The sequence below is a fragment of the Melospiza georgiana genome, chromosome 4, assembly GCF_028018845.1.
Source record: "Melospiza georgiana isolate bMelGeo1 chromosome 4, bMelGeo1.pri, whole genome shotgun sequence".
NCBI lineage: Eukaryota > Metazoa > Chordata > Aves > Passeriformes > Passerellidae > Melospiza > Melospiza georgiana.
Window position 1 is genome coordinate 23,333,361 of NC_080433.1, and position 71,359 is coordinate 23,404,719.

Consider the following 71,359-nt stretch of genomic DNA (forward strand, 5'->3'; position numbering starts at 1 on the left):
TTGATCCTGCTTTTGAAGGAGGTATTAAATTTGGCTCTCTCATGGATTGTTTATTTCTCTTTTGATAACATAAGTTCAAAAGCTAGGGCAAACTGGAAGTGAAGTGCATATTAGTAATTTGAGCATAAACTTATTATTTTTGACTGCCAGCTTTTCTCTATCAGACCCTAACTCTGTAGTCTTATTAGCACTCATTTGCTAAGTGTGGCCCCGATCTTGATTTATTGCACGTTGCTCACATCCTGCTGTGAAAGCACTCATGTTCCTGAGCTGCTTCAGAAGAGTATAGAGAGATGCAATTATCACATAGCCCTGCACAGCTAACAAGCAGTTTCCATTTTCAGATAGCAAAGTGCTGCAGGAAAAGCTGGCAAAGGCAGTGTTGGAATGTGAGGTGCCAGTTCTGGAAATGTTTACTGTGGTGCAGTGATTTATTTTTCCTGCTCCCCTCATTCAAAGCACAGCTTTTCCAGTTGCACCACTGAGCTCTCCTACAGGGTCTTAATTCAGGCAGCCATTAGAGAGTGGGAAAGGGGTGAATATCCATGAGAAATTTACTTGAAGCAGCTGTTCCACATCGAGATTATGGGTAAAGTGGAGCATCACACCACAATACTTTGCCTTACACAGCACTTCCCCTTCCCACCTTGCAGAAACTACACTGTGATTTCTCCTAAGTTAGCTTTCTGTAGCAATTCCTTTATTTTGTAATACAGCCCTGAGTACAAAATTACTGTAATCCCTAGAATTGCTAAGGTTGGAAAAGACCTCCAAAATTGTTGAGTCCAATCTTGGATTACCACCTTGACAATTAGACCAGAGCACTGAGTGCCACACCCTGTGGTTTCTTGAACACTTTCAGGGATGGGGATTCCACAGTGTACCTGGGCAGCCCCTTCCAATGCCTGAGCAGCTTTTCCATGAAGAAATTCCTGCTGATGTCCAACCTGAACCTCCTTTGGCACAGCTTGAGGCTGTTTCCTATTATTCTGTCTCTTCCTATTGGGAGCAGAGCCTGACCCTCACCTGGCTGCACCCTCCTGCCAGGGAGTTGTCGAGAGCCAGAGGGTCCTCTGAGCCTTTTCTTCTCCAGGCTGAGAAATGCTTAAGGGTTTCTCCAGTTGCTTAGAGGGCAGATTTTAATGACTGGCAGTAATTATTCTGTAGTTACCTCTCCCTCCATGCTGTTACTTTCTTTTCCCTCTGCCCTAGGAAATGCGCATGGATACAATTCTATGAGATGAGATCAGACGACTGATATATTTAAAGCAATCCAAATTTTGAATAATTAATGAGAATATTATTGCAGCTTCTTTGAGGTAGGGAAGCAGAAGATGAAAGACACTGACAAAAAAGCAAAGGGAAGCCAGTGGCAGAACTGAGAACAGCGTATGCTGCTATAAGGCTTCTTTCTGGGAACTTACTCCCTAAACACCATTCCTTCTTGGAAAAGCTTAACATCAATTGGGCACGTTGCAAACTACAGAATGGAAATTGCCTTTCTCATCGTCACTAGGGAATGTTAGGGATTTTGTTATCAAGATTCTCGTTTGAAGCAGCACATGGAATCCACAGCTGGAAAAACATCTCTAGCAACGCAGACCTTGCCTGCACTGAATCGCCAGTAGTCGGAGCTGCTGCTTAGCAAATCCTGATCCCGGTTTTGCATTCACCTCTTATGGAACCTCTTTTCCCAACATTCATCCTCTGGGCTGATACAACTGATTAAAAAGCTATTAAGTACTTCCCTCCAAAGTTTACATATCCAAAGGGGAGTGGTCAACAGCTCACTGTCCTGATGGACATCGGGGACAAGTGGTGTCCCTCAGGAGTTCATGCTGAGACCTGTGTTATTTATTACCTTTTTTATGATGTAGCCAAAGGGATCAAGTGCACCCTCAGGAAGTTTACAGATGACACTAAAGCAGAGTTGTCACACCTGAAAGACAGGACGCCCTCCAGAGGGACCTGGCACAGGTTGTCCAGAGAAGCTGTGGCTGCCCCATCCCTGGAAGTGTTCCAGACCAGGCTGGATAGGGCTCTGAGCAAGCTGGGTTAGTGGGATGTGGCCCTGCCCATGGCAGGGGGTTGGAACAAGATGATCTTTACCCTTCCAACCCCAACCATTTAGTGATTCTGTGATTTTGGCACCTGAAGTGCGTGTTCCTTGCTCTAAAACCATTGACATTATCCCTGAACCTTACTATTGCAAACCTTCTCTTCATGGAAGAGATGCCTCTCAGCTTCTGATCCCTGGGCAAAGCAGTCTGCACCAAGAAACAGAATCTCGGTTCTGCTGGAGGAGCACCTCAGGTGCTGTAAGGGATTTGTCCAAATGCCTGCACCAGAGGAGCCATTCGAGTGTGCTCAGGTGTGGCTGGAGGAAAGAATGGGGGCAAAGGTGACAACAAACTGCTTAAAGCAGCCTTAGGTGGGGGTGAGAGAGGTAGGTGCATGGTAAGGAGTCATTTTGGCTCTTTCAGTGGTGGTTATGGGAGCTCTGGTGAGCTGCTGCTTCCCTTCAGGCAGCAGTTCCTGTGGTAAGTCACTCTTTTGCCTTTTTGTTATCTGAAATATTTGTTGAGGTCTTTACAGATTCAAGAATGGATAGTTTTGCAAGCTGTAGATTCAGTGAGCAGCTGAAGAATTCTCTCCTGGAGACATCTTGTTTCTCCTGGGTTTGTGTCTTGTGCTTGGCCTCTCAGGGCTGTAATGGTATCAGCGCCTCATTTTGTCCCTGTTAAGGTGTTTGTGTTGTCTCTCTGCCATGGAATTAACTGTGTGTAAGGCCTAAATTTATGTTTTAGTATTTCTATGTGTGGGTAAAGTGGAGGTTTTGTTCTCTTGTTTGTGAATTTGTCTCGTCTTTGGCCAACAGGACTTTCTGAGGTAAGGGTAAAGAATAGGAGCACATATGCATTCTGTAGGTACAATTTCTTTAGGAAGTTCACCTCTAGCTAACGCTGCTGTTAATTAAAATAAAGTTGATGCTGCCACTGCATTTTTTGAGCCTCTGAAGTCTGAGGGCAGCCTGGGCAAAGCAGAGGTTGTATCCCAAGCATGTGTCAGAGCAGTAATTTAGTAAGACAATTGAGTGAAAATGAAAACAAAAGCTGTTCGCCTGTTTCTAGTTTTGCCAGCATTTTTCTTACCTTTTCCTCCCACATACACCGCATGCTTTATACCCTTAATTTGGGCTTGGGTTGGGAAGAAAGAGCCACTCATTTTTCCATGCTTGTTGTTCCCAGACCACCTTATTCCTTTCTTCTGCTACATTTAGAGTATTCCCAGCCTGAACTTCAGTGCAGTTATGAATCTATAACAAAAGAAGAATAAACTTTCACATCTTTGTGTCTTCTTGAAACAAGAAAAATCTAGTTATACAGCTGTCATGGGTTGACACTGGCGCAATGCCAGTGCCCCCATGAAAATATATTCTCCCTGGTGTCTGCTATGAGATGTGATCAAAAATAGAGCAAAGCAGGCTCCAGCTTAGGAATAAAGAAGAAAAACTTTATTAACCTACAACTATGTATAAAAAGAAACACACAGAACTCAGAATGAAAACCTTCCAAAAACATTCCTCCTCCCTCCACCAAATTTCCAAAATATCCACCCCTCAGATCATCAACTCTCAGTCCATCACCACCCCTTAGATAATCAATTCTCAGTTCATCAAGGAGAGAGGAGTCCCTCTTGTGCCATAGGCTTCCCCTGGAAACACAGTTGAGACCTCTTGTGTTTCCATGTCACACGTGGCACCGCCCAGAGATCATTTGCCATCGTGACATCTTCCTTCCATGCCCAGTGCTCTCACCACTGTGCATGGACCAGAGCTGCTTCTAGGGTTCCCCTTTTAAGGATGCTTTGCCCAGTTCCACTTTCCACAGTCTCTCACTTTTGGGACACCAGTCTCCCCCAAATTCACCCCCTGGGGCCGAGGGGTCTTGAGAACAGAGATCTTCTCCTCCTTCCCTAAAGACGGAGGGCACCAACCACCCTCGTCACCCATCACCTCTGTTCACGCACTCCTTCACATCACATCACTGCACTCTCTTGGCTCCAAGCCATTGCCTCCCCCTAAATGCAGTCTCTGTGTCACAGGAAAAATGGTTCTGTCCATGGCTATGCAAGAAAAGTCCAGCCAAAGGCCACTCCATCATCCCTCCCACCTAAGATTCTTCTCAACTTCTCTCGTGGCCCATTTCCTCTTATCTCATCTTTATCTCTCTTCTCATTCAACTCCAGGAGGATCCTCATTTGTAAGGTTTCCATCATCTAAGAAAAGGGTTAAAAATCTCAGGCTCTGCCTGTCCAGAACTCCCATGCTGCCCTCCTGGGCACCTTCTCATTGCAATCCCCCTTATCCTCCTTGGCCGGCCGTGCTATCGAATTTCAAGGTGGCACAGGCTGGCGCTCTTCCCTCCCTCCCTCTCTCTCCCTCCCTCCCTCCCTCCCTCTCCCTCCCTCCCTCCCTCCCTCTCCCTCTCTCTCTCTCCCTCTCTCTCTCTCTCCTCTCTCTGTCTCTGTCTGTCTCTTTCTCTCTCTCGGGAGAGTGGCTGCCCGATGCCTCTGGGTGCTCCTCCACCCTTCCATCGTGCCGGGGCCTTCACCTCCCCTCTCTGCCCCAGGCCCGGCCTACCTCACCCGGCCCATGGCTTCCCCTCCCTGCCCAGGCCGCAGCCGCCAGGGCAGCTCTGACTTCTTGCACCAAGGGAACCCAAGAGAGCTTCCCCTGGGAGTGCTCTGCTTTTAACCCCCTGTGTTCTCAGAGGCGTATCCATGTCCTCAGTGGCCACACCAGGTGCCAATATTCAAATCTGAGAAATCTGAGAACCTATTGGTTTGACCACAGCATCCCAAAAAACTCACTTCCTTTTCAAACCAGGACAACAGCATAAATTAAAGAACAATCCCCTTCCCTATTAATTAACTTTAAATATTTGAAATTTTTCATGCTAGTCTTCAAAAACTGGCTTCAGTCTATTTGAAATTCCTAATCTGATTTGCTCAGGCCACTGACTTCATTTTAGAACCACAGACTCATCATCCCTGGGCAGCCTATCCCACTGCTTGATAACCTTTTCTGTGAATAAATTCTTGCTGAAAAGGAGAACATTCAGAAATGCAGAGGAAATGCTTCCCTCCTTGGCTGTGTGCTCAAGCTTGCTTGGCTTTACTGTGTGTGCAGCAGGAACCCACCTTGGGAGGAAGAATTTAAAAAGGAAGAAAAGGTTCTATTCAGTAGTGTCCAGTGGAATGGAAAGAAGAACTGGTCTGGAGACAGGAGCTATTTAAGGGCCTATTAACTGCCAGTTTCTTTAAGGGGAAACTAAATCAGAGAACAGACAGAATCATTTAATCTGTTGCTGAGGGATTTGATTAGTTCTGATCAAATTTTGTGTGGTGAAAATGTGATAATCAATAATAAGATTTAAAAAAAAAACCACTCTGCTTTCATTCACATCTTTTTTGCTTGACTTCTCTAAAGTCAAGAGATAAATTTAGATTTACCTTTTCATTTTCCTCCCTCTTTGTGAAACTGCAGCCCTGTTGAAACATCAAGTGTGCTTGTTATGAATGGGATATAGAGCCCTGTTTGCATAAAAGTGTCCTCCAGTCAGGACCAGTGGGCAATGTTGAACCAAATTGTTATTTGAATTCAGTCTGTATTTTGTTAAAAGCAAGAGAAGAAAAATGGTAGTTTTCAGAAAGTTAGACGATTTACTATTGTTTTCACCTGTTTGTCTCTGTTCCTGTCCATATCACAGCACAAGTTTTCCATTCCTATACAAAGTAGAGGTGGGTCTCTTCATTCTCTGGTTCATTTTTTTTTTAATTTGGTTGATGTTCCTGCACTTTGCTGATGCTATTTAACCTGCTGTTTATCTCTCTTCCTGTACCCATTTTCCAGTGCAGTGCATTTTGCATTAATTTTCTGGTACAAAACCTGAGGGATTTTTTAAATATTCAGCAGACTGGGAGCCTTTTTCCCTTGTGCTGAGATGCAGGTGAGGTGAGGACAGGACATCCACCAGCTTGGCAATTAATTACCAGCACTGAGAGGGCTAAAGGGCAGAGCTGCTCACGGTCAGCCACCAAAAAGCCCTCAGAAAACTGTGGAAGACCAAAGACTACCAGTGACAGGGAGGGTCCATCAATCCCACAGAGCAGATCAGGGTCATCTCCCATCCTCTGTGCCTGGAATCTGGGGCTTTGCATGGAGCTCCCTGCTTGAAGCCAAGCACTGACAGTACCTGGGTGTTAAGCTCAACTTTCTGTAGCAAATGTGATTTTAGCAATTGTTTTATACTTCAGTTACCAGTCATGGCTGTAATCTCAGATTAGATTTCAAACCACATTTTTCCTGATTTTCGGGAGACTCGGCATTACTTCAGAGCACTTCTTCCATCTGTTCACTGTGAATCTACATGGAGTCCCTAGTTCTCTCAGACAAGGCAAAATGGTACCTGGCAGTGTGTGTTTGCCTGCAGAATTCCCAGAAATGTGCCATCTGTTTCCAATTGCCTAAAGGATCAGCAGTAATGGCAGCAGCTTTGAGAATGAAACCACACCTTACTTGAGCCCTGCTGTGGTGGGCACACAGAGCTCTGAAGTCAGTGCTGGCTTCTCATTCTATTTGTATTCCTCTTGCAGTGGTTCAAAAGAGATTTGCAAATGTAGGTCAGTTCTGTGTGGATTATTTAACAGGAATTCTGGCTGGAAGTGTTATTTAAGCAAGTGTCAGAACCCAAACCTGGGAGCTCCATGGTGCAATGGCACAGATCTTCCAGCTATTGCTTCTGTGGGGAGTTTGATAAAGGGGAATTCTTGTCGTACACAGGCAGTTTGCAATTTACTATAATTCAAGGAGTAGTGCTACTAGTATAATTACTAGTGTAATGCAAGATGCTGTGCTTGAGCTCTACACTGACAGCCATGTCCAAAAAAGACTGAGACAAATATTTGCAAACCTTTATGAGCAACTCCATAGCATTGCCCGTTTGTTTTTGCATCTCCTTTAGACTTGGAATTTGTGTGTCTGCTGTTTTGTTTTGTTGGGGTTTTTTTTGTTGAAGGGGTGCAGGTGCCATTAGTGTGGATGAACTGAGGCTGGCTCCTTCTTTACCCCACCCTAGAAATGCTCCCTAATGTGTTCAGCTCAGTCTGCATCGAGTTCCATGTCTCTGGGACTGGCATGCAAGTCAGTTGGTTTAAGTAATAGCACACTGTGCTGCAATCTGCTGCATAATTATACACTTAATTAGATTCACAGTTTGCTACCTATGTCACACTGTGACAGGGCTTGCTGCTCTTTAGGGAGGGCAAAAAAAACTCATCTGCTTATAGCTCAGAAAACCATCATAACAGTTAATTTTCTCCCTGAAGGTTTGAGTTCTTCTTAGAAGAACCTGCAGAACAGATTAAAGCTCAAGTAATTACTGTTTATTAAATGTCAGTGGTGAACACCCCACAATTAAAATAGGCCTTTGGGCTTGCAGGGGAAAAGCCCTGAGAACAAGATGATGATGACAAACACACTCAGAGCTATGGGATAAGCAGAGAGGAAATTTCAGTGTGTGAGTTCTGAGGGACCTGTGATTGTGAGGTCTTACATGACCATCACAGATGGCCTGGGTTGGGAGGAACCTTACAGATCATCCAGTTCCAACCCCCCCTACCACAGGCAGGGACACCTTCCACTATCCCAGGTTGCTCAGAGCCCCATCCAACCTGGCCTTGGACACTGCCAGGGATGGGGCAGCCACAGCTTCTCTGGGCACCCTGTGCCAGGGCCTCACTACGCTCACAGGGAGGAATTTCTTCCCAATATCCCATCTAAACCTGCTCTGTGTCAGTGTGAAGCCATTTCCCCTTGTCCTCTCACTCCAGGCCCTTGTCAAGAGTCTCTCTGCATCTTTCTGTAGGCTCCTTGGAAGGAGCTTCAGGCCCTAGAAGGCCACAATGAGGTTGATATCTCATGAGGTGAATCACCTTCATACAGGGTAAAGGTATGTTCTTGTTATTCTACAAAATATCTCTCTTCCAAGTATCTTCCTTTTACGTGTTTAATCTGCCTGAAAACTCTGTGATGGGCACTGCTTGTGTGTGTCAGCAAATATGAAAGAGCCTTAGTTTACCCTTATTCACTTTAAACAATAGAATGTTTTGGAATGGAGGTATACATTGGGCTCTGAGCAATGTGGTCCAGTGGATGGTGTCCCTGCAATGGCAGAGGAGTTGGAACTGGATGATCATTCAATCCTTCCAGCCCAAGCAATTCTATGATTCTATAAGTATGACATTTGATCCTTCACAGAGCAATCGAAGGATCCTTGTCTGTGAAATGAGACGAAAAAATGGGCATAAAAATTTTATTTCTCATCCTGCTCATCCTCTTCCTTTCAAGATAGAAACTTTAGAAGTGTCTGACTGCTCAAAGCCTCCACAGATGGGCTGTTTCCCTAAGCATGATGCTGCAACAGTGCAGCATTTCAGGGACTGTGTCAAGCTGTCCACACTTTTAAGTGTTCAGAAACATAAGCCAACATCTCCCTCTGTAAGGGAGGAGTCCTTCACAACATCTTGCTGCTGCAATTATGGCAGATTGCATTTGCACAGACCCTCCTAAGATACTGTGAAATTGGTTATTGTGCATTTCACTGAGCAATGCCAGGATTTAGGAGCCTATGCTGTTAATTAGAAAAGTGGTTGTCCCTCGGCACTGGTGAGGCCACACCTTGAGTGCTGTGCCCAGTTTTGGACCTCTCACTTTAAGTAAGGTCCCTTCTGTTCACATCATCCCAGCCTCATTGCTTGATAACCCCATCTACCATTTCTTCACCAAACAGTTGGTCACTCCCTCCCTCCTCCATCATTCTTAGTTTAAAACTCCCCTCAGCAGGTTGGACAGTGCTCTGTCTTGGCTTTTTTAACTCTGGTGTTTTCATCACCTCAAAAAGATTACTAGGAGCAGGAAAGATCCAGTGAACTTTGACCAAAAAATACAAATAATAATAGTAATGCCTGTGCAAGTGTTTCATACCTCTGATCTGTAGCAGTTTCCCATAATGCTGTTTAGGGTAATTTCTCATGCAAGCATAGTGCACACAGCCCATAAATCTTACAGCGGAAGAACCATTCAAGCTCTGTGTCAGAAAAGGGCTCTTTTGCCCCCTGCTTGTGGAGGGCTGTTCCAGAACTTCATCGTTTTGATCCTTAAAAACTTCTCCCCAGTTTTCAACGCACATCTTTCCTCAGAGAGTGGAGATAAACAAGTCCATATGTCCTTCTTAAGCCAGGATTGTCTTTTATCTTAGAAATTTCTCTCCTTTGTATTTTTCCCTCCTGGGAAACCAAAGAGGCCGTCAACTTCAACTTCTTAGGCAATTTCATTTTCAACTTCATTTCCTTAGGCAAGACAAAGTAAGCATTTTTCTTTTCATTCAAAGGATTTTCTTAACTGCCTTCATAGTTTTGTCCTATTGATCTCTCGTAGTCATCCTGTAATCAAGCAGCAAATGGAGTCTTCATTCCTTTTCAGTCTGAACACATAAGAGAGAAGAGATTCTGTTCGATCTCTGAAAAGACACTGTTTACTTGGTTTATTTCATGTGATTTCTATAATTATAGTCCTTAAGGTCACACAATTTTTTTGACTGATTTCCCAGCCTTTCTGGAAAAGCCTGATTTAACAAACTAGTGATATGGCTCTTCATTGTCATGGCTATATAAGCAGCATTTTAGAACTGATATCTGGAGTAGAGATTATCAACTATTTCTGGCAATGAGAATGAAAAACCAAGCAAACCACAAAGCAGCCAAATCTCCTTGTCTTTTCCACTTAAATAATAGATGTTTTATGCAAGACACTGCTGGGAGGAAAAACAACAAAAAAAAACCCTGACAATATTTAACTGCTTAAAGAATAAAAAGGGCAGGAAAAGGTTTGTCTCCATTTGAGGCAGGAATATAGAGTGGTCCTCAGCTTTGGAAATAAGGTTAAGGAAATGTACAAATTGGCACCTACCTGAACCAATTTTGGAGTTAAAGGAGAATGTGTTTCAAGGTTGAATGAAGTGCCTCTGGAGTCCACAGGCAAGGACATTTCATTTTATTGTCAATAGGACTGAGAATTTTTAGAAGGATATATGATTTTTGCAAAATTTACTTCCACCCAGTCCTAAGGCTTGAAGTCCTCTGGCTCCTGCAGAGCATGGCTCTAGAGCAAACTTTGTGGCTTATGTCCATCAGAAAGGCAGGAGGTTTCCTAATTCCTTTCTTCACAGCAGGAGCCCTGGGAGGTTTGGGATGAAGAAAACCTGTGCTGTTCTTGAAGATGAGGCACTTCAGAGCTGGGTAAGGCTCAGGACAGTGTGAGAAGCTGCTGCTCTCAGTTGGATGCTGCACAGCTCAATGAGCAGCCTCAAGCCAGTTCTCAGGGGTGAAACATGGGAAAAGAAGGTAAATGCATTCATTCCTTAGTGTGTGGAGCTACCAGAATGGGAACTCTTACCAGCCAAGTGGGTGAGTCCCCCAGTTGCCAAAAGGGACACAAATTTGGAGGTCACTGTGAGTTTAGATGAATGTGAGGCAGTGGTTCAGCCAGGTTAGTCCAGTGCAAGTGTTATAAACACAAAGCCAAGCACTGAAATATTTGCAAGACATTAGGAAATATTCAGAAAACAGGCTGCAATGCTTTGTGTCTCTAGTAGTTTTGCATTACCTAAATTCCTTCCTAACCTGGGGATTTGTCACCAGGTAGGTTTGAAATTAGAGAAGATATTACTAATTTTCGATTTCTGTCCAGGCTTGCAGTTGTGCACAGCTCTAGTCTAGTTATAGTTCTGTGAGAAGTGAAAGGTTCTGAGCCTGCAACTTCAGGTCACTGTTGAGGACTCCAGTATCTTCTCTGATGTGATGCAACCAAAAAGGTTTTCATCGTGAGAGTTGTTCACTGTTGGTAAAGCTCCAAGAGACAGTGAAATCCTCATCCTTGGAGAGTCTCAAAACTAGGTAATTTTTCATGGAATCATATCAAGAATGTCTTGGCTTGGAAGGGAACTTTGAAGATTATCTAGTCCAAGCTGTGGTTACTATGCTGGATCACTGGGAACCAAGCAGTGGCCTCTCCATCTCTGTGTGTGGATGGTGTGCACCCAAAGCTGTTACCAGTCTAAATAGAGCCTGAAGATATCTCTAGATCCCAATTTAGACAGCTTTGGGACCTGCCTTTGGGATACAGGGACCTGAATTTTACCCAGGAGCTGGAGTTCCTGTGCCTGCTGGCTTCATCCCGAAACCAGGACCAGCACTGCACTTTGAAAGGGCTCTCCAGCACCCTCCAAGGAAAACCAGATTTGATGGAGAGGAGGAGCTGATCAGCCATCCTCCTCAATTTAAAAGGTTTTCTTTTCTCTGTGGCCATTTGTGTTTCTTTTTAATCACTTGAAACCACCCTGGGACTGCTCTGCCTTGGCTGCTGCTTGTCTTGAGATTTGTGAGGATTGAGCCACAGTCCTGGACTGGTCAGAGTTGAAATGCTTGTTCATCCAGGAGGTTTAAGGCACCTGGCTGAACTTCCAGACAAATCTCCTTAGCTCCAGCATGGACCCTGAGGAGAGATGTTCATTCACAAAATTCCACATGAGTTTAAGAATTCATTGATGGAAGGGCTGATTTCTTTGTTTTCTTTTTCCATGCAAAATGTCCTTTCCCTCCAGATTTTCCATGAAGTTTTGTGGGGTTTTTTTTCCTTGTTAAACTTTTCCACATCTCATTTTAACCCTTTGAAAATAAAATGGGATTTCCCCTTTCTTCCCGCCTATACCCTGTAGATGAGAAACTAAGAATATTACTACAGAAAAATTTCATTTCCAAGTGATATCCTGTGTTTCAGGAGTCATTCCCACAGCCTTGAAATCAATATCTGCCTGTCTAGGGGGGATTTCACCTCTTCTTTCCCATGTGCTACAACATCTTCCAAATCCTTAGGTCTTTGCAGTTGAAAAAATGCAACTCCACTTGTTCCTTGTAAATACTTTTTGAAAATGATGGAGAAAAATTGCATAATTCAGCAGAGAAGAGTTCTGATTTCTAAATAGTTGAGCTGCATCTCTTCCCACTTCCTACTTCTGTCTATATTCACCCCCTGATTAAAGCCAGGAACACGCAGTGATAGGCAGTCAGGGATTTAGCCCCAAATGTGTCTCAGTCGCTTTCCAAAATGTTAACAGAGCACTCACACAAGTTCACAGCAGGCTGAACACGTGGCCGCCCTGTAGGAAAAGAGCCTTTACTGAATTTCTCAGACAAAGCTCAAGATGCAGGCTCTGTGCTGCTGCCCCTGCTCAGCAGCCCTTGTGTAACCACTGCAAACCTGACATTTTCCTGAGGAATATGTGTGCAAACACCCAGGGCGCTCATCAGGAGACACCTGAGCATCACTGGAGCTGATCACATCTTATTTCCTGCACAGGCATGAATTGTGAAAGGATTCTTCTCTGTTAACAAATGTTGAGGGTTTTTTTTTTTTTCCCTTTGGAATTTCTAGGCTTTCTCTCCTCTGTGGAAACTTGCTATACCAGAGATTTATGGCTTTCTGGTGCTTTTATTTGAAATCAGGCAGTGGTGGCACTGCTAGAGAGACAAGGGCAGCTGCTTGGGCAGAGAGAAATCAGGTGGCACTTGAGTAAAGAGTAGTTCTTGGACACTTTTAGCAGAGATGCTGCTCTGAGGCTGTGTTTTATGGCCTCTTTCTAGATGTGCTGGCATGTGAGCTGACAGGGAATGAGCTAGGGAGGGTTTCTAAGGCTGATTTGATTCAAGTGCTGCTTATAGTGGCTTAAAGGAACCTTTGTGTCCTCTGGGGGAGCATCAGTGCTCCTGGGGAGTCATTTTCATCTCACCGGTAGGAAAAGTTTTGGGAGCTCAGCTGTCAGTGGTTGGTGCCTCAAGATTCTTTGACAAGGGGTAATTTCACACACACTCCCACTCAGTTTGGGAAATTGGTCTAAAAATGTTACTATGAACAGGCTCACTTATTGTAAAATACAGTTTATACTGACACAAACCAAACCTGCCATGGGCAGAGACACCTTCCACTATCCCAGGTTGCTCAGAGCCCCATCCAACCTGGCCTTGGACGCTGCCAGGGATGGGGCAGCCACAGCTGCTCTGGGCACCCTGTGCCAGGGCCTCAGCACCCTCACTGGGAAAAATTTCTTCCTGATATCTAATCCAAATTTCCTGTCAGTGTGAAGCCACTCTCCTGTCACTACATGCTCATATAAATAGTCTCTCTCTTCTTAGCAGATTATTATTAAAATAGTAAAAAGTTGAGGAATAGATACTTGGCTAACAGATAATATGTCTGAAATTGGTTATTTCCTCCCCACCCCCAATAATAAGTCCAGCTCCCTGGATTTATGTCTTCATGATGGTGTGAGAGTGGAAATATTCACTTGTATAGAACATCCAGGTGAGAAAAGCTGCAGGTCTTGGTGGAGTAAAATTTCATAATGAAGTTCTTATTATAGAGTTTTGGTCTTAAAGTTCATTTAAGGTTGGCCACTGGTACAAAAATGTTGGCCTGGCCTCAGGATCAAACTTATTTTTAATGTAACTGATAGGAGCAAAACTGGTTGTGCACCTCTCATCAACAGACAAGTTTCAAAATAAGTGTGTGACCGAGCTCAGCTGCGTGGGATTTGAATGTGAATGACTGGCTGGGGCAGGAAAAATATCTGGCAGTGTTTGTGCAGCATAATATAGCTTGGATGTTGCCTTTGGGAAATGTTTTAACAGGGACTTGAGGTATCCACTCACTTTATTTTGCATAGAATAGTCTATCTAACATGCCTAATGATGATGGGTGAGAGACTTTATCTATTTTTTCCTGTATTGAACCCAAGAACTACTTCATATGCCCTCTCTAGTTAGGTATAATCACCACATTAAAAAAAAAAATTTGAGAAAGAACAAAGTCATCCATGTGAAAGTCAGAGTATAAATGCAGATTTTTCTTTTGCAGTAAAACTACTAAATTATGTCTTCTCAGCCTGAAAACTCAGTGTTTGCATATGAAATTGCAGAGAAGAGGATATTTACTTTACCTGATCCCTTTGCTTCCCTACTTAAAGAGTGAAGAGCTTTGATCTGAAGTTAATAAAAAAGAAGCATAATCTGTATAAAGCAGATGTACCCAGGAGGCTTTTCAAATAGCTTTTCCAAAAATTTTGGGGTTTTAATTGACAGCTAGGAAGTTGGGCCAAAAAAGAGACCTTTTTTCAAGCTGAGATGCACAGCCATTTTTCTATCTGACTCTTTAACAGAGGCTACATGAGGAGGTGTCAGTCCTTTGACTCCTGAGCTGATCCTTCTCCATGAAGATTTGATTCCCCACCTTCCTGCTGGAAAATTCATAGGGTGAATAGGATCTTTGTGATTAGGATAGTAAGTGGAGGGGCTGCAGAGTTTTAAGAGGTCTGTTCCATGTGACTTTTATGTGCACTTCTGTATGACCAGTGAGTTGCCAAAGTTCTGCTGAGGAGCTTTTGAAAAATCGTGGAAGTGTTGGCTGGAGGGCACCTCTGGGAATCCTTCTGCAAGGGCAAATTGCCACCAGGTCACATCAGCCACAGCTTTGCCTGTCTGGATCTTGGAGGCTTTTGCTGATGAAGTTTCTGTGACACAGAAGCCCTTGAAAATGATACCTTGTCATTTGTGTTAACTCATCCCCCACAAAAGCTTTGCAGGAATCCATGGCTAAAGGAGAAAAAAATGTGCCCACAGCTGCAGAAATAAAGATTGATTGGTTTGTTGCTTTTCAAATGAATTGGTGTATTATATTTTAATAGTTTAAGCTGGTTCTATATTTAGCACCTATACTTCTAGAAAAAATTAAAAGGCTTTTGTTCCACTGATCCTGAGGATAATAAGGCTTCAAATTGGAGATCAGGACATGTAGAATGGGTTAGGGGAGTTAATTATTCAGGAACTGAATGGCTCAGATTTTTTCCTGTCTTTCAAAAGCTCTAAAGCTTAACTGTTTTTCCCAAAATAGGAGATTTTCGTAGAATCAGAGAGTTATAGAATAGTTTGGGTTGGAAGTAGCCCTTAGGATCATCCAGTTCCGATCCCCTGTCATGGGCAGGGACACCTTCCACTATCCCAGGTTGCTCAGAGCCCCATCCAGCCTGGCCTGGAACACTGCCAGGGATGGGGCAGCCACAGCTGCTCTGGGCACCCTATGCCAGGGCCTCACCACCCTCACAGGGAACAATTTTTTTCCAATATCCAATCTAACCCTCTTCTCTGTCAGTATGAAGCCATTGCCCCTTGTCCTGTCACCCCAGGCCCTTGTCCAGAGTCTCTCTCCACTATGGATACACAGTTTCAAGAAACTCATGGCCTTGGTCTCCACCTTCTGCCTTTCCAGGGGTTTGTTTAGGGAAGCCTTGGAGGACAGGGTGACACATCCTGATCTTTATTATTTTCTGTGTGTTTGCACAAAACACAAAACAAGTCAGAGCTACACAGGCCTCTGAGCTACTACCATTTTATGGCATAATTCAGGGCCACAGGGCAAAATGACAGAATTACTCAAATTAATAAAGTGTTACCGGATGTCCATAGTCCAGCCTGCTGCTCAAAGCAGCATTATATCTGAAGTGATAGCAGCATTATATCTGATAGTGATATCTGAAGGTTGTGCAGAAATGTGCCAGGTTGGGTCTTGAAAACTTTTAGCGCCGTAGACTGCCTGTCACCACCACATCTCTAGGCAGCCTGCTCCCGTGCTTTGATATTTTCCTGTGCCTTTTTCTCCACCCTTATGTCCAGTAAGAACCCCTCTTGCTTCAATTCAAACCCCTTATCCATTGTTCTGGAGCTGGGCATGTGAGATCCCTGCTCTTTGGCCTTGGCAAAAGCCTGTCAGGGATTGGGTGGCTTTAATGTGTCCCCAGAGTTTTATTTTAAGGGCAATCAAGCTCCATTGCCTCAGCTTCTCCTCACAGGACAAACTCTCAATGATGGACAACTTTGGTGCCACTCCACTAAAGTCATTCCAGGTTACTTTTAAAAGACTCCCTGAAATAGCTGTTCATGTTTTAGGAGTGGTTTATGATTAATCCAAAAGGATGGATAATCCTGGCTAAAACATTTTGACTGGCTTTCCTACAGGCCTGTGCACAAATATATGAATACAGTGTCTGTTTTGTGTTCCCTTGACCTCCTGTCTGGGTCATCTCTTTAATTTTGTGTCTCTCCCATGACACCCAAGAAATCCTATAGTCTCGCCAGAGAGAAAATACAGAGGTTTTGCATTGGACTTGAATGAAGCAAAAAAGTTTGTCTTACTCCTACTGCTTGTGTCATTAATTAGGTAAAACATCAAGAAAATGCTTCTTAGAAATGTACATCTGTAGTTCTTCAGGTAGAAAAGACCCTGGATATTACTGCATATGTCTTATTATCATGGTAAATGTTTAAAAGTGCAAGTAATGGATGTTAATATTGAGTTTTCCTGTCAATTCAGATGAGCACATTAGGAATAAAGCCTGGATTCCCAACCCCTCATGCCTCTACAAAATAATGTTCCTTCTCTTCTCAGACTTGGTCAAGAAAATCACTTCAGGAATAGAAATGAATTATATAAGGCTGTACCCTGGCTATCTGACAACCTCACATCTTCCCAGTAGGCACAGTACTAACTTTATCCCAGCACAGTGCTCAGGCTAATATGAGTCATCTGATAACCTCTTCATTGTGCACTGACCTCAACCTTGGACCAAAATAAACACAAATTCAATTACAAACCTCTCCTTGATGCTCTCACCCTCCCTCCAGTGTGTCTGAAGCTCTGAGCAGCATGGCAGACTCGACTTGGCTTTCTTTCCCATCCGGCTGTGGTGAAATGGGAGCTGAGCCTTGGGATGGGTTGTGTTTGTCCTCCAAAGAGCCTCAGACTCTGATCCTGTGTTTAGTGGGTTCAGCACTTGCTCTGTTCAATGCACGTGGGTTGCTCCTGCCTGATGTTGAGCAGGAGTCCTCTGTGATATGGGAAAAGCCTTGCATCTCTCCCTCAAGGCAGGACCTGGTGCTAATAGCTCATTTCTTCACTTTCCCTACTTGCATTAACAGTTGGGAAAGACATTTTGTAGGTTTATAATTTTTTGCCATTCTCCCTTCCTGACAGCAAGATGCAAGATGGGGATCTTCAGGAAGAGAATAGGGCACCTGGGGCAGAAAAAGAGCTGGGAGGATCAGTGATAGGATATTTTTGGGATAAGTTTTCCTCTGAAACAAGTCCACTTTGAAGACACAAACCTCTGTCTGTATCCAGGAATGACCACCTGAGATGTGCTGTGTATGACAAGAGAAGGATGGCACATTGCCACACATGGATATGGACTTGTTAAAGCACTGCACTGAACAGAGATAACTCCAAGATAACTTCAGCCCTGCCACTGAGGGACTTTGTGTCCTTGGACACTCAGCTTGTGCCTCTTCCCCATCTACAAAACAGGGCCCACCACTAAGCCTGTTCCAAAGTCATATCCTTTTAAGGGGAAGATTTAGGGTTTTGTGGTTTGTTTTGAGAAGATTCCACGGGCCCGATCAGTGGAGGGTGCTGAGCATCCCTGCACCAAAAAGCTAAGTTGCTCATCTTCTAAAGCCTTGATTTAAATCTCACTGAGCTGTTCTCTGTGAGTAAATTATAGAATAAATTACCTTTGTTTCTGGAGAGATCCAATCCTGATCTGCCTTGAAATAAATATTTGAAACTTCACAGTGAAAAGCAGATGTTAAATTCATCTTATTCTGCAGTGCCTCTGAACTGTTTGCTTGAAGATAAGCCCTCTTTCCTGTTCTTGCTGTGCATTGGTCATCTGTTCTCCAATATCTGAAACCACTAAAGCAGGAAAGTCATCCATGCGGGGAAAAAAAGCACAATGCAACAGTTTTTAAGGTGCGTTTTCAGATGCATCATGCAAAAACTCCCTAAAATATTCAATAACATTGTCATGTGTGAATTTACAAGGACATATGTATTTCTACAGCCAGGGGATAATTCTGTAAATAAGCACAGCCTTGCAACCAAATATGCATGCAAACATGCCGAAATATACCAAAATATTTGTATGAAGCCTGCACATATTTGGCTTTAATAACTGCCCCCATATCTGGGAAGAGTAAAGGTGAATTTGACAAAAATTCTAAGTGTGAGTCAAGAAGTTTGGGTGGAAGGCACTACTGAAACATGGAATCATTCTATTGAAGAAGACCCTTTAAATGTTGGGACTTGCAGACACCAAACTTTCAGCACTGAATGTGACAGAGAAAGAAAAGATGATTCTGTTCTAAGAAATCCTACTCACTTAATTTGTACCCAAACCACCCTGGAATGAAAGGATTCTTTCATCTGAACCCTTCAGGCTCAATGTGCCTTTTGTTTTACATGAAGCCTGAGGCATTCACCTCCTGTCACTTTGCTGGTGAAGTGCTTTACCTCCTTTATGATGCAATCTGAAGATCTTTGTATTCAGTAGAACGTTTCCTTTTCATGTCAGTTAGTTGGGGAAGAACTGTGCACCTCATTCCTTTGAAAAATGGATTAATGATTCAGACGTGCATTAACATTGAATGTCCACAGTCAGGCACCTCAGAGAGTGTGATCTTGACTAACTTGGAAAATTAACTTTCTCTTTCCAACATGGACTAAAACCACACAAACATAGCAGTTTCTTGTGGAAATGAAATAACAAGCTCACACATAAGTTCAAGTTTCTCTGGAAGCAACATTCTTGGAGTCTGGGGCAAGATTTTGAACTTGAGATCTAGTGTAGTGTCTCTGTAATAAGCACAGAAGGGAAAAAAGGAGGTGGAGATAATGGTTTGCTTCCTAAGAAATCAATATGAGATGATTTGGCATGGTGTAGTGTTTGGAGCTCATGGAATTCCTTGGTGGAAGTAATGGCAATCACTTGGGAATAGCAGAGAGAAATCCATTTTGTGATGGTCCCTAATTTTTTGTTCCTCACCCAGTTATCTGAATTGCAATGTCACTCTGTGCCTCTGACTTTATGTGCAGTTCACCCACTGAGAAGATTGTGGAGCACACAAATTCCATCCCTCAGCAGTATTTAGATCTTTTTCTCTTTCCACAAATTCCACCTGCTTTAATACCCTTTGAAGGAGCACCTCTGAAGCTTAAATAACTATCAAGTTTATATTTGAAATTTAAACCTCTGTCTGTTAGAAGGTCTTTGTCCATTCATTTTCTCTTCTGATCTAGGACAAAGTTCTGCATATATTTGCCATCCTGGAAGTGAGATCCCAGTGTCCTGTGGGTTCCTTGGACCTCAATTACCTTGATGTAATCCTGATGGCTGCCAGCAAATGTCTACATGTTTATCCAGGGATAATAAATAACACTTTGGGCTCAGAAACAATGATTATTGACTGGAGGCTCTTCCATTTGTCTTCCTGTGAATTAAAAATTGATGATCAGACAAACCTCCTTTCAAAGAATGAGAATGGTAGTCCATCCTTACTTGCAAAGATTTGGGAATTGCATTTAACCAAGGCTGACTGAGAATCTTCTGTGAGGACAGTTCTCTGATGGAAAATGCATGTTATTAGGCATCAGCAGTAGCTGAGATTTAATGCCAAGGAAGCTTTTTATTTCCCCCTCTCTAGGATGAATATAGGGAATGATCCTTGGTTCTCTGCTCAGAGGAAACTCAGGAGCAGCTGCCAGGTGGGGATGAACTGCAGCCGCCTTGCTGCCTGTTCCACTCATCAGCATCCTTGGAAGCCAGGCACTGGGAAAGGGCAGAGGAGGCTGTTGCTCAGCCTTATGGTTCTTACAAACAGCCACTGTTGGATCCTCTGTCTCCTTAGGAGCAGGCGGGGAAAATGGGGCAAGAAGGAAATGCATACATAAGGCACCAAACCCTTAATGACAAGCACATTGAATTTCCACAGGTGTATTTCTGGTGCAGTGAACTGATAAAAAGTGGAAGTCAGGCATATGGTGTTCCTTTAGGTTATCATTTTCTTGGCTGTCAGAGGTCAGGTGAATTCATCTGACATGAGGCAGGAGTGGATATAGAATCATGGAATGGTTTGGGTTATAAGAGACCTTTAAGACTGTCTTGTTCCACCCTCTGCCATGGGCAGAGACACCTTCCACTATCCCAGTTTGCTCAGAGCCCCATCCAACCTGGCCTTGGACACTTCCAGGGATGGGGCAGTCACAGCTTACCTGGGCAACTTGTGCCAGGGCCTCACCACCCTCAATTCTTCTCAGGGAAGAATTTCTTCCTAGTACCTAATCTAAACCTCCTCTGTTTAAATTCCCCTTTGTCCTGTCACTACATCTCCTTGTAAAAAGTCTCCCCACGTGTTTTTTGTAGGTTCCCTTCAGGTGCTGGAGGGCTGAGCAGTTTGCCATTGCTTTGTTGCCACAGTGCTCAGCTGGATCCAGCTGCAATGTCCCCGTAAGTCAGAGATAATCAGCAGATGAGACAGAGCAGGAACAGCATGGTCACAGAAACCTCTGAATCTGTCACTGCAAGCTGGGAAGGCTTACATGTAATTGAAGGAATGCTGGAAGCAAACCTATTAATTGGGTTTTCAGTAGCACCAATGTCCTCTAACAATAAAGCAGAGGAATGACTCTCAGGTTGGTGTTGCCCCTACAAGGAGGCTGGAGCTCCTTTCTCAGAACATGTTCTTGCATTACCTTTGCAGTAACATCTGCCAAAGGGGCCCACTGGAGTGGCAAGCAGCCTGATCCTTCCAGTGTTCCTGGGGGATGTGCTTGGGAGGGAGCATTGTTTGGCTGCAGAGAAAGAAATCTATGCAAGAGTCTTCCTCTGAAGGCTTGGTAAATATTTTTCTGGTGTAACCTCCCTCCTACATTGTTTGGGAGCACACAGGGAGTGTTTTACTGGGCTGCAATGATCTCCACAGCCTGGGCATCAGGTGCTGCAAAGAGCTCAGCATTTGCAGAATTAGCTCAGCATTTGCAGAATTATTGGTCATTTTGGGCTTACAAAAATAGATGTGATCTTTAAGGCTCCATTCCAATAGCTGGCTCTGATGACAGCTCAAAATGCCTCACAAAATGAAGTGCAGTTAATGCTATTTCTGTCCTGACCTAATCTATGGGTTTTTTTAAAAATTATTATTCTTAAATATTAATAGCAATGTCTCCACAAATCATTCGAAGTTCAGAATTCCACATTTCCTGATCATTTAGTCAATCCATTCCTTAAGCTAGGTGCTACTTATGCTAAAATGGCTGAAAGAGCACTTCTCAGCAGGGTAAAAACTTGAAGGACTGGGATCAGTGTCCTTAGGTGAAATGGTTCCCTTGGGAAAAATCCTAGAGAAGCTGCTCCTGAGAACCGACTGGGAAATAAGAGTGGTTTTGTTTGCTTTTTAAAAGTCCAGAATAATTCATTTATTTTTAGATGTCTGGCAGTGAATCTGGCTGCTTTAGGGATGCTTAAGCTCTTCTTAAATTCAAGCGCAGTTTCTTGTTTTTCCTTCAACACCAAGATGCCAACATTAGTTTTGATTCCACAGATCTGTCAGTTCAGTTTTGTTTGCTTAACTCACAGTCTGATAAAGCCTTGTTTGCAAATATTTCAGTTCCAAGAATTTGACTGGCCCATCACAAAGGTAGGGATTTATAACAGGAAAAGATTAGGAGATTATATATGTTGTAAAGAAAGCTTTTCCTAAAAATCAGAGGCTACTCAAAGCAGAGTTCTAGAAGGGGTTAGCATGTGATGATGTGTACAAACAGGAAATGAAATTTCTGGGTTTTCAGGGCTGTGGAACTAAAACATGATAGGAGCTTTATGCTCAAATTCGAAAACAGCTTCCATGATAAATTTCAGGGTCCTCTTCATCTTTTAAGAAATAATTTAGGTATTTTCCCACAGAGGATTATTGACTTCAGTGAGAGCCAAATCAGAAAAAAAATCCAGTCTGAACAGAAGCAACTGGAGTTTGAAACCTTGCTATGGGAAAGGCATTATGTATTTTTCATAGAAAGCAATAAAATATTAATTCCTTTTAGTGACTGAGATGAGCACTATAAAAAAAAGTATTAGAACTGGGGCAAAAGAATTGCATTATTCAACCACATCCTCTTCATTACATGTTATTAAAGAGATGCTGGATATTTTGAGAGGAAAAAGGCTTTTATAGTTCTGGTTATTGGAGTAAAAAGTTAAAATTTTGTCAGTCTTGGGAGAGAGAGCTGAGGCTGAGGGAGATGTTCCCACTCCTTTCTTTCTAAAGAAGTGAGCATCAACATTACAGTTAAGGAATTTTGTCTGACCCTTGTGCTGAAACAGCATTTTACAGAAATGTTCATCAGAACAGCCCTCAGCAGTGTTAGAGCCTGGCTCCAGTGACATTCCAGGCTCCCTCCCAGTGATCCCAAAAGAGGTCAGAGGGATTCCACCAGCCAAGGAAAACTGCTCCCATGCCTGTCCCTCCAACAGTACCTAAATTACTATAAAAGGCTTCTCCTGGGTCCAAGATCATGAAGTATTTGTTCCTTATAATCAAATCAGGCCCAATCAGGCCATTGGGTGCTGACATCTTCACAGCAAGCCTTGACCTGGTCAATGCTATAAAAAGTTAATTTTATGGATTTCTCATTAAGCTCCAAAGGGTGGTTTAGGAAGGTTTATTTTACAGGCAGCTTGTGCCTGTTCAGGGGGAGGGTTTCTAAAAACAATAATGAAAGTGGTGCTGCTGTTGTTCCTCCTCCCAAGAGCTGAGGCCTGGCTTGATGGGCATTAGGAAACTGTTGGATATAAGTGGATAAGACAGATCTAATGGGAAAGATGTCATGGAAAGAGCGTGATGCACTGCTTTGGGCTGTGCACAGAGCTTAAATCCTTGGTTTGATCTGGTGCCAGCTCCATTATAGCTTGACACTAGGATAGAGAGCGTTATTCCTTGGCTCCTTGTGATCCTGAAACCCTTCCTCTCCTTTGGAGGAGCCTTTCCCAAATGCCTCAGGTTGATCAGATCCCAGTGAGATAATTACATATTGGTGCTGCAGATGTGTTCTGCAAGCAGCAGCTGGAACTTGAAGAAAACACCCTTTCCTTGGAAACCCTTGCTCTCAAAGAGGTTTCACAGCAAAGTTCTCTCAGGTCTGCTTCCAAGATTAACACAGAAGGCTTTAAACTGCATCTAGTGCTTAAAACTGTGACTCTGCCAAGGTCCAAACCTTGAAAAAACCTAAAATTGGAGGTCTCATACCAGACAAATTTGCGGTATTGCAGACTAACACATGCTCAGATTTCATTAAGTTGCAGCACAGGACACAGCCAGGGAAGTGCAATGGCTTTTGTTTCCTAGATAAAGGACATTAAGGATGAAACAACGCTGTATTCTTAATAAAACAAGGGAGACAACATTGCTGGGAAACTAAAGAAAAACCCCAAAAAGCAGTGGGCACCTCAGACTTTCTCCAGTCATGTTTCTCTACCTTCCCTACCTCACTGAGCAATTTACAAATTAACTTTCCTTTTTTTTTTTTTTTTTTTTTTTTTGCCTTTTTTCCTTTTATTTATGGAGCCAGTTCCTCTTGCCCTGAAATCTGATTCAGACTGAAAGAATCAGAACTTGTGGCTCTCCAGTGGTTTCCAGAAAGTCCTGGAGCAGACACAGATGATTTTTGCATGGGTGATTTCTGTCAGATATTTTTCATCCTCACCTTATTTGTGACTCTCACATTTTTTATTCAGCTTCTCTGCAATGCCCCACTGCTTTCCAGCAATTTTCATTCAGGGGAAGAGATGGCTTTTGTTACAGAGCTAATCTTACATCTGTTTTTATTTCTGTGTATTTGAAGATTGACTTTTTGTTCCAGTGGTCAAGAAGAGGGGAAGTAATTTCTGCCCTTGATAGCCAAGAAGGGTGGGAAGGCTGTGTGAATGGACTTAGTCTGATACTGAGTTTTGTACATCAGGTTGAGCTTTAATTGAATTTGGTGTCTATTTGGTTTATATTCAGTAGTAATAATAATAATACCAAAATACTAAGTTCAATGATCATGCTACTGTTATATTTTGAGGAGTCTGGTAAAGCCCTCTCTGCCCCAGCTGGAAGGTTTCTTGTTGATCTTAAGACTGCTCAAATGGGACTTTTTTCATGTTGCTTGTCTACCTCTGAGCTAATTTGCTTGTTTGTTTTTATTTTGAAAGGTTCTGCTAAAACAAACCAGTGGAAAAAAAAAGATTTGGCTGTCTCTAAAACAAAGTTGGTGGAAAATGTTTTGCTCTGCCTGTCAGAAGTTATTACACTCATTTTGCTACAAAGCTCTCTGACTTTTTGAGCAGAGCCAGAAAATTTGGCAAGGAGGCTTTTCTGATGTCATGGTGCTCTCTGCCATCCTTGAAGAAATTTTCTCAATGCATTTTTTTTTAACATGTATTTCATTACAGACTTGTCAGAGCTTTACTATGGAAGCGCCTGAGGATTTCTTAGCTCTGGGATGACCAGATGTTCCCATATCAGTTGGAGGGAATTATTCTGACTGGCCAAGACCTGCAGCTTCTGGCAGGGAGAGATGGGATAACAGGTGGCAGGCTGAGAGCTGTGTCCCCAGGGCTCTCCATGCCTCAGGCAGGACACTAGGAAGTGGCACGGCACAGAAATCAGAGAATGGGATGAAGAGAGAGGCAGCCTGAGGTGAGAGAAGGAACACAGTGCTACGAGCTATGTCCTCACAGGTGGGGACACAAACCTCTTTTAGCCAGATGACCTTTGGAAGTCTCATCACTTCCATTCCAGGGCTGAACAGAGATCTCTGTGAAGGGCACTTTGAAGTCACAGAAAGGCCAAATCCTTTCCCTTCTCTTTGTGGCTGGGGACTCTGGACAGGCAGAAGGGGCAGGATGGACGCATGACACACAAGGGATGGGGCTTCTCTTGCAACAGAGTTCCCTTCACATCAGAGCAGAACAAATCTCACTAAAATCTTTCTTTATTGTTCCTTCTTAATGAAAGAGAGGGTGACATAAAGTGAGTTTTGTGATGATACAGGCAACATCTAACAGACTGTTTGTTATGGTTTGGGCCTGGCAAAGCCAGAGCCCCCATGAGTACACCTTCTCCCCGGTGTCTGCTGTGAGATGTGACCAGGAATAAGCAAAGCAGGCTCCAAACTTAAAGAAAATTTTATTAACTAAGCTACACACAAACAATTACTAAACTACACACAAAAGAAGAAAGAAAGAAGAAAAAGAAACACGAGGAAAATGAAAACCTCACAAAAAAAAACTCTCCCCCTCCTCCCCCCTAAATTCCCAATACAATACATCCTCCAAAATCACCAATTCTAGGTCCAACACCACCCTTTAGATTGCTCAAACTTTCAGTTCCTCAAGAGGAGAGGGAGTCCTTCCATGTGTCATGGTGGCCTTTTCCGTCCTTGTTCCGGTGCTCTCACCACCGAACAGGGATCAGGACTACTTCCAGGGTTGTCTTTTTAAGGATGCTTTGTCCAGTTCCAGAAAAGCCCAGTATCTCACCTTCTCACCTCTGGGACATCTGTCCCCTCCATATTTTATATACCCCCTGGGGCCGAGGGGTCCCCACACTGACTCTTCTTTGGCTCTGGGACATTTCTCCCCCTGGACTCAGTCTCTGTATCACACGGAAACATGGCTCTGTCCATGGCTACACGAAAGAGTCCAGCATAAAATGCCACTCCATCTTCTCCATTCTTTCAACATCTCTCACTCTCTCTCTCTGGTCCAGACCTCCATCACTCGTTCATTTCCTTCATCCTCCTCCACTCTTATCACTCGTCTAGGAAGGGTTAATGTTCTGTAAGGTTTTCATTGTCCAAAAAGGGTTAAAAACTCCTCCAGGCGGCTGGACTCCTGGCTGCACCCCCCCCATCTCCTCAGCTGGGCTGCCTGCTGCCAGGACATGAGTTCGAGATAAGGACACAGGCTGCACTCTCTCTCTCTCTCTCTCCAAGTGGGGGGGGGGGGGGGGGGGAATGGCTGCCCGATGTCTCTTGTTGCTCTCCACCCTTCCATCCTCCAGGGTCCAAGGCCTCCTCACCCCCATCTCTGTCCAGGCCCAGGCCTACCGCATGGCTGCCCCTCCCCCGCCCAGCAGCAGCATCTGGACAGGGGAGAGCTCCCACCTGCGTCCCTCGAAGTCCCAAGAGACCCTCCCAGGGCCGAAGCTCTGCTTTTAACCCCTGGGTGTTCTCTGAGGTGTGTCCTAAAACCCACTGGCTATCCCAGGTGCCAATATCAAAATCCAAGCACCCATTGGTTTGACCACAACATCCCAGAATTCCCACTTCTTCCTGGTCAAACCACCACACTGTTAGAACTTGTTAAGGACTTAAAAGTTCAAACAAAGTAATTTAAATGTAGCGAATTTCCACAGCTGAGGTGTTCTTTTGCTATTGTTGGTTGGTTTTCTCTTGGGTTTTGTCTGTCTGTTTGGTTTTGTTTATCTTTTTAATAAAGTTGAAACAGGCTGCAAGTGCATGTGACTGTAGAGATGCCCTCAGTGGATGTTTCACTGGGTGATCTCAAACTCTCAGGGATGTGTGTTAAGGGATGCTGTAAGTGGCCAGCAGCTCCTAAACTCTCCCCAAGTTTTCCAGAGTTTCACAGGCCCCCCTCAATTGTCACGGCTCCTCCTGTTCCTTGTTGCCCTCATCCATTGAAATTCGTGACTGAAAATTTTTGGTCTTTGTAATTTCTCAGTTACCCCTTTGTGTCTCTGTGTGTTTTTCTTTCTTTTTCCCTTTATTATCACCTTTCATAGAATCATAGATTCACAGGATGGTTAGCATTTGAAGAGACCTTAAAGATCATTTTGTTCCAACCCCCTGCCATGGGCAAGGACACCTTCCACTACCCCAGGTTATTCAGAGCCCCATCCAACCTGCCCTTGGACACTTCCAGGGATGGGGCAGCCACAGCTGCTCTGTGCACCCTGTGCCAGGGCCTCAGCACCCTCACAGGGAACAATTTCCAATTTCTTCCCATTATCCCATCTAAACCCACTCTATGTCAGTGCAAAGTCATTCCCCCTTGTCCTGTCCCTCCAGGCCTTGTCAGGAGTCTCTCTTTGCATTAAAAGGGTCCTTGACTGGGATGCCTTAAAGAAGCAGAAGCTTTCTCCTTCTGCATAGCTTTACACAGGGTATAAGGCACTGATCATTTCCTGGACCACTAAGAAAACATTGCACTGCCAGCTAAAACCATCAGAGGTGCCACTGGCAGCATGTACCATCTGCTCTTAGCCAGAACTCCTTGCAAGAGCATTCTGGACTAGGGCTAACATAATTTTCCTCACTGTATGTTTGGAAGCAGTGTATGGGCACCCAGATGTAGAGGGACTAAAAGCCACAGCAGAATTCTCAAGAATCTCTTGTCATTTTGGAAATATGACAAGAGATTTTTTGCATGGAAGCAGGCCTTCATTGAAATGGTGGGGTTTTGGTGTCAGCCAAAGTTAAATGAAAGGATTGGAGCAGTAGGAACTGGGAAATGGGGAAGGATAGAAGAGCAAACTGAAAAGGCTGGGAGAAGATAGAAAATGGGAAGGAGGATGGGACATGGACAGGAGCTGAGGGACAGGATAAAAGGATAAACACTTGGGACCACCTCAGGGCCTCTAGGATGGAAGTAAATTAAAGAATGTAAATTGAATATTGGAGTGCAGGAGCAAAAGGGGTTGAACAGACCCAGAGAAGACAAAGTCCAGTTGAAGTGTGACCAGAACTGTCCAAGCAGTTGCATCAGATGCTGCAAAGCCTGACACGGTGTTTGTACACCTCAGTCATTTTAAGCTGTCTAGCAAAGAGCTGTGAAACCCTCTGTCTTTCCCTCATGAGGGGTCTGCACGCTGCTGTCACTGCCTGTCACACTTATGAATTTGCTCACACACCACAGGGTTGTGTTGTGAACCTAAAACTATGACAGGCCAGAATGCTTTTCCTCCTGTGATAAACAGAAACGTGAAGTCCCTGAAGTACATCCACAGTGTCTCTCTGGGAAAGGGCATTTGAAAAAAACCCAATGTATTTACATGGGAAATACTTAAGAGATTTAAAACTAAAGGTTTAAAAGTTACTCATCTGTAGATAGAATTTTGGGGGGAAGCCCAAGACAAATGCAGTATTAAAGGCACTTTAGGTTAACAGAAGTTAACCTAATTTGTGAGAAAGTTTCTGGTACAACCTGTTTTATCTTCCCCTCCCCCATTTATCCCAGTATTGTGACAAAATCTTCAGTTATACCATTATATATTTTTGCCAGTACAAGAACCTGTCCTCATTCACCAAACAGAAAGGATAGCATTCCAGAATTAGTCTGGGCTAATCCAGAGAATAGGATGTCACCTTCACTTCGTGGAAGTGCAATTCTTCCTCCATCAGTGGCAGCAGCACAAGCACCCATTTTCAAAGGGCAGCACAGAGACTGCCCAAGGCCTGGCTGCATGGGACTCTGAGCAACCTGGGCTAGGGAAAGATGTTCCCCCTGCCCATGGCAGGGCTTTGGAATAGGATGGTCTTTAAGATCCCTTCCAACCCTGGCCATTCTGTGATTCTGAGACTGGGATGGAGGGTTTCCCATCAGAGAATATTCAGGTTTGCTTCTATTTTGAGAAAATTGGGATTTTTTTTGGATCCCTGCTCATTGTGGTGATGCATGAAATCATGATTGATACGTGGGTATTGTTAAATGCCCCAGCCTTCCTCACCTTGTCTGGTTCTTTGAGATCTGCAGTTACGTGAATTGAGAACTCTTTGAGTACTTTCACCTCTCTAGGAGTGTAATAAAAATAGGAAAGCCAAGGTCTCATTGCCCATATGCAGTGAAATCACTGCTCTTTCCTACCCCAAGTGACTCTGGCATTCTGTGAGATGCAATGTTTCAAACCCAGGCCTTCACTTGGACTAGAATAAGGAGGCTGAAGGCCTCAGGGATCTGACCATGAACATTTTATGCCACAGGAGTTGATGCCTGGAAGATCATTCATAAACATCCTTCAGGTTTCTCCTGCTTTCTGGTAAAAGAACAAACCATAACTCCTGTTTCCACGTTGTGTGCCCAACAGCTCTAAGGCTCAAGCTAATTCTGCTTCCTTCCCCTGTTCAGCACTTTCATTTATAGATTTATGGCTCTGAGTAAGAAGGGAAGTATGAAGTTGGCTGTAATTGGTACTGTGCCTAAGTGTAAATTACCATTTCAAATGGGGATGCTCTGCCAGCTATTGCATATTTTTTTTCATTTTCCCTGTCTATTGCTCTTTTTAGACTGGGGGGATTTGTTTTATGTGTGGAATATTTTGGCTCCTGGGAAATGAATCCTACCCCAGGGCCTCCAGCCTGTGGGAGGTTCTGTTGTGCCTCCCAGCCTGTGCATTAGGGTGCTGTGGATGATTTTAGATGTGCATTGATCACCAAAATATATTGCAGGCATGGAAGGTGTTCTCATGTCTCTATTTAATGGGGGTGAGAGTTACAAGATGTCACATGAGCAAAGCATGTCAAGCTGTTCTGCTGAAGGCCCAGTGGCCATCCAGCATCCCCAGCATGTACTGGGCAGCCTTCAGCCCCAAAAGGAGTTTTGGAAAAGGGATATGAAAAGTATTTTGCTACTGGGTTGCAAGCAAGTGAAGAAACTGTAGTAGGGTTATAGGGATGAGAAGCTCCATAACTGGGAAAAGTACCTGAATGTGGGAAGCAGAAGATAGGGGTAGCACAGGAGCCATGAAGGAGGGAATTGGAAAGTTCAGGAGATGATGGGGTGACTGGGAAATGCAGGAAGACAAGGAAGTGGCTAAGAAGTTTTGCATGCCCTAGCTTCAAACCTGGATTCCTACTTGGGGTATCTTAGTTTTGGAGTGAGTGTCTCTGGGTTTGGCTTTCCTGAGAAAATGCTACACAGACACAATTTTTTGGCAGCTGCAGTGGTGATCACATCTAATCCTGCAAAAGGGAGCTAAAAGAAATCCAAAGGTGGCAGCATTACCCAAAATGCTGAGCCACGTTTGGGGGTGCATCCAAAGGAATGGTAGAAACTGAACTTCTATGCTGTAGATTGACAGTGCCTGTATGGACCAGGCCTGGAAGGACAACGTCCCTCCAGTTTTTGAAGCACAATGAGAGCCCAGAACTGGGTGTCCTGTGCAAGCCAGAACAATTTTCCCCATGAATCTCTGAAAGGATTTTTGTGCACCTTGGCATTATTGACCAATACAGCCTGCGGGAGGATGCGGTCATCATAAACTCTTGAACCACAGCGAGGTGCCAGACCTGCGTTGGGGATGTGATCACAGCTACTGCCTCAAAGAGGAGCTTAATGGCACCCTTAGGTGGCACTGGCCTCGTGGTGTTGGCTTCAGAGCCAGCACCCAAATCTGTCTCCAGGGAGCATTATGGTACAGCAGTGTGGCTTTTGGGGACACTCTTCTTGTCCCTCCCGACATCTCTGCTTCTCCCTCGCCTCCAGCTCTGCAAATTGTGTGCCATCGGGAGCTGCTGGCCCAGCAGGATCTGCACAGAGGCTGAGTTGTGGCAGCTGGTATTGCCTCTTAATATAGAAGTGAGGGAGGGGTGTGGCTGCACCGGCAGCGCGGTGCCGAGCGGCTCGGAGCAGGCTGCGTGCTGACAAGAGTTGTGTTGCACTCTGCAAGGGCTTCTGGCTTTAGCGCTGAGTCTGAGCGCACCGTGAGCGCACCGGAGGGCCAGCGGCCTCTGAAGGGCTGTCAGCAGCAAGCCCGGGCGGTGCAGAGCAGCCGGAGCACAGGCTCGGAGCTGGGCTGTGGCAGGAGGGTGGGAAGGGTTGGGATGTGGGAGCACCCATCCCATCCCTTTGCTGGTTGCCTGAAGCACGGCTTGCCCAGGTAGCGGGCAGCCCAGAGCTGTGGCAGCATGGAATGTCTGTGTGGGCTGGAAAATGGTCCTGTAAACCGTTCTGGAGCTCCACGCTGACTCTGCTCTGCCGACTGAAGCTCGCTCCTTCAAACCCAGCGCAGGGTGACCTCCGTCATGTAGACATTCCCTGTGTCCTCTTAGAAACCTCGGGAGCTTTCTCATCCCGCCTGAAAGCTGTTTGGAAAGGATTTCTCAACAGTTAACCCTGCAAATGAATAAATCATAATTATGATTCAAATAATCCCGGGAATGAATAATTCATTGTAATAATTGAAAAAGAAATTTCACCAAGAAGCATTTTACTATTAAAAAAGCAAACATTGATCCTCTTTTGAAATTTTTTTCCAAAGACTAGGTATATTCTCCAGCAAAGTCTTTTTCATCTGGCTGCCATACCCCAATTATGTTTAATATGAAACAAAAATACAATTCCTTGTGTGACAGCCGTCTCTTCATAAATGAAAAAATATGCTTTCTTTTGCAACAGCCATCTTCAATGCTAATGAGCAAGAAAGGAAAGGGGATTAAGTGACATTTAATTCATATTCACCTCCTTCCTGAGAACAGAGACAAAGAAAGCAGCCACAGTCAGCTGGTCAAAATGTCCAGAGCCTGAACCAGGAATTGCCAGCTAGTTAGGAGGGACTATGAGGAGGGAGGCATAAAAAGGGGAATGTTTTCCTCTAGAACCGTGCTGCTAAGAGATGGTGTAGGCTAAGCACATGGCTTGCAGCCAGAAAAGGCATCAGATGCTGCGATGATAAAAGCCTGGTTAATAACGTTTAGCACCTACAAAGGGCTTTCAAGGGAAAGACAGACTTTTGTCCTGTGAAGGATGGAAACAGAGTCACCTGTTAGTCAAATTTCTGTCTTTCAGGAGAATGTACCGTGTCGTGAGTTTCTCTGTGCTTTCAAATGCCAAGCATGACAGGGACGGGGCAAACCATAGGTTTCTAAAGACAAAAAGAGCTGGCAGTCTGATCTGATTGCTTGTGAAATGCAGATTCTGATTTTGTGATTTTGGGAAGACTTGATGCTGGCTTTGTAGGGATGGGAAAAAAAAAAAAAAGAAAAAAAAGAAAAGGAAGCTCATGTGTTTGGTATGTGGGAAAAGAGGCAAACTCGATCCACCCCAAATGAGGAGAGAAACTGCGTTTACCTGTATCTTCCCCGGTTGCACTGTTCACCGTGACAGGTTGTCTCCATCTGTGGATGGTCCGATGCCACCGTCGTGCTTGCATCATGGCAGTGACATTTATAAATGGAGGTCCACGAGCCACAGGCACGGAGTGACTGGGTCAAGGTCAACTCCAGCCTGCGGCGGGGACGGGAACAACACCGAGGTCAGCCCGGTTCCACGGCCGAGCTCTGAGCCCTGCCCGGAGCCGGCGGTGTTGGACAGCCCCCGGTGTTGGCTTGCCTGAGGGGACAAGGGCAGGACTCCAGGGGGGAGAGGCGGGCGAAAGGAGGGCGGCGGCGGTGCCGCCCTTTGGAACAGCTGTTGCGAAGCTCCTGGCCGGAGAGCTGATCCGCCAGCGGCTTCCCCTCGGGGGCCTCCCCGCAAAAGCCGGCGCCCCTGGGCTGGGGCTGCCGCGTCCTCCGCGGCGGGGGGAGAGGTGGGGCGAGCATCCCCCGTTGGCGGGTGCGCGCATCCGTCTGTAGCTGAGCGTGTCGGCGCTGGCGCGGCGTGCGTGTCTGTGTCTGTCTGTCTCCGTGCGGGTGCCTGCCTGTGTCTGCGAGTGCCCTTCTCCCCGTGTGTGACACCGCGCCTGTGTGCTCGCACACGTCCCTCTCCCGCTCTCTCTCCCGCGTGCCTCTGTGTCTGTGTGTCCCTGTGTGTGCACGGGGAGCGCGGCGCGGAGCCGAGCGCGGCAGCAGCGGCAGCAGCAGCAGCAGCAGCAGCAGCAGCAGCGCGGTGCCCTGAGCCCCGCGGCCGGAGGAGGAGCCGCGCCGGGAGCCCCGCGGAGCCGCCGGGCGAGCGCGGCCGCACCGAAGCGCAACAGGCGGATGGCGGCGGGCGGCGGGCGCTGAAGGCGAGCGGGGCGAGGCGGAGGGGCAAGGAAGGGCAGGCGAGGAAGGGTGGCGCCGGGCAGAGCGGGCGGGATGCGGGCGGAGGAGCCGCTGGCGCTGGCGGCCCCGCGGGCGGGCGGAGAGGCGGAGGCGGAGGCGCCGGGCGAGGAGCGGAGCGGCGGCAGCTGCTGCAGCAGCGAGCGCCTGGTGATCAACATCTCGGGGCTGCGCTTCGAGACGCAGCTGCGGACCCTCTCCATCTTCCCCGACACGCTGCTGGGCGACCCCAGCCGCCGGGTGCGCTACTTCGACCCGCTCCGCAACGAGTACTTCTTCGACCGCAACCGGCCCAGCTTCGACGCCATCCTCTACTACTACCAGTCCGGGGGGCGGCTCCGCCGGCCCGTCCATGTGCCCCTCGACATCTTCCTGGAGGAGATCCGCTTCTACCAGCTGGGCCAGGAGGCTATCGAGACATTCCGGGAGGACGAGGGCTTCATCCCAGAGGAGGAGAAGCCCCTGCCGCAGCACCACTTCCAACGCCAGGTCTGGCTGCTCTTTGAGTACCCCGAGAGCTCCGGGCCAGCCCGGGCCATCGCCATCGTCTCCGTGCTGGTCATCCTCATTTCTATCGTCATCTTCTGCCTGGAGACCCTGCCCGAGTTCCGCCAGGAGCCCAAGGGACCCCAGCCTGGCTTCGGGGAGGCTGTGCCTCTCGGGGACGAGGCGCTGCTGCTGCCGCCGCTGCCACCGCCGAGCGGGACCCCCCCGCCCCTGCGCCCCGCCGCCGGCTCCGGCCCATTCTTCACAGACCCCTTCTTCCTCATCGAGACCCTGTGCATCATCTGGTTCTCCTTTGAGCTCCTCGTGCGCTTCTTCGCCTGCCCCAGCAAGCCCGAGTTCTCCCGCAACATCATGAACATCATCGACATCGTGGCCATCATCCCCTACTTCATCACCCTGGGCACCGAGCTGGCCCAGCAACAGCAGCAGAAGCAGCAGCCCGGGAGCAGCAGCAACAATGGGGGCCAGCAGCAAGCCATGTCCCTGGCCATCCTCAGAGTCATCCGCCTGGTCAGAGTCTTCAGGATCTTCAAGCTCTCCAGGCATTCCAAGGGGCTGCAGATCTTAGGGAAGACTCTCCAGGCCAGCATGAGGGAGCTGGGCCTCCTCATCTTCTTCCTCTTCATCGGGGTGATCCTCTTCTCCAGTGCTGTCTACTTTGCAGAGACTGATGACCCTGACTCACTGTTCACCAGCATCCCTGATGCTTTCTGGTGGGCAGTGGTGTCCATGACCACCGTGGGCTATGGGGACATGTATCCCATGACCATTGGTGGCAAGATTGTGGGCTCCTTGTGTGCCATCGCTGGTGTGCTCACCATTGCCCTCCCTGTCCCTGTCATTGTGTCCAACTTCAACTACTTCTACCACCGAGAGACTGACCATGAGGAGCAGTGCCAGTACACCCACGTCACCTGTGGCCAGCAACAGTCGCCCTTCTCTGAGCCCAAGAAAGGGGACAGTAATCAGTCCCTCAGCAAATCTGAATTCCTGGAAGCAGAAGACCTGGAGTCCATGAAATATTCCAACTTCATTGCTCCCAATAACCAGGGATATAAAGAGAAGAAAATGCTGACAGAGGTGTGATGGGTTTTGTTGTCCTGGGTCCAGACACAGAGCTGCAAGCTGCTGTTACAGTTGTCTTCCTACAAGCAGCTGGATCTATTCAGCATTTACATGCCAGACTGTGAATTGTGATACCGTAAACAGAATGATTGTGATAATGGGCTCTTCTGGCCTGATTTGCTGTTTCTCATTACTGTGTGCAGCCAGAAATGTTCTTGCTTTATTCTGTGGAGTGCTAGCTGTCATCCCCACTCCCTTATGCATTTCTTTCTCTGCTTTTGATGACTGCTTTAATCCAACATTTGCTCCGAGACCAAGTCTTGTAACTCCACTAGCAGAGAAGTCCTTGCCACTACATCAGTAGAGTAAACAGTTAAAGGGGCTACAAACATCTGGCTCGAGCCGTGCTCTCAGTCCCTGTGCCAGCGCGGTGCCCTTGGCTGTGGAATCAGTCACGCCTGCCATGCCATTGCCTTTGAATAATGGAAACGCTGCAGCCAGGATCACAGGGAGCTCTGCAGCTCTAGGGGAAAGCCAGCAAGCAGATGCCTGCCTTCTTTGCAACCCTTGGCATGCTAAAAGATCCTCCTGGTTTGTGTTTCAAAAAAAAAAAAAAAAAAAAAAAAAAAAAAAGAAGAAAAAAGGTGCATAAATTTAAAAGCTCTTTGCTACTTGTGACCATACATCATGTATCAAAAACAGGCTTAAAGCAGTCAACAGGCTTGGTGAAGATTCTCTGTGTTTTGAGCTTATCTCAGCCTTATTTATGCCAGTGCCCTGATGTTAATTGGCTTTTATAGTACCAACTTAATCTTCATAGTGGTAAGTGCCTTCTGATACAAGGCATGTTTGAGTAAATTCATTTGTTATCTGCAGAGTTCATCTTCACACAATAGCATTTAATGAGATGTGCTTTGTGCTTCAGATACCCAGCTCTGTATTCGGGCATGTGAGAGCAGTTGACTCCTCTGCTTTTTTTAATTGAGCATTTGTGTAGCTGAGGGAAGTTTGCATGTTGGTGTTTTGTTGATGTGGCAGGAAAATGCCAACCACAGAGAGCTCTGCACCTGTGCTGTGTGAGGATCGTGCTGGTTTTGCAAGTAACAGGCATAAAATGCTCCAGGGTGAGTGTGTCAACATTTGAAACTGAGACTGGCATGGATACAAAATTCCCTAAACTTGTCTCCAGGCCCTTTAAATGAGGGGATAAACAGCGAGCCCTGAAGAGAGGCCCTTGCTGTATTGCTGGCCTAGCCAGTTCCTGGTGTTTCATGGATAGGAGCGACAGCAGTGTTTTTGTAATTGGTTTTGTGAGAGCAGTTTGTGTCAGCCATGCAAAATATGCGTAGCTTGGCCTGCAGTGCCGAGTTTGCCAAGGGACCAGAGATTTCTATCTTCAAATACACATTTTACTTCCCAGATAATTTCATTAGTTTCAGTCAGATTGGCCTTACACCTAACTTTAAAAATGTTTCAAGCTCTGCCAGCAGGTGAGAAAGGGAAATGTATGCTTTCAGATTCCACTAGCAGAGTTTCCTGCAAGGAAAAATCCTTCTTGTTTGAATTCTAAATGTTTATTCTACATTCACATGTCTGCATGTGTATGAAAGCAAAGGCAGCCATTAATGCCTTGCATCACACTGTATGAAATGCATATTGGAATGTACTACATATTGCATGGCACACGTGTAATACATAAACCAGACATAATGCCAAAGTGCAAAAACACAGAGAATAGATTTTGTATATATATTGTGCTTTTCAGCCATAAGACTAAGAATGCTAAAGGCATATCATAGAATCATAGAATTACCTGGGTTGGAAGGGACCTTAAAGGTCATCTCTTTCCAAAGAGGGACACCTTCCACTAGACCGGGTTGCTCAGAGCCCTATTCTTTAATATAGTAAAAACTGGCTACAGAACTGGTTGTGAGGTGGGATCTGTTTGCATCTTCATTACTCTCCCTGTTCTCAGTTTTCATGAGATATGGCTCCATGCCTAGAGTGCTTTTATTGTAGCCTCTCTCCATCCTGGCCCTGCTCATATGGTAGAAGTTGTTTGTGTAAATCCTAACTACTCCATTTCTCCAGAGTGCTGTTGCCTTCTCAAACTCAAATGTTTTTAGTGTGCAGGGATATCCCTTGGGGTCAGCACACAACCATTATATTAAAACCTCTGCTCTCTCTCTCTCTTGCTGAAATTAGTAGGGAATTGCCACTTCTCTTCAGCTGGGAGACACACATTTGATGTGTGGACATTCTCAGTTCAGTTGAAGAAAGAACAGAGATAATTTCTCCCAGGCTAGCCTAGGAATCGTAGAGGAAAGAATTAAAACAATTATTGTCTCTCTTTCTGTAACCATTGTTTATAGTTATGGTTTTCCACAGTGTGCTATTCATAGTGCACCAATAGTGTGAGATGTTTCTACTTTAAAACCAATCACGTATCACCTTAACAAATCACATAATAAAAAACCCTGCTACTTTCATTAAAAATAACCTTCTAATCCACCTGAAAACTAAAATCTTTCTTTCCATCCCTAACTCAACAACATCAGATGTGGTGAGGATTCATAGCTCAGAGGGGTTTGCCTGAATAAAGCCTAATTTCTCTTTGCTTCATGGGACTGAGGCAAAGGTTTGTGAAGGTCTGAGCCTTGGGGACCATTCTGCATCCCTTGACGCCTGTAATCAGCTGGTGGGTAAATTGTCCTGGTGAATAATTGGGACTGAGGGGCATGGTAGCATCTCTGTTGATTTTGTGTAAAAGTTGTCCGGTTCTTAGTGTGTCTTAGTCTTGGTGGTGTTCTTAGTTGTGTTTTGGGGTCAACTTAATGAAATCTTTACTGTGAGGCCAAGAGAGGGATGGTTCTTCAAATTTTGTATTACTAGAAACTAGCAAAAGAAGCTGCTATTTAAGAGGGATGTTTTGAGGCTGCTGCCCTCTCCCAGCAGAATGCCCATGTTTGGGGATATTTTATGCCTGAGTCTATCAGCTGATAAAAGTTCCCCCAAAGTAAGATATAAAAAACTCAGGTTGAACACAAGTTCAGGAGGAGTCATGAGACACACTGAGCCTACGTCAGAAAATTCCTGTGCTCGTTTCTCCCCCTGGGCCTGGCCCCTTTGGCCCTGCCAGGCAGGAGCCCTCCGTGCCCAGAACAGGTTGTTCTCCTGACCAGCATGACAGACAGCTGGACATGGAGACTCTAGCAAGAAAAAAAGATCACTGGTAGCACAATCCCAGCGTGTCTTACACAGATCCTCTTGGAAAGAGGTGTTCTGCCCTTGGGTGGGATCCAGCAGTGAGTTTCCAGGTGGAATCCAGAAGTGAGTTTCTAGTGGGTATTGGATTCTCCCACCCACAGATTGCACCCAAGGTGTGAAGGAATTTTGTGGTGATCAAGGCAGCTTTGTGCAGTTTTTGTGAGCCACATTTGTCAGTTCTGAAAAGAAAAGGGCACATGAAAATGTCTAAAGCAGGAGTGGTGTTTGCTCCCTGTGTTTTCTTTAAGAGAAATACAGACCACCAACAGAAACATGGAAACTGTAACCTTGGGACTCATTTAGGACATATAAATCCTTCTCAAAGCACCTCCTGAAAAGCAGTGAAGTCCCAGAGTCATCAGTAATGCTATATGTTACAGAACTTGTAGAATCTGACCTCTTTTAAGGAGCCTTCAGATTTTTTTTTTCACATGACTGAAATGACACAGTGGCACCCGTTGACTTTACCAGAGGTCTCGTGCCACCGATCACAGAGATGCTTTAAAAAACCTTACCTGAAGTTCTCAGCCCTTAGCACTCTCCCTGGCTGCTCAAAATGCAAATCTGTTTCCTTCTGAAGGTAGAGCACATCCCTGTGAAGCCAAGTAGGCACCTTCAGGGACTTGTTTCCATAACAACCTCCCGGACTGTTTCTCTCCGTGCTGTGATTGTGGCTACAAGCGAAAGCACTGAATTTTGTATTCAGATATCAGCACCTTATCTTTACAGATGTTCTCTTTGCCTACTGGAGCTGATCCCATCACCTCATATCATGTACAGCTGCCCTGTCCAACTTCAGGTGGGCAGTTTCCAGTTTCTTTTGAAAGCAGAGTGCAAACCTAGAGATGCGAAGAGATTTTATTTGTCCGTCCTTACAGAGAGCTGGAGAGTGTGTGAAGGACAATCCGAGCACTCAGCCAGGGAGCTGAGGGGCAACTGGTCTGATGTAGAGTCATCTGGGCGCCTGGTGACAAGGAATACAGGCTAAAGCATTACATTAAAGATCCAGAAATTCCTCTTGCAACAATCTCACTAGGAAATAGTTTTGCAGCGGAAGAGACTATTGCTCCTTCCAGATCCCCTGGCTGGTTTGTGACAGTTGGTTCCCCTGATCATTTTCCTACAGGATGTTTTTCACCAAAGGAGGACAGGGCAGAAATCATCTCCTTGGAGGTGGGGAAGGAAGGAAGGAAGGAAAGGAAGAATTTTACTGAGGACACAAATTTTTTTATCCACACAAAGGTCTGGAAGCATGAAAGGCATGAAGACTGGTTCTGTGGTGTTTTACTGTTGGACTCCAGCTCTTATCTCCAAGATGAAATTCCTGTTCTGCTCCTTATTGGAAAACATTGGAATTCAGGATTTTTGAGTAAGCTTGGGCCTTTTGATCCAGCATTCATGGATAAAAATTCACTGCTACAGCAGCTGTGGGGCTGAAGGTGACTGAGCTTGGTCTTCTCTCCTGGGTACTCTCATTCAGAGATCCCTATGGGATAAAGAAGAGTGACTGTAAAGAAAATTCAGGGCAGCAAGAGACAGGCTAAGGACTGAAGTGTCTTCCACACAGTGATGGAAAGAGCAGCATCAACCCTAAAAGCAAAGGAACAAACAGCTCCAGCATCTGCTGCTATTGCAGAAATAGGTAAGGTTTCTTTCTGTTCTGGGAAATTAACGACCAAGAATTCCTTGAAATTAATGAGGAAGGATTTCCTAATTAAGATTTGCAGCCTAAAGGGAGAATCTAGTTCTAGGTGAAGAAAGAAAGATAATTATAAACTACAGAAATGTAGTATGAGCCAGATCCTCACCATCTGCTGATTCAAGCTGGCAAAACTCCTTTTAGTACAACTGCCTTGGATTATATTGGGCTCCAACTTTAATCTTCTGCATCAAATCAAAGCACATGTACTGTTTGTTAAACTGCTTATTTTTGTTTGTTCTTTTCTTGAGGTCCTGTTTACATCAGGGAAAGATCTGCAGATCACAGCAGGAGTCAACCACAGCTTTCCCAAAAGCTCCCACCTGACTCGAGTCCAAGTAAGTCCTACCAAACTCAGAAGAGCTAAGTTAAACTTAACTTTTAAATTTATATTGACAGAAATTAAAAGCAGCAGCATTTTATGCATTTTTTTCCTCACTGCTGGAAAGATGTGGACAGATTGATGGGGAATTGGAAGATACTGCCCTCCATGGCAGCCCTATGAGCACCAGATATCTTTGTTGGTGCTGCTGTAACCAAGAGCACAGCCTTGAGCCCTTCATTGTTGCTCTTTGAAGCTTGCACTAGAGGCAGATCCCTTCTGAAGAGATTTGCAGCCATGTTATCAGCAGGTTCGCAGGAGAATGCCTGAATTGCAGGCACCTGCTTTAGGCATAAGGAGGGGAGCAGGTGTTGGCAGGATGAAAAGACTTAATCCCCTGATGAAAGGAACCAGGGGATGCGGTGTGTCCTTAGCTGCCACCAAAGACAGTGCCTGAGGAAAGTGCCTGCCACTTTCAAGGAGCTCTTCTTGTTCAGGCTAGGGTTCTACAAGACCCTGCCCAGGGAGATAAATCCAGAAAAATATTTTTGGGGAAAGCAGACAGGGACTGTGCTCATTAACAGTGCGGCATATGCTGTTAGTACATGTTAATTCCATATGCTTTTCCCTTTTTAGGTGGATTTTCCCTTGCTCCAGGGAAGTCTATCTGGGGCTTGTTGGCTGGCACAAGGAGTTTGAATGTCACAACATGGCTTTACATTTTGGGAAACTCATAGCTGAGGTCAGTGTGAGTTGTACTGTCCTACAACATTCAATGATGAACACTCACCACTGGACATATTGAGGTTGTCTGTGCCAATTAGTAAGAGGGGGCCCAAGAAATAATTGAGCTTTGCTGCATTAAACTTCTTCTTAGTGAAAGGAAAGAAAGAATTTGCAGGAGGGAAAGTGCTCATCCATGTCTGTGGTCACCATAAATACTGAAGCTGTGTTGACTACTCATCGGAGATGAGAATTAGGGGAAACTTTTGTCTTCACACAAAGAAAATTCAGCAAGTGCTTCTTTGGCTTCATTTTCACTAAATTAATATAAATATATTTATTCAGTGGTATAAAATTTTGGAACACCCTTAGTCCAAAAGTGACATAAGTCACAAATTTATCTATTTAATTATCACATCTAACCATTGACTGTTTAACAAAATGAGGGCCCTCGATTCTGCTTTCTACCCAAGGTTAGATAAACGTTTCCATAGGATTGTGGATGGTATGACTCCTGATTTCAATGAGTGTGAGAGAAGAATCAGACTCAAAGAAGAGGGCTGTAAGTGCACATGACTAGGCTGAATCTCTTTAGGGTGCTGTAGGTGCACATTGGTCCATTCACCTAAAAGGTTGTATACGATTTTACATCAACAAAAGGTCTAGCTTTTAGAGTACGTATTGGTTTATTCTCTTACATTCTCTGGAGGGAAATTAAATGGTATTTTACAAGAAAATGGGAACATTACCATCCCTTCTTGCTGCTCCTTGATGCATCTGTTGTTTTCAATTAGCTTGATGGCATCCATTTTCAGAAAGCAGATGCTGCCCTCTTTTACACTGGTGCAATTCTGGAATAACTCCACTGACGTCAGTGAAGTGACTCCAAATTTATCCCCAGCAAAAGCAGAATTGGACCACAGTCTCTTTGTCTGCCTCTTTGCTCTGGAGCTCTGGGGAAGGTGTGCCACTGCCACAACATAAGGTGCCTGTCTGCTGTGCTGTGCTTGGCATTTTTGTGTCCCTGACACCCCCACTCATGTGCCTGGCTGGAGCAGGAGCCAGGCTGGCCTGGGGCATGCATGGCCACCAAATTCCTGGTGCTGAATGTAGCACTTTCTGGCTCTGGATTCCAGACCACTCTCCATCTTAGCTTCCTCTTACCTGAATATGTTTCCCAAGGAGACAGAGCTTTTTAAGATGAAGAAATGTAGTTGCAATCCTTAAGTAATAGAAAAACAGAAGGGTGGCAGAGGTAGATGTGGAGACAAGCTCTGCGCCTCCTACATTTTTGCTGATAGGGCTATGTGAAAATCATTGCAGTCCTGGTAGGTTGGCTTTACATCTGCTGGTTTCAAAGTCTCCATTTACAGGGAGTACTAGGTTGGAAAAAACAGGACTTACCTGCTCTAACTCTTCTGATGTCAGTCCTGCCTTCCCTGAAACTGGACAGAAAGCTTGGTGTAAAATCACCAGTCTGCTGTAAGGGAAATACCACTGGAGATGGGACAGATGAGGGTGAGTAAAAGGAATAGTTGTGGAATCATGGAATGGCCAGGGTTAGAAGGGATCTTAAAGACCATCTCATTCCATGCCCCTGCCATGGGCGGGGACACCTTGATTGCTCAGAGCCCTCTCCAGTCTGGTCTTGAATATCTCCAGGGATGGGGCAGCTACAGTTGCTCGGGGAAATCTGTTCCAAGGGCCTCACCACCCGCACAGGGAACAATTTCTTCCAAATATCCAATCTAAACCTGCTCTCTGTCAGTGTGAAGCCATTGCCCCTTGTCCTGTCACTCCAGGCCTTGTCCAGAGTCTCTCTCCATCTTCCCTGTGGGCTCCCTTCAGGCACTGCAAGGCCACAATGAGATCAACCCAAAGCCTTCTCTTCTCCAGGCTGCACAATCCCAATGCTTTCCAGCCTTTCCTCCCAGCAGAGCTGCTCCATCCCTCTGATCCCCTTGGTATCCCTGCTCTGGCCTGGCTCCAGCAGCTCCCTGTCCTTCCACTCAACCAGAGTGCCAGTGTCACTAACTGAGTGGCTCAGTTAAAAAAAAAATCGAGGTGCAAGTCTTGAGAAGTCTCAGGACAAGAATGTTCAGTAACACCTGGAAAATGTTAGTTCTGCAAGGCCTCATCTGGAATGCTGTGTGCATTGTTGGTGACCTAAATTTGGTCAGGCAGGGTGCACAATGGAACAGCAAGAATGACCAGGTGGATAGAATGTGCTTTGCTAGTGGAAGCTGGAAGAGCTCGACTTTTCTAGGCCAGCAAAAGACTGACAAGACCTCTAGTTAGGAAAGTATTGGGGGAAAAATATGAGAAATTGTAAGATCTTCACACATTTCTTGTGCCTCCAGATCAGTTGCCATATTGCACATTTACGTACAAAACACCAAATCCTGATGATTTTACTACTAAATACTTGGGTTTTGTGGGTAGGAGAAGAAGTGTGAGTCTTGGTGAGAGAGGAGCTGTGAGTCTTGGGAGGTTTTTACCTCTGTGGGACTGAGGAGAGAGAAGGAAGTCCTAGGAGTGGGGTAGAATGGCACAGAGGATACCATATCCCTCCAGGAGTGGAGGATTCACACCCTTTAAAAAACCCCACCAAATTTGGTTCACTGTTCTTCCCCTCAACCTGGAATGGCTGCTCACCTTGTCCAGTCCTTTCTCCCTATCCCGAGGTCTCCAGCTCTTTGCTGACCTTCCTTCTTCCTGGAATCCATGATCATTCCTCACTCCCATGAGCTTCCTGGTATCCTTGGAATGGTGCATTGCATCCAATGTTGAGGAATGCCTTGAACCAGCTCTGCTGCAGCTCATTTTATCTAATGCATCATTATTATTATGCGTCATTTATCTAATGCATCATTTTATTATGCATCTAATGTTGAGGAAAGCCTTGAACCAGCTCTTCTGCAGCTCAGTTAGATTATCTGATTTGAGTAACCTGCCCTGGTGGAAGGTGTTCCTGCCCCTCTGGCAGGAGTATTGGAATGAGGGGATCTTTAAGGTCCTTTCCAACCCAAATCAGTCTGTGATTCTGTGGTTTGTCACAGAAATAAGCAGTGATGTCTTCAACAACTGCAGCTCACAGAATCATTGAGGTTGGAAAATACCTCCAAGATCATCAAGTGTAGCCTTCAGTGGAATATCACAATGCCCAGAAAACCATATCATGAAGTGCTATGTCCACTCATTCTTTGAATAGTTTCAGGGCTGGTGACTCCAGCACTTCCTTGGGTGGTCTGCTCTAATGATTAACTGCTCTTTCAGTAAAATTTTTTTCCTAATCCAGTCCTGTCCCTTGTTCCCCTGGAGAAGAGGCTGACCCCCACCTGGCCACAGCCTCCTGTCAGGGAGCTGTGGCAAGCAGTGTTGTTGGGTAGGAGGTCAGAGCAGTTGATCCCAATGGCCACTCTGGCCTGAAGAGATGAGCAGAATAATTTCCTATTGCACACACTGTTCTGACACAGAACAAAATTTCACATTTCCACTCTAACCTCTCTCACCTCTCTCAAATCACAGAATTCACAGAATTCACAGGATTCACAGAATAACTAGGCTGGAAGAGACTTTAAATATCATCAAGTCCAACCCATGCCCTGACATCTCAAGTAAGCCGTGGAGCTGAGTGCACATCCAGTCTTTTTTTTAAACTCATCCAGTGATGGTGACTCCACCACCTCCCTGGGCAGGCCATTCCAGAACTTCATGACTCTTTCAGTGAAAAACTTTTTCCTAATATCCAACCTGTATTTCCCTTGGCACAGCCTAAGACTGTGTCCTCTGGTTCCATCAGTTGCTGCCTGGAGAAAGAGACCAACCCCACCTAACTGCAGCCACCTTTCAAGTCGCTGTAGAGAGTGATAAGGTCACCATTGAGTCTCCTTTTCTCCAGGATAAACACCCCCAGCTCCCTCAGTCGTTCCTCACAGGGCTTGTGTTCCAAGCCCCTCACCACTCTCATTGCCCTCTTCTGGACACACTCAAGGGTCTCAACATCCTTTCTAAACTGAGGGGCCCAGAATTGTTTCCCCTTGTGGAGGTGAAGATCCTCTTAAGCTCAGGAGGCAGACAAAATATTGACTGAAGTGGGAGCTTCATCCATTCAGCCAGTTCTGTGCCACAGAAGTGCTAGGAAGGAGCTGTCCTTAGATTTTGTCCTTGAGCTTTCCTGCTTGTTGATGCTCTTTGTTCACTTCAGTGAGGAAACCATTGTCTTGTGATTTCCATCTTTATTTTGGCCAACGAGGTCTGCTCTTTAGCTTTTTTCCTGTGAGTAGTAAGATGCTGAAGGGCCTGGATGAGAAGCCACACACGGGGCCGCTGAGGGCACTTGATCTGTTCAGCTGGAGAAGAGCAGACTGAGGCCAGAGCTCACAGCAGCTCTGCAGCTTCCTCACAAGGGGAAGAGGATGGGGAAGGCCCTGATCTCTGCTCTGTGTGACCAGGACCCAGGGAACAGCTGGAGGGAAGGGTTAGGTTGTTTAGGAAATTTTCTTCCCCCAGAGGGTGGTGGGGCACTGAACAGGCTCCTTAGGGAATGGTCATGGTCCCAAGGCTGCCAGAGCTCCAGGCACAGGATGGGATTGTTGGGGTGTCCTGGGGAACAGGAACTGGAGTTTGACTTGATGATCCTTGTAGATCTCTTCCAGTTCAGGCTGTTCTATGATTCTGTGATTCAATGAGGAAAAAAATAAAAGCCAGGCAATGGAAAGGTTATGAATATCCATGCACGTCTCAAAAGCCTGTGAATGTGGACACCACTTGTGCTCTATCTGTGGCATTGGCAGGATGGTGCACACAAATCTGGTGGCCCTTTAGATGTCTTAAGAACCCATCCCAAGCATTGGGCATCATTTGAGTCATGGCAACAAGCCACATTAGAAAGGAGCTGTAAGAAATACAGAGTAAGCCAAGGAGTTTGATTTGAACCATGAACACAGTCGTGCATTTGTTTCTGATCTGTTTACTCACACAATTATGGAATAGCCCAAGCTGGAAGGAACCCTTTGCAGTGTATAGTTCTCAGGCTATGAATTATTCTCATATTTTAGTGTGTCAGAAATAGCACTGTCTGGCACATTCCTTTGAGAATTGTAGACTATGGCCTTTCATGCTCATGACAAAGCAATTGATCTTTGTAACCTGTCCTTGGAAGTGACTTTGAGAAATGTTTTGGAGCGTATTCACTGCCGCATTAGTCTGGTATTTAATGACCTAGTCTTCAGCAGTGGACTGCAAACATTTCTCTTGGATGTATTTTCAAAAGGTGCCCCTTCCTCAAAATCAGCAATATTTGTGGGAGAAGTTTCATTTCAGTTTGTTTTGGTACCCTTTACAAAAGGCATGTTTGGAAAATTTTGTAATGTACACAATCTCTTTCTTAATATCATAAATATTTTTTGCCTTTTTTTTAATAAAATGCATGTAAACAAGGTAAAACACAAAATTTGGCCCTGTTTGGGTTTTTGTTTGGTTGGGTTTTGTTTGTTTGTTTTGGTTTTAGGATTTTTCATTGTTTGTTTAGGGGGTTTTGTTTGTTTTTTTCTAACTTTGATCTGGAATGAAATACATAACATGCATTTGGGGTTTATGTTGTTTTATTTTTTCTTTTGGAAGGGAGGGGATATTCTCGGTTTAGGGGAGTTTATTTTTAATAAACTCTTTTTTTAAGCAGCGTAGTGGTAGGCGTTGGTTGTTCCTGTTCATTACCAGCGTGGCTCCAGTGTCAGCTCCAATCAATTCCTTGAATTGATATTCAAATGCTCCAGAAGAGATGGAATGACAGCCCAAAGCTCATTGGTAATTACAGCATGTACTCCCAGTGACAGAAGGGATGTTCCAGTGCTTTGGCTATGGCTGAGCTGAGCTAGTTGATCTTTTCTGCAGCTGCAACACCTGCCCAATTGAGAAAGTATTTTTGATGACACCAAACTGCTTTTCCAGTGCTATTGGACTTGTTAGATCATGTAATTCTGAATTGTGAGCTCCTCCTGTTCCCACTCAGCTGGTCAGCTTTTACAATCTTTTTACTCCTAGATTATGTGATAAGGAAAAAAAATTTAAAAACTACAAAAAGCTTATTATTGAAATTTTCTGGGTGAATTGAGAATGGAAGGAAAAGGTGCTATCTGCAGAGGACTGTGGCTGCTCCCTTACTTTTTTCTTGGCTTTTTAAAAACCAAACCTGTGCAGATTTGTGAGCTGCCACTAACAATTAGCTAAGGGGATTTCAGAGGAGATGAGTTGGGAGTTCCTTGCACAGTAACCACTAATCAGCATCCCCATAGAAAATGTCTGAATACATATTGATCAAGCCAGCTGCAGCTGAGAGGGGTTCTGGAGGCTGATGCAGCTTTCCTCCCCATCCTCCTTCCTCAGTCATGAAAACTGTGTAGAAATAACACCCACTAATACTTATGGTCCTGGCATTTCTGCTTGTTGTAATTTCACAAAAAGGTTGTGTGGGTTTTTTGACAGTTAAGAGACCGCTTAGGAAGGAAGGTGATTTAACTATTGGGCTTGGAGTCAAGGGGACAGTCCCCAGTTCTGTCACATGTCCTTTGGATGTCCCTCACCTTTCAGTGCCTCAGAAATAAGATGGGACAGTATAAAGCCATTGGTTTCCTTCTTTTCCCTAAACCTTTTGGACGCGGAGATGTTTCTGAGTATTCCTCATCTCCTTCCTGACACCTGGATGATGTCAGGCACAGCTGGGGACCTCTCCCCCCTCAGGACACAGTGTTGTGCTGCTGTCACAACAGCAGTGACAAACAGATGGGCAGTGAGGATGAAAAAAAATGGAAAGGAAAATGTTTGTCCTTGTGCATGGGACTCATGGAATACCCAAATGCTGACAAGTCCTGCTGTCACCTGGCTCTTTGTTGGGCTTGGCTGATCTGATCCCTGTTTTCCAGGCTCAGGCACAAAACACTCAGAGCAGGCCCCTCATTTTGACTCTCCCTTCCCTTGCAGGCTGCCTGATAATTAAAAGTGTGTAAAAATATTTCTGTCTGACAAAGCCCAGAGCTGACTTAACTGCAAGGTAAATTGAAAGCTGCTGGAATGCTTGCTCCATGGAGATAAGAGGCTGACATCACTTTTCACAGCTAGTTCAGAAGAAGGGAATTGAAACAAGTTATTCTCTTCTACCCCCTGAGTTCCCCTCAGGGACCAAGGTGTTAGAACAGCAGAAGAAAAATATGCTGGAGGTGGAAGGAGTTCACTATCTCTTTCAGAGATTTGTGTCAACTCTCCAAGCATGAAGGACTGGCACTGAGCAGTCAAATCTGCATTTTGAATCTGGCAAGATTGGGGTTTTTTTGCAGATATTCATTGGCATTGTTAGGAACTAATCCTCCTAAACAATTTGGTAGATTTTTTTTCCTTTATGGTATTTCAGAGGGATATGAGGATATGTAGAATAGCAATTACAGCTCTTCATGGTTTATATTTAGTCATATATTAGTGATTCAGAAACAAGCATATGTAAAAAGGCCCAGATGAATCCTTTTGCAAATTCCTTCCTGTCCTACAGCACATTTAGGTGTTGGAGACTTACAAGGAATGCATGAATCTTACAAAAACCTTATGTTTTTGGAGAGGGAGTCATGCCATGTCCTTGTGTCCACCATGATGCATGAAGAATTTTTTTTGATGGCTGAAATGTTTTAACAGCCCTGCTGATACAGAGACTTAATTTCAGGAAAATGGAGCCAAATTCTCAGCTGGTGTTCATAACTCAGCACATTTTTCTTCTGATGCCAACTAGGCAGCATGGTACAGGATGCTTTAGAAGCCTTTTTTATCATTTAGGGTTTTTTGGGGTCTATTTACTGTATCACTGGGACGCAATACCTGTTTAGCTTGAAAATTCAATGTTTTGAAGTCTAACTAAAATTCCCATTTGAATGTTTTTTGAGTTCTGACTGTCAGATGTGCCACAGCACCATGCCCATCTGTGGACAGACTGATGCTCACAGGCACATTCTGGGTCAGGATGATCTGGGACGGATCTAACATTTCATTTTTCCCATACCTCAATTCCTCTGACTCTGGAAGAAAAATAACATGTTTCTCCTCAGCCTGCAGATGGGTGTTTATCAGTGGTAAAGTTCTAGGTACATTCATTTCTCTTCAGATAATGCAAATGGCCATTTTTTTTTTCCTGCAGGGAATCACAAGTAGATGGTGCGAGACAGGCCTGGGAAATTAGAATCATAGAATTACAGAATGGCTTGGGTTGGAAGGGACCTCAAAGATGATCTCTTTCCTGCCATGGCTGGAGACACCTTCCACTAGACCAGGATATTCAGAGCCCCATCCAGGCTGGCCTTGGACACTTCCAGGGATGGGGATTGAACCTAGATGTGCAGCTGGGGCAGCTGCTTACTCTGAGATCTTCAAGGAGCTTCTCTGGTCTGTTCCTGATTTCACATGATTGTAACTTCTGTAAAGGGTATTGTTTTCACAGCTGCAAACAGGATAAATGGGATGTTGGCCCTCTTTACTTGCTTCAGTAATGCTGCTGCCATTGATAATTTTATTTTAGGGAGAAATTGTTCCCTGTGAGGGTGGTGAGGCCCTGGCACAGGTTGTCCAGAGAAGCTGTGGCTGCCCCATCCCTGGCAGTGTCCAAGGCCAGGCTGGATGGGGCTCTGAGCAACCTGGGATAGTGGAAGGTGTCCCTGCCCATAGCAGGGTTTGGAATCAAATTATCTTTAGGATCCCTTCCAATTCAGGCCATTCTGTGATTCTCTGACTATTTCCCTGTGCCCCTACATCCCTTTCCATGCTTTCTGTCAATAACTGGAAACCTCACTGTATCTTCAGGTGACTATAGTGGGAGTATAAATACTTAACTAAGCAGCCAGACACTTGGGAGATACCATAAATTCACACTTCCAGGACTTTGATAGAAGGTGGCATTTAAAAAATGCCTAAACACAACATGGCCATTGTGAATTTTTTTAGTGACTTTAGTGAAACAGAATTGGAGCAATAGCAAGTACATTTGAAAATCCTGCCTCTTGCTCCAAGCAGTAGGTCAGGAGTGATCCTGCCCAGCCCTGTGTGGCACATCTGCAGAGCAGTGTCCAGTCCTGGGCTCCTCAGCACAGCAGGGACAGGGAGCTCCTGGAGTGGGGCCAGTGGAGGCTGCAGAGATGATTCAGGGCCTGGAGCATCTCTGGCAGGGAAAGGCTGAGGGAGCTGGGGCTGTCCAGCCTGGAGAGGAGCCCCAGCTGAGAGGGGCCCTCAGCCCTGGGTGTCCCTGTGTGCAGGGAGGGCTCCGAGCAGGGCCCAGGCTCTGCTCCAGGGCCCAGCAATGGCACCAGAGGAACGGGCAGGGACTGAGGCCAGGAGGTTCCACCTGGGCAGGAGGCAGAACTTCTGTCCTGGGCAGACTGAGTCTCCTACACAGAGGACATGAACCTGCTGCTTGTATTCTCATTGCTGGCTTTGATCACAGAGGAACCCTGGAGACCTTTGGGAGGAGGGCAGAGATAAGGCGTGGAGATAACTATGGCCACAGCCACAATCATGGCAGGAATTTCCTTGATCCTAAGCCCCTTTCCCACATTTCTCAGCAACAGCTGCCATCCTGGCCTCCCAGGGCTGGGCTGGCAGCACAACCATGGCTGTTTTGCTGTCCCCAGCAGGCTGTTGTCCTTAGCAATGCTGTCTTTGCCTGTGCTGCAGAGGAATGTTCCAGACCTTGTTGCTCAGTATATAAAGTTGGGGAAGAAGAAGGAAGAGAAAGGTATGTTCAGGGTTTGTTTTAGTAGAATTTTGTGTGTTGGTTCCCTTGGGATATTTCAAAAAGGCATTTAAAACAGCAGTGAAGAGAAGAGAGATGAGAATTTAACAAGGGCTAGCAATGAGGTTAAAGCTGATAAGGAAGGTTGGATTCAACTTGAGTAGAAGTCTGGTTGCTTCATCTTCTCAGCCACTTTAAGCTGAAAATGTTGACCTTTGTGGTCCTTTCCAAAAAAATTTAATAAGGGCAAGCATATCTTGTTGAATTTTAATTTAAAGTCATAAACTCTGCAGTTGTCCCAAAATATTGCTCTTGAAGGGATACTTTGTGAGCCAAGGGAAACATCTAAGCCCTGTGTCATAGGCTTCTCTGCACAGACGAGAAGACTTTGAAATCTGCACAGCCCAAATTTTAATGTCTGTGGTTTGGCTGCATCTTTGACCCATAAATGGGAAAGGACTGGGAAACTGTGTGGGTGCTGTACCAGTTGAACAGGAGCTCATGTGCCAGGTGTGTCAGTGCTTGTGAAGGTGTGGACATCAGTGCTGGAAAGCTGTAGGTTCCCCAAAATGCAAGTTTTTGCAGTTATCTGAAGTAAAATGCAAATGGTGGTGTGGTAAATAGCAAGATTGCAAAGTGAATTTGGTTTTGTACAGTACTTTGAAGTGTGTTGGAAGCAATAGCTGGTCATAGAATCAGAGAGTAATTGAGGTTGGGAAAGACCCCCAAGATCATCAAGTCCAGCTGTCTGATCCCCACCTTGTCCCCAGACCATGGCACTGAGTGCCCCACTCACCCTGGACACCTCAGGGATGGCGACTCCACCCCTTGCCTGGGCAGCCCCTTACAATGGCTGACTGCCCCTTCCATGAAGAAATTCTTTCTGATGTCCAACCTGAACCTCTCCTGGCACAGTTTGAGGCCATTTCCTCTTATCCTGTCCCTTGTTCCCTGGGAGCAGAGCCTGATCCCCCCCAGCTGTCCCCTCCTGTCAGGGAGTTGTGCAGAGCCAGAAGGGCCCCTCTGAGCCTCCTTTTCTCCAGGCTGAGCCCCCCCCAGCTCCCTCATGTGCTCATCACAGGACTGGCTCTCCAGACCCTTCCTTGTTATTAATTAATCTCAGGGTTTACTGAATACAGTTTCTCAGCAGCAAAAAAATGTAGTTTTTTTGGAAGGTTGGTGTGTAGCTTCCAATGGAGCCTTTTCTGCGGGGAAGATCACTGATGTTTATTCCAGCAAAATGCCCACAGAAAGAGAGGTGATCTTTCTGGGCAAAGACATAGGAGATTCTGTGGCATTCTACTGAATTCCGAAAAGCCTGAAAATTCAAAGGAGATTTGAATTGCAGTGGGGGAAAGTCTGACTTGACTGTTGCTGTCAGGAAGCGGCCTCGAGAGCCCGGGAGGAGTTTGTGGAGTGTAGCAGCGCCCTCCTGTGGGCCACGGAGGTATGAGACAAGGGCCGCCCGCACGGGTGCCCGGTGGGTGCTCCCTCACTCCCCACCAGCAGGATACGGGACAGAATGGCAAGGGTAAAGCTGGAAAACCCCTGGGCTGGGATAACGGCAGTTTTCTAGGGAAAGGAAGAGCAGTGCACACAAGCAAGGCAAGGAATTAATTCCCTGCTTGCCATGGGTAGGCACATGCTTGGCCATCCCCAGGAGAGCAGGAGCCATCCCACCTAAGAGTGACATGCGAAGACAAATGCCATCACCCTGAACATCCATCCCTTTCCATCTTCTTCCCCCACGTTATGCACTGATAATGATGATGCCATAAGGTCTGGAATGTCACTTGTGGTCACCTGTCCCAGCTGTGTCTCCTGGCACACACCCTCAGCCCCCTTGCCAGTAGGAAAACCAGTTGGGTCTGTGTCACACAACCAAAACCATCCCTGTATTATTAACCCCAGTACAAACACGAAATATAGCCCCTGGGAAGGAAATTAACTGTACCCTATCCAAAACCAGCCCAGCCACAAAGGCTCCACTCGCATGAGCAGCACTGTCTGCCTCAGGATTAATCAATTTCCTTTTATGTAGAAAAAAATCAAGATTTTCTGTGTTTTTTGTCTTCAGAGTTAGCTTTGAAGGAGCTGCTTTGGTAGCAGCTGAGGACAAGCACTTAGGCTTGGGTCGGATTTAGGGAATGGATGTGGGACTTGCCACATGGTGCATTTTCTGGAACAAGTCAGTGCAGTCTTTGCACAATGTCATTAAACCCAACAATGTCCTTTTAATGTCAGAATTAAACACAACATGTTCTGGAAAGTTGGGATTCCTCAAGGGAGCCCCAGATGGTTCCCGGGGAGAGAAGTGTGAGCTGCATATGGCCAGCACTGTGTGGGGTTAAATTGGGGGTTTAATTTGAGGAAAGATGGTGCAGTGTTGGGAATTTCCTTTGAATATTTGAATTTAATATTTTGATTCGTTCAGTCAAGCTAAAACAAGCAATCTCACATGAGGCTGGGCTGGATCTTTCCACTTAGTTATGCCAGATTGTTTGATGTGTGCTTTGCAACAGAGAAACACTGTAAGGAGTTCATCCCCTCTTTAGGAACAGAGCTGCTTACTTTACAATCCTGCTGCTCTTTTCTGCTTCTCTGCTTTAAGATGGGCACTATAAATATATTGGATCTGGTCTGTTTAATCACCTCTCCCTTATCTCTGCACAGTGGGATAGCCTGGCTGCCACAGGGGCCTGTCCTAATGAAAGTGAGTAAAATTTGCTTCAGTGGAGTTACATCCACTTTAAGTAACTTTCCCCACATTTTTCCCATACCCAGGGACATTCAACTCCTGAAATTATTCTCAGTTAACTCATTAGAAGTTGCTTCTGTCTGTAGATCTTCTTACTTGCTGAATGTACAGTCTGAATGGGATTGCATATCTCACCACTGAGGGGGATTCCAAGACCTTGCATGGTAACAGGAGCCAGCAGTTTGGTTTTAAACATGAGTGCTATTCCATGTTTTCAATTCATAAATGTAGAAGGTGTCTGAAATGGATTTGGTTTTAAACATGTGTGCTATTCCATGTGTTCAATTCATAAATGTAGAAGGTGTCTGAAATGGGTTTGAAAAGTTGCCCAGGTGAGTTTAGATCCCATTCCAGAGCATAGTTCAATTTTTCACATCTGGTCTCAGAAAACTTCACTGAGAAGTGGTGAGGTATTTATTATGAATTGAGGCATCAGTATCAGGCTCTCAAAATTAAGGACAATAAAGGATAGAGAAATGGGTGCCCAAAATTAATCCCCTGCAACCCTCTACACATAAATGAAGGTGCACCTTGTAAAAAAGGTCCGCCTTGTAAAAAATAACAGCAGTTTAGCAGGGTTTTTTTGCTGTACAAGACCTGCATTCTGCTTTCTGAAACTCAGCCCCTTTAGACTTCAAGCTGAGCATCCAATGCCATTCACCACATGGGAAATTCTTTGTTTAGTTTTGTACTTTAAATGGTATTTAAAAGTAACTAAGCAATAACTGAGTAATGACTAAGTCATAGGAAGGAGTACTTTAGTATTTTGTTTCTCTTATGCTTCACATTTCCCTTTATGTCCATTCCTTTTAGGTGCTTTGTTACTTTTGTATTTATAGAGTTATAGAGATAGAAAAATCTTCTTTGTTCCACCTGCCATTCTTCTGGCCCGGTCAAAACCTTTCCTGTTGCTTTCTCTGTGTGAGTGAAAGTAATCATTATTTTGATGGTGCTTTCCAACACTGTCATAAATTTGGACATAGGATGATTTCATGCCAGTCTCTGCTGTGCTGTGCTGGCTAAACCCTGGTTTAGTGGACAGATTTAGAATGTGAGGTTTGCTGGCCGCAACTGGTTGGGTTTTTCCCAACATTTGCTATGCTGAACAATTGTTCTACTGTAACTGAATAAAACAGCTCAGTTATACTTTCTAAGCTGTTTGCAGAAATCTTGTTAAGGCTGCAGTGTTTGATCTCTGCAGATGCTTTGTTTCTAGAACACTCAATGAAAGGTTTAGACTTTGGCTTTTCAATTTACAGATAATTCAAGAAAATTTTTCATACTAAACTCAAAAACCTGTTTATAAAATTCATTACCTTTTTATTTACTGGGACTATGGTTCTTTTGCACAACCCTTGCTTTGAACAGGAGGTAACATTACACACTTTAAATATGCAGCACTTCCAGTTCAAAAGAAGTCATGTTTGCTGCCAGAGAGTTTTCCCAAATGAATTTACAAACCACAAAGGAGCAGGAATCATCTCCCTGCAGGTCAGAAACAAGCTGTAAGAGAGTATATTTTACAATTTCTAAGCATTTTTCGATTTTTAATATGCACAATGGATAAAAGGAGATCCTGGACATCAAATATTGACTAGAGTCTCATCCTCTCCTCCTTCCCAGTGGAACATCTCTACTACCTTTGGGGAAGATCCATGTCATTCATGTAAGTGTAAAACTAGAACAAGAATCAGACCAATCCACCACTGTGATTGCTCACACTGCTGGGAAATCCAGGCATTTGGCAGAGGTTCATGCAGCTGCTGCAGGCATATCTTTCTGCCTCTGGATTGTCTGATCGGGTCTCTGCTTTACCAAACTCCAAACAATCACTGGGATTCAATTATTGCTGCTCTGAATCTCTTGAAAACTGTGAGCTGGCTTCAACATCTCAATTTTTTGATCCTCTGCAGTCCCTGGAGTGAAAACTCTCTTCTCCAACATATAAATCCACAGGAAAAAAAAATTGACATGAAAGAAAACTCGCTGAGGGAATTTTGCTTTGAAGATCAGCACATATTTAGCCTGGAAAGCAGAGATTGCTCACAATTGTGGTGAACTCAAAGCAAGCAAGTTGTGCATTTTGTTGGTAGACCTGGCTTCTCTTTGTCTTAGAAAACCTTTTGAAGAACTACTGACAAGTCTTGTTCACTTTGTAGGCTTCTCCCATCTCTGATGTTTCTCCCACTTCTTTCTCCTCCTTTGGGCTTTGGCAATGTGACAAACAACCTTCTGGCCCAGAGCTTTCTCACTGCCACACTTTTTACAGCCTGTTCTTTTTCTTTTTCTGGCTACTTGAGTCATTGCCAAGCAGTAGCAAGAGCTGTGGGAGCTCAGGATGGGAAAGTGTATGGTTTTCATCATGGAATAAGTTGCTTTCAAACCTCTGCACTGAGTAGGAAAGGGAATTATGCTGGAAAATGCTGTGTAAAAACATAAATGGTGCAAACTCCTTGCAGTGCAAGGTTGAGCTGCTCAGCATTTTGTCAGGCACAAGCTGAACTTCTTTAAGCTCTTTACTAGCCCTGCTCACACAATTAAGTCTGGACCTCAGAGTTTTGTTTAGCACTCAGGAGTCCTGAAATGGTGAATTTAAGATCATATCTTATCCATGTAGCTGTGGTGGGTTAACCCTGGCTGGATGCCAGGAGCCCCCCAAAGGCACTCTGTCACTCTCCATCCAGCAGAGAGAAAATATCATCACAGACTCCTCTCACTCTTCCTCTAGTCCAGTAGGAGGTCCCTCCCATGGAAGTGAGTCCTACAGGAACTTCCATGCATGAGCCTTTCCCATGGGCTGCAGTTCTTCATGATCTGCTCCAGTGTGGATCCCTTCCACAGGGTGCAGTCCTTCATTTATTCCAGCCATTTTTTCTTTCTCCTTTTGTTGTGGAAGACTGCTGATACTTTTAATAACTTATTAATAGCCTTTTGGGTTTTATGAGTCACCAGTAAAGATGCAGCTGGAATGGACTGCACAAAAGTGTGACAATGGAGAAGTCTCTAAAGGAAGAAGAGTTCTTGCAGACCCAACTTTTTTTTTGTCCTGCTGTCTCATAAATTGTTTCAGATCTAGTTTTAAAAAAATAAAGTTAAAATTTTAAATTCCCTTATCTACTTTGATAGACTTTCCTGCCCCTAGCACAAAGGGAGGGACTATAAGGCAAATTGTCATTACAGATCTATCTTAAAAGGACCTAAAATTAGATGCCATGAAAATGGCTCTAGGAATTCCCAAAGTCCCAGTTACAGTAAGAATCAGACCTTGTGCCTCTGTCCTTGAAGAGCACAGCACTGCAATGCATCCTAACAAATTCTGCAACCTTCTAATAAATATATTTCATCTCATGCAAGAAGACAAGTGTGTAATTTCCAGGAGCTGCAAGGAAAAATTTGCCCTAAAGCCAATCCCAGTAGGCATCAAGGTAAGCAAAGAATTGTAGCACTTTCCATTTTAGCCAGCTGCAGTTGACAACAGATTTCAAATTCATCCCCTTCAAACATTCTCAGGAAGAAATAAACCCTTATGTTGTTGTGGCTTTACTGTGATCCATGTAAAATAACACCTTTTTCTTGTGCATTTTTTTTAACACAACACCTTTTTTATTTTTCCTTGCTAGGCTGGATTCTGTATGCTGCAAGGCCTGTCATGTCAGGACGCTGCAAAAGAGGTTGTTGCATCTTCTTCCTGTAAAGTTGGTGGAGTTTCTCTCTACGCAGGGGGTATAACCTTTCTGGCCAGGAAACTGTTTTCCTTGCTCTGTGGTTTTCTTGCTGCTGCTGCTGCTGCTTTTAAAGGGGTCAACACTCTTAGTTCCAGGAAACTGAAACTCAATGTGAGCAGGGACTGGAGGACGGAAGCAGAGAGAATCCCCTACAAGATTCCAATACATCTTATTTCTGGGAAAACTAAATAAAGCGGGATTCAACTGCCAGTGGCTAAATAGCAGCAATTTATGAGCTGTTCCTCAAAAGCCCCAGACAAGCACCGAGTCCTGTGGGAAGCTGGAGATTGACACAGGACACCTCCAGAAGAGACTGCTCTTGAAACTTCCTTTAAGCCTTTTTTTCAAGTGGAGCATCGAGACCTGGCAATTGCATACGGTCAGCCCTTAAAAGAGCAAAGAGCTCTCTCTAAGAAAACCAAATGAGTGGCTGAAGTCTGTCCATTTGTCTGCCTTTTTGGGCTTGGATTACTGTGCTTTTCAAAGCTGTGCTTTCATAACTTGGATAAAAAAGTAGATGTTTCATATAGCTCTACAAGTAGTAATCATCCTATTCATGCAAAATATCTGCTGCCTGAGGGATGGGCCCAAACCAGAGGTGTTTTTCATTTACCTACAAAGCATCTGGCTTTAGCATCTGTAGTCAGTTTTTGTGAACCTGTGAGTCCACTGCCTGCTCTAATGGAGTTAGTGACTTATTTTCAGTGGTTGTAGAGAGTTTCACTGAAATAGCACTGTTTGTAGTCCATTGTCTGACTTAGGAGATACAATAGCCAGAAAATTCTGCAATTGTAATATAACTGTACGTGGCATTCCCAGAAAATGCTCTGAAGTCTTCTCCCGTTGCACCATGGTGATAAAAACCTCTGCTGCTTTTCAAGCTCCATGAAACCATGCTGTGCCATGCTGAAAGTGATAGAAAACCCAATTACCTCTGAAAAGTTAAGGGCAGAGAGGGCTGCACTGGCCTGGAATTCCCTCCTGTTGGAAGCAGCAAAGGTCAACCGTGCAGCCAAATTTCCATGACCACGTGTGGATCCAGCTTGTTTGTGTTGCCAGCTCTCTGCACAGAGGAGTGGGAGGTGGGGTAGGAAGAATTGATTCTGGAAGGGGAAAGCCTGAGGGGAAGAGTAAAGTTAAATGTGACAGCTGGGATTCCAGAAGGCAGTTTGATGGATGCTGGGCATCCAGCTTCTCTAGAACGCTTTATCAGTAACACCCTCTGTATCTCCCTGAGTGACTTTTAGCCTGTCTGGCACTTTTCAGCATCAGTGTGTGAGGGAAAAGAGATGGGAGGCAGCTCTCTCTGATTTGGCAGCTCTGGGACTTCAGTATATCTTTGTGCTGCTGGCTGAGGGTCTGGATCTCTGAGGAGCTTCCTGACTACCTGTGGCTCCCACAGGCTTGTAGGACTGGACTTAGAGAAACTCTGAGCTGCCAGATGGATTCTGCTCCTGGTGCAGCTCTTCTGAGTAGTCCTGGGTGTGGAAGTGAGCCTGCAGTCCTTGGGAGGCAAAATGCATTCCACAATCCCAAGGGACCTGCTCTCTCAGTGCAGGCCAGCTGTGGGAACCCTGCAAGTTCCTTTATCCTGATCTGTGTGTCAAGGCCATGTGGCTCACCATGAGTGACCAGGGCTGCCATGGACCCTTCTTGCAAGAGCAGCTGTCATCAGAGTCAGCATAGGTTCAGGTTATCTTTGGAAAAGTGTGAATATCCTGGGGAAATCCATGGGGCAGAAACCTTGGGCCATACTGTGTGCCCGCCATCAGTAGGCATGATATTGACAGGCAGGCTTTCCTTTTGGTGTGAAACCTTGCTCTGATGCATCATTCTAAGGAAAACAGCTGGAATTTGCAGGCCAGGTCATGTGGTGAGATAAGTAATTTCAGCTCCCTTACTGGACCTGATTTATACAGGCCAGGTCAAATATTTCTGAGAAATTGTTGATGGTGGGGGCTTTTTTGTTTGTTTCACTGAAAACTCGAACCCTTTCAAATAAAAAACAAATGAGGTATAGGGAATTTTTAGCTGGACTGGCTTCAGGATGTTTGCTGCATTCAGGCTTTGAGAACACAAATTCTCTGCAGACTACCCCACACACAGTGGGAAACGAGGTTATTGGGCTTGGAAGTGCACCAGGGAGATGGGACTTGAGTGAGCTTTGAACAGCAGTCATTGTCATTAGTGGTGGTGCCATAATATGTGCTTGACTCAAATCCAGCATTGCAAGGTGAGAACCTGGTGAAACCTAGTACCGTGATATTTGTTGTTGTTCCTGCTGGTGTGATCCACTGTTGAATAGGTTAGACATTAATAAAATCAGTATTTTTTAAAGTGTTGTGTGGGGTTTTTTATGTCAAAAAGGCTAGTTGCCCTCTTGGACTTTACTGTGTTAATATTAAATGTTTGATGTGGAGTTAATATGGGTCTGCAGCTTTTTTAGCACAGTCCACATCCCCTTGCAGAATTTCACCTTCCTCAGAGGTGGGTGCTGCAGCGCTGCACTGAGGTCCTCCCACAGGGAAAGATGTGAAGATAATTTGGCATGTCCCCCTGGTGGTCCCGCAGGGGTGGTCCCTCTGTGCTATGGTAGCTCTGCTTGCCATCAGGTTGGAGTGAACTACTGGCTGGAGATCAGTGTAGTGCTGGTGAGGGATGTGTCTGACTCCATTCCAGCCCTTGCTCAAGGAAAGATGAAGTTGGTGAAGATGCTTTTGCATCTCCCACATCCTGTGTCTGGTTGGATACCAAGACTAAACAGAGCCAACTTGGGCACTCCACAGAGTGTTACCACCTTCCATGAGACCTGTCCTGCTCCATCGTGGGCACTGCGTGTGCTCAGTGGCAATCTCCAAATTACTCCTCACTCGGCTTTTGCTTGCTTCTGGACTCAGGAGCCACAAAGGTAAGCCCATGTACGTGGCATTTATCCATGTGTCTGCCTCACAGTCATTCTGGAAGAGAGCAAGGAGACAACAGTCAAGGGAGAAGCCTCATTTTCCCACTGGATGCAGGAGTCTGTGGCTTGCTGAAGGACAATGGTTCCCACACAGATTTGTTTTCTTTCTCTTCTCCCCCACCACTGTGGCAGCATTGTTACTGGTAAGTACATGTGCTTGTCTGCTCCCTGTCCCTCACCCAAAGCCCTCACTGCTTTGAACACATTTGCACATTTGAGTTAATCCATGTATTTTCCTTGTTTTACAAAGTCTTTTGTTCTCTCGGCTGTCAGATTTCAAACTACACTTGCTTACTTTGCTTCATCTCTTTCCCTTCTTCATCCAGCCCAGATGATTCTTCACTCCCCTCTGGAGGGAAGTTGCTGTCCCAAACCCCACTGCACTAGAGTGGCACAAATGCCACTGAGGAGCTGTGTTTTGGATCTCATCATTACAGACCCCATCACTGCCAGACTGCACCAGCGCTGCTCCAAACCTGCAGCAACGTGTGTAGAATTGAGATTGCTCACAACTACAGGTAGATGTATGATGTCCAGGCAAATCACATAAATCATCTCTTCACCCCAAAAAATCAATCATATTTGGGTTACAATGATGCAAACCCCTTTATCTCCCTATCACCATCGTCTCTCCTCCTTTTGTATTTATTTAGTAAAACTCAAAATGCTTCTATTTTTTTTTCTTTTGAAAATGTCTTTTTTATCTAGCAGGTAGCAAAGATCTGAAGGGAGGAGTGGTCATTTCACTGGCCTCAGGCTACTGCAGGTGGTCACTCATCAGAACTGTAAATGGGTGATGGAGATAAAGGCATTTCTGGTCAGGCTGCAAGCACAGCCCTGATCTTTACTCTTGTAATTACTAATTTCATGGCTTCCTTCTGAAATCTGGGATTTAGGGAGCTCCAGAAAAAGGTGAGGCCACTCCAGGGCTGTGTCTGTGAGCCCCAGGAATCTGTCCTCCTACATTTTTTCAGTCCCTTGCATGGTGTTAAATTTTGTGACATCCTCTTCAGTCTGACTTACTGCAGATAAGATAAAGAGGGTTTTTTAAACCAATCCGGCTCAGGGTAAGTTTGGAAGAAGGTTTTTAGAGGGTGAATTATGAAGGCATAAGCTGTGCAAGGCTTGAGCTGCATCTGCCATAAGGGCCTACAGACTATTAAATTGCATTCATGGCAATACAGGTATAAAGGAAATGGCAGGAAGAAGGAGAAGCAGGGAGTATAAATGTATTAATTTTAAGTACAGCATTTGTATTTTCTGTCATAATTAGTCTGTTAAAATGATTTTCCCAGAAGTAAATTAGTGATCCCAGTAGAGAATACAATTTGGGGAGTCATTGAATTAGAAGAAATGAAATCAAAGACAGAGTAGCATCTCTTCTATTGAATAACTGTGGCAGAAACTGTGTTGCAGACAGACTGAATGCTGACAGATCATCAGAACTGAGTGATATTCACTCATGACTTTCAAGGGAAATTGTGGAATTACGTACATCACTTCATTCACTTAATCCTCCATTGTTTCCTGAAGTCTGCAGAATATCAAAGGTGGTGACTTTCTTTAAAACAGTTTCCATAGGTGTATCTAGGGTACTGCAGTCCGGTAAATTTAACTTCAGTAGGAGGACAGTTAATTGTATAAAAAGGAATTGAATCAATGAATGCCTGATAAATACAAAAAATATCCTTCATAAAAGTCACCATAATTTCTGTTATGGAAGGTTTTGGTTTAGGACACTGATTTCTTTGAAGAGATAAACAAGCACAGTGGTAATGGTGAGTCTTCTTGGTTAGGTCAGAAGATTTTAGAGGGAAATGTCCAGTCATGGGATCAAAAGAGAAAGTCCTGGAATGGTTAAAAATGGGAAACAGTCAGCTTCTAGGTTTAGGTGGTCTGCTTGTGGTCATTCTTCAGACTTTATTATTCATGCAGAAGTTTGGCAGAAACAGGAAACTTATGTCTAGATCAAAATCAGCTCATCTTCTACAGTTAATGGTATTAACTGGTGTTATATAGCTTTGACCCTTTGGAGAGATCTATATCTGACTTTTCCCAAGCTCTGAGTAAAATAACTGTTTCCCAGTCTTTATTTGCAGATACTGTAAATATTGTTGCTGGGGATGAGAATAGCAATAAAGTAAATGCTGACAACCAATTATTTTTTCTTAGTGACCTTTATGGGCTCCTTAAAACTTGTCCACAGACCCTTAAAGAGTCTTGAACCATAGCTTGATGGACATTGGCTGCATTATGTAAAGTTCATCCCTAATTTTCAAATTTATTGTAGGCAACAGACATCCACTCCTGGAAAAGGAGAAAGTAGTCACAAGAGTGAGAGTCTGAAGCTCATGAATAAGGAAGAGGTGAAATTCTCACCAGAGAAATGTGACAACCCTGTGTCTATTTCTCTTTGTGACCTGGTCAAATCTGTGTGAAGTGTTGAGGTTTTTGGTGAAACCATCAGGTCTGCACAGCACTCTCTCTTTCCAAAGGGGGAAATTATATTCCATACCCCAGACCAATCCAAGCCAGTGTGGCTGCTGTGTTTGCCTTTGAATGGAGCAGACAAACTGTCTGGGTATTGATTTTGTGCACATTAACAGCTCCCCATAGCCCAGGCCATTTGCTGAGTAGCAATTTGCATACTCATAGAGGAATCATTTCCTTGTTTATTACTAGAAAAATTCACCCTTTCCAGTAGGTTTTGATACTGTGTTTCAGGAAGTCTCTTCCTATCCTAAACTTGTTATATAGGGATGTGTAGCTGTAGCTCCTTCCAAATCAACTAGGTGCTGTTTGCCTCCTGCAGCTGCTCACTTTGTGACTTCTGATTGCTCTGCAAACCCCGTACAGTCCTGCCATTTGTTTATATGTCCACGTAGGAATCAAACCTGGCCATCACAGAAGGAGGGAAGAAAGCTCCCAGGGCTTTTCAGCCATCCTGACCAAGCTGCTGTTCCAGACTGGAGGCACCCCCAGGTGTCAGACGTACAAATACACTGTGCTGTAAAGGGCTGAGTCTCACTGATACCTTTGTCCTGTGCATCCCTAGAAGTGGGGATGGCCATTCCAGCATCTACTGATCTGCCCCTCCTGTGAGTATCCCTGAAGCCAGAGGCCTGGAGAAGTTTGCAAGGATAGCTTGCCTTTCGTCTGCTGCACAGTGTTGTTGTTGGGACATGAGGGGACATCATGGAACTTCCTGGGAAAGTGGCTGCAGTGAGTTGAGCAGCACAGGTGGAGGTGGAATCTTCCCCAGAGGCTGTGCAGGCAGTGCCCTTCATCCAAATCAATGATTTCACCTGTGCTTGCAGAAAAGATTGGCACCGTTCTCAGGCATGCCAGAGATTTCTGATGTTTTAGTAAACCTGAAATTCCAAATTTCCCTCTGCTGTAGTGTCCAAATTTTGGGGTCTGGTCTTTGCTGTGAAGTGAGCTGAGACAGCCCCAAATCCCTTTGTCCATCCATCCCCCTGTGGTACCCTGTTGGGAGCAAGTTCCCCCCTCATCACCTATTGTGCAGTGCTTCCTTTTCCCCTCATTAATAGCCTTTGCACTGCATTATATCCCTTGAACTTTCTCCCTTCTTGCTGCCTGTTCCCAGCTCTGACCCTTCCATGGCAGATCTGTATTCGGTTCTCTCCTCCCTGGCTGGGCTGGCATGAGCTCCAGCAGAGGGCGCGGGATCCATTCAGGAATACGCTGTTCCAGGCTGTTCCACACAGCCTGATTATCTTTTTTTTTTTTTTTCCTTTTCTTCTGCAGCGCTGTTTCAGGTGTGTGAATACTTGCCCCTACACACTCTGCCTCTAGGACAGTCTCTAGATTTTTCTCTTTTCCTTTGCTGATGGAAGGGTGGGGTGTTGGCCTGCTAGGGTTATTCTATTAGGGTACCTTAGAATCATAGAATCATTGAATAACAGAATCATTCAGGTTGGAAAAGACCTTTAGGTCTTTTGTCCAACCTGTGACCAAACACCACCTTGTCACCCAGCCCAGAGCACTGAGTGCCACCAGTCATTTCTTGAACACCTCCAGGGATGAGGACTCCCTGTCCTCCCTGGGCAGCCCCTTTCAATGCCTGAGCACACTTTCCATAAAGAAATTCCCCCTGATGTCCAACCTGAACCTCTCCTGGCACAGCTTGAGACAATTTCCTCTCATCCTGTCCCTTGTTCCCTGGGAGCAGGGCCTGACTCCCCCAGCTGTCCCCTCCTGTCAGGGCGTTGTGCAGAGCCAGAAGGCCCCCCTGAGCCTCCTTTTCTCCAGGCTGAGCCCCCCCCCAGCTCCCTCAGCCCTCCTGCTGCTCCAGCCCCTTCCCCAGCTCCGTTCCCTTCTCTGGACACGCTCCAGCCCCTCCATGTCCATGTCTTGTCCTGAGGTTCCCAGAAGTGCCCCAGGATCTGAGGTGTGGCCCCAGCAGTGCCAGCCCAGGGGACAGTCACTGCCCTGGCCCTGCTGCCACACCATGGCTGGCACAGCCCAGGTGCCATTGGCCTCCTGCCCCCCTGGGCACGCCTGGCTCCTGTCCAGCCGCTGTCCCCAGCACCCCCAGGGCCTTTTCCGTCTTTCCAGCCCCTCTGCCCCAGCCTGGAGCTGCAGGGGGTTGGTGTGACCCAAGGCAGGACTGGGCCCTTGGCCTTGTGGAATCTCAGAGCACTGGCATGGGCCCATGGATCCAGCCTGTCCAGATCCCTCTGCAGAGCCTTCCTGCTCTCCAGCAGATCCACACTCTCATCCAGCTGGGTGTCATCTGAGAAATGACTGAGGGTGCACTCAATCCCCCTGTCTAGGTTGTAATTTAAAGAGAACTGGCCCCAACACTGAGCCCAGGGAACACCTCTAGATGTACTGGCCACCACCTGGATATAACTCCATTCACCATCACTTCCTGGGCCTGGCCATCCAGCCAGTTGTAACACAGTGAAGTGTGGATTTTAACTTGTGTATACTAACTTGAACGTTTAGAGGACAGGGAAGATGCAAGGCCGACACTGGGAGAATTCCTAGCTGCCTTACAGAGCTGCTCTACCAGTAGGTTGAGATTCCATTGCTCCCTTTTCTAAGTACAATACATGATCACAGCAATCTTTTATGGCTTTAAAATTTATGGCAGATGTACTCCCCAGATAATGAATCTCATAAAAAAACTGTATGGAATCTCCTGTTGAATTCAATAGCAGAAGTGCTGTTCCAATTAAAAGGTTACAGGATGATGCGAAAAAAGAGCTAAAGAAAGGTTCTCGTTTTCCAGTCAACCTCTGAAACCTGGGTTATTACAGAGCTGACTTTGCCAACACTAAAGCAGATACTTTTGGATGACTGAAAGCTCTCTGTGGACAAGGAAATGCAGGAATGTTCCCCATGCGTGAAGTGCATAGAACTGCAGAGGGCCAAGAGCTGTTCCACCATGATTTGTCACCAAGCTTCGCATGGCAGAGCAGTGCCACCTAAAGTTTCTCTGAAAGGAAACTAAAAAATCCTTTTTACAAACTGGAAGTATTCTATCACATGGCATCATAGAATTTTAAAATTACTGTTAATCTTGGCGGTATGTATTAAAATAAAATAAAATCATGACAGTACTGTTATACTGTTAACTCTTTTTCATTATTAGGTATGATGCCATCTTTTAGACAGGTGTGCAGCTTAGAGATTTGGCAGCAGATGCTCTTCGGCTTATTTTCACCAATGTCTTTGCCCCTCTTATCAGTGAAGGATGGGATGACTCCATGGACCAGGTGTTTAAAAAAGGCTGGATGTGGCACTTGTGGCATGGTTTAGTTGATAAGGTGGTGTTAGGTAGATGATGATCTGCAAGTTCTTTTCTAACTTGGCTGATCCTGTGATTCTCTAAATCTATAACCAAAGCCCTGCTCTGACACTGATGCCATGGTGGAGCTGTCTCTTTTCCTTGGGGTAGTGGCAGCAGCAGCAGATGCCTTTGTTAGAGTATGTGACAAGTCTTTGGTCCTATGTTCACACAGCTGTTTGAACACAAACATTCTTGTTAAAAGCCTCAAACACGAGCATGGCCAAGGCTTCTATGAGCAAGAGAGCAGAGAGCCTTCATGTCTTAACATATCTTGTGTCAAAAGGCTCTTATTTTCTTTTCTTGTGGCTACCACAGGTGAAGTTATCCTGAATTTGGAATTGTGGGGGATACTATGGAGCACAGGAAAGTAGATTCAAGGGAGGAAAGGTAGTTGTTGCTGGCATGGGAAGGGTGGGAGATCTTACAGACATCCAAGGTTTAGTGACTGAAATCCCATTTCGTGCCACTAGAGGATACTCAAACTGTTGCTAGCTTGTAAGACACTGCTCCTTAATCTCTGCTTTTCTAGAAATCAATTTCTAGGAGAAGGAAATATCTTTAAGAGGAATAAAGGGACTAGATGTTTAGGTACATCTAAAATTTTTCTTTTAGATTTCAGTGGGAGTTCAGTGAAAAGAATCATGTGCACAAAAATTGAAGCAGTGAGTGACAGCAAATGGAGCTGATGAGCTGCCTGCATGTCAAAGCTGCAGCTTTCTCTGCATCAGAAAGTGGCTGGTTCCTAGGAGGTAGAACTGATGGAGCAGCCACATCCTGTTGTGAGAGAAGCTGGCAAAGCTGGTGTGGGAGAGAGAAGAACATATAAAGAGGCTTAGAGAAGGTGCTGGTGGTACATGTCTAGATTTTGTTCTGGTTGGATAGTTGGGATCTGGTGCAAGCCAGAGACGTGGTCTTGATTCCAGTTAACATTGTAGAGTCAGAGGGAGCAGAGCACTCAACATTCACTGCAAGACTCGTTGCTGAGGTGAATGGCAATGGGGGTCTTGTGTGGGGACCCAGTGTGGTTTAACTCCTCCAGAAAAATCAAACCATTTCAGACGGGGCAGATCCCAATGCTGTGATGAGCTTCTCAAGGAACTAACAAGAAACCACTGCTTTCTGACTCAGGCCAAGCAGGGCTTAAAGCATTTTCTTACCCTGGCCAAGCTTGGCTGCATCAAACACGCCAGCAATGCTGCTGCTGAGTCTGACAGTGTCACCACAAATCCTCCAATTTGGATGGATGCAGGGAAAAAAATTCCTCTCTGACCTCTAGTAACATTCCCTGCTCAGCAGTGTCTCAGTTGTAGAGGACTGTGATGGGGATGGTTATCCTGTTACAGTTTGATTTGCATCTTTTGGGGATGGTTAAACTGACAAAGGTGCTTAATCTGGCAGTTGGAGCAACACAGACTTCTTTGCTGGTAATCAAAGAATTTGTACTCCTCTTGGCAGACCCATGGCAGAGCTCTGTCATGGATAGTCATTCTTCAGCATTCCCATCCAACACAAGCAGGACTAATGTCTAGGATACATTCTGGGCCTGTCTTTTCAGTCTGTGTCTTCCTTTTAAAGGCTACAGTAGTGAGAATGGGATACATACCGGGAAAAAATGTCTCCAAACAATTCCCTTCAGATACTGGAGATAACTTTTCTTACATGGGGTGGTCAGGAATGCAGCAAAAGGATCCCAGGCCAAAAGGCTGTGCTCTGGGATGGAGCTGCTGGAGCCAGGCCAGAGCAGGGACACCAAGGGGATCAGAGGGATGGAGCAGCTCTGCTGGGACAAAAGGCTGAGGTAATTGGGATTGTTCAGCCTGGAGAAGAGAAGGCTTTGGGGTTACCACGATGATGTGGCCTTCCAGTGCCTGAAGGGAACCTCCAAAAAAGATGTAGAGAGAGCCTCTGGACAAGGGCCTGGAGTGACAGGACAAGGGGGAATGGCTTCACACTGGCAGAGAGCAGGGTTAGATTGGATATCAGGAAGAAGTTCTTTCCTGTGATGGTGGTGAGGCCCTGGCACAGGTTGCCCAGAAAATCTGTGGCTGCCTGATCCCTGGAAGTGTCCAAGGCCAGGTTGGATGGGGCTCTGGGCAACCTGGGGTAGTGGAAGGTGTCCCTGCCCATGGGAGGGGGTTGGAACTGGATGATCTTTAAGATCCCTTTCCAACCCAAACCATTCTATGATTCTGTGACTATAAATTAATGTGACCCTCTTTGCTAACCAAGGATTTTTTGACTGTTTCTCCATGTTGTGCCTGCCCACCTGGATATCATCTGTATGCTGCTGGCATGAGGATCTGATTCTAGTGTTCTGAGGGCTGTATATCAGTGTTGAATAATGCAGCCAGAAGTCTCTAGAGCTCGTGTCCTGCAAGTCATTAAGCTGGATTGACTGGCTCCATGCATGGTAAACAAGCTGTAAAACACTGATTTATTTTCTCGATTGCAGTAAATTCTGCTGTATAAAACCAAGTATCTCCAGTTTGCATGGAGACAGTTTGTTTTAAGGTATTCAAAGACACCCTTGCTCTCTTGGTTAAATTCTGGTCATTTGTCTTCCCTGTCCTCTTGATCTCAAAACAGTATATAACACACCTGAACTTTTTTTTTTCTAGACCATTGGAGTGCTTTTTCACCCATAGGAAGTTTCTCCAGCAGTACCTCTGTAATCTTTCAAAATTTCTTCCACAGTTCCTTCTTCTTTTTCACCTGTTTGTTCTTCTCCTTTTGTCTCAATAACCCTGCCAAATGCTTCCTTGAGTTCTTCCAAACGCACCCCTTTCATTCTGTTGATGGATTGTGGCAGAATGAAAATTATTTTTTTTTCCTTTTGTGGTATCCCTCCCAGAATAGAAGTGATAATTTTAAAGCCATTTGTGGATAGGGCTGCTGGGGGAAAAAAATCCTTGCTTTTGCTCACTGATACCTGAGGACTGAGATACCTGTGGTGGGAAAGAAGAAAAGAATGGAATGGACAAATGAATTTTCTGAGAAATCTTCTTCTGGCTCTTGGGTTTTCATCTGTAGAAAGCCATACCAGGCTCATGACTCTGCAAAACTGCATTTCTAGAGGTTTTCCCATTATTTTCTATTGTTTCCCCCATTTTAAGTATATTGAGGTTTCTGGAGAATAATTCAGCTCATACTTATGTCCTGGGTTGGTTTTTTAATGGTATCTCTGTATTCAGCTTGATTTTGAAGGTCCATGAGAGAATATTTAACTTAGGCTAAAAGATTAATCTCCTCCCTGGTGTCAAAAAGTGACAGTGCACTGTGCCAGCTAGGAATATCATCCTGGTGTTGGGAAGCTCTGTGGAATGGTGCACTCCTTCACTGTCAGCATCTATGAGTGGGCAGGGAAATGGGACTGGAACCCTGTGGGGAAAATCTGCTTTACACTTGATAAAGTTTCCTGTTCCTCTGGAGAGTTTGCCCTAGGAGCAAAGAGAGCTGTGGCGGGGTTGAGGTTTATGCAGCCTGTGAGGGAAGACTCTGCCATGGCATTCCTCAGCTGGAGAAACCCAGAGCAGCCTGCATCTGATGCTCAGTGTACTCACCCTTTGAGGAGGGCACTAACAATCAGGAGACTGCATGACACTTCCATTATTCCAGAGGTTACTCAATTTCCTTGTGGTTTTGGGAACAAAATAAAACAAACCAACAAAACTGGGGTGATCAAAGTTAGAGGAAGGAAACCCTAGATAAGAAAACCTGCTTAATTTTGCAACAGAGAGCACTTGGCAAGGAGGGTCACAGCAATCGGATAATCCCAAAAGGAAAGTGCTGTCACACCTTCAGGATCCACGATTAGGAGATCCTGAGACTCTGAATGGCACACACACACACAAGGCTCAGCTTCTGCTGAATCTACGCCTTGATAAATAACACAGAACTGGAGAAAGAAGAGGTGCATTTAGGCAACTGACCAAGGAAACAAAACATCTACACCGAGCAGTTGTTTGTAAGGCAGCTGCCTATAGCACAGGCACAACTTCCTTTGCCTGAATTTGGTGCCTACCTTGCAGGGAGAGAATTCCTTGGAGGTTCACAGCTGTCCTCTAAGGTGGCAGAGTGGCATTTCTGGAGTGCCTGACCCGTAGCTGTGCCCATGGCTTGCCTTTCCATTGCACTCCTGTCAAAAACTCAGGCTAGCCTCTTCCTCCCCTGCCACTTTTTAAGGGAAATCAAGTTATTCCCAAGAGGTGACCATGGCCATTTTAAGTGACTCCCTCTTTTCATTGGTGTCTTCTCCGCTAGTGATGCCAGGATTTTAACCCATGGGATCCCATGATGCTCACGTGTGTCTGTCCCAGTACATCCCACTGACTGCAGCTGTCCAGCCCTTTTCAAACCAGGTGTTGGCTGGTGCCAAGTTAAAGGAGGGCAGTTTACTTGGAGTCCATCTCTGGTTTGCCTCCAGCAAGGTTACTTTTGAGCCACTGGATTTATTTTGGCTCTGGATTTATTTCATAAGATATTTCATATTTTCTCATTCTATGAGACAGTGATACTAAAAATTACCAGTGTCGTGGGCCAAAAGGAGGGTCTAAACTCTTGCAGAAGCCTCATGCCTTATCCTGACACTTGGGCATGAAAGTTGAAAATGGGGTCTGCAGCTTGATGCTTCACGAATAACCAAGAATCTGGGATGCTTACTTGTAATTATTTGGGTTATTACAATGATTTTCTGAGCCTCCTGAGGTCTGTCTCTGTGCCAGTGCAGCAAAGATGTGCTCACAAAATCTGTTTTTATGAGAATGAACACTGGAATTGGAGAACAGAGGCAGGGGTATGTGGAGGGAGAAGCAAAGGGAGATCCACACCACTTCTGTGAGACGTTTTTATCAAGGGCTGATCAGGGGTAGGAAGGAGGGGAAACCCTAGGTTGTACCTACTTGGATTTCCTAAAATTGTGCCTTTTCCCTCTTCTCCCCTCTTTGAGAGACTGGCGCAGCACAGGAAAAGCTCAGAGAGGGAGCTTTCATTCATTGCAGAGCACTGCAATGCATTCATTATGTGTCCTTGAAGGAACCTCACATTTTGCAGCTGACCCTGAGCTTTGGCATCAGGAAAGCTTTTTTTTTCTCTTTTTCTTTTTTTTTTCTTTTTTTTTTTTTTTGGCCTTCCTCATCTCTAGTCCTATTTTTAGAGCCTGTCGTTTTCTCAGGGGCTTCACAGTCTATTTTTAAAAAGACTTTGCAGGCTGCCAGACCGTTGTTATTTTCTCTAGGGTGATGTCAGCACAGTGCCTATAGTAAACATGCCTGGCACTTACCATAGGTGATGCTTTAGAACAGATAAATATTAATGTTGAGGGTGAAAAATGATTTTGCAAGCAGAGTGCCACTCTGAAGTGTTTCATTTCCACAGAGCACCTTTTGCTTGCCTCATGGCTTTCCCCTTTTCTGAAACACTGTTGGTCTGACCGTCAAATTGCTCACTGCTGCATGAACCTGATCTGTACATTATTAGATCATCTAGAGTGACTGTAAATCAGGTTTGGCCCAAGTCTTGCAGCATGTTTAATGTTTTTACAAAGGTTTTTCCCTTTGCCTTTTATATTGGCAATAAATTTAACAGCCCAGCTCTGTAAGAAAAATGGGGAAAAGTTTAAAGGGCTTAAAATATGAACAGCAGCAAATTTTGGTAATAATTATCATGGTGTCATCAATTTTGGTGGAATTTCTCAAATGAATCCAGCATAATCACAGCTTCT

At 45.1% G+C, this 71,359-nt stretch overlaps 1 protein-coding gene across 1 annotated transcript; it reads left to right on the forward strand.

The window, feature by feature from the left end:
• The first annotated feature begins 33,067 nt into the window (after positions 1–33,067).
• KCNA6 (potassium voltage-gated channel subfamily A member 6) lies at positions 33,068–59,197 on the forward strand. The gene is made up of 4 exons (XM_058021947.1): positions 33,068–39,512; positions 39,821–39,907; positions 40,528–40,633; positions 56,756–59,197. The coding sequence occupies exon 1, from the start codon at positions 33,068–33,070 to the stop codon at positions 34,622–34,624; it is 1,557 nt and encodes a 518-aa protein (XP_057877930.1). The 3' UTR covers positions 34,625–39,512; positions 39,821–39,907; positions 40,528–40,633; positions 56,756–59,197.
• The last annotated feature ends 12,162 nt before the right edge of the window (positions 59,198–71,359 follow it).

Excerpts from the sequence above, each read along its gene's own strand:
- KCNA6 (XM_058021947.1), top strand. The coding sequence starts at position 33,068 with ATGCGGGCGGAGGAGCCGCTGGCGCTGGCGGCCCCGCGGGCGGGCGGA.